Source organism: Nicotiana tomentosiformis, chromosome 3, assembly GCF_000390325.3.
Source record: "Nicotiana tomentosiformis chromosome 3, ASM39032v3, whole genome shotgun sequence".
NCBI lineage: Eukaryota > Viridiplantae > Streptophyta > Magnoliopsida > Solanales > Solanaceae > Nicotiana > Nicotiana tomentosiformis.
Genome location: NC_090814.1, coordinates 95,903,634 through 95,975,722, shown reverse-complemented (window position 1 = coordinate 95,975,722; position 72,089 = coordinate 95,903,634). Strand labels below are relative to the sequence as shown.

The 72,089-nt window shown below is 37.0% G+C and overlaps 7 protein-coding genes across 8 annotated transcripts; 2 read left to right on the top strand and 5 right to left on the bottom strand.

Moving 5' to 3' along the window:
• Positions 1-4,320: 4,320 nt before the first annotated feature.
• On the bottom strand, positions 4,321-6,469 carry LOC138908197 (uncharacterized). The gene is made up of 3 exons (XM_070198844.1): positions 6,160-6,469; positions 5,798-5,919; positions 4,321-4,392 (listed from the first exon to the last, which is right to left on the bottom strand). Exons 1-3 carry the CDS (start codon positions 6,467-6,469, stop codon positions 4,321-4,323), a joined length of 504 nt encoding a protein of 167 aa, XP_070054945.1.
• A 17,827-nt stretch (positions 6,470-24,296) lies between these two features.
• Positions 24,297-30,215, top strand: LOC138908196 (ABC transporter B family member 14-like). Its single transcript, XM_070198843.1, has 5 exons — positions 24,297-24,399; positions 24,857-25,080; positions 27,574-27,917; positions 28,006-28,439; positions 28,547-30,215. Exons 1-5 carry the CDS (start codon positions 24,297-24,299, stop codon positions 30,010-30,012), a joined length of 2,571 nt encoding a protein of 856 aa, XP_070054944.1. The 3' UTR covers positions 30,013-30,215.
• Positions 30,216-39,603: 9,388 nt separating this feature from the next.
• LOC138908195 (uncharacterized) lies at positions 39,604-40,227 on the top strand. Its single transcript, XM_070198841.1, has one exon. The coding sequence runs from the start codon at positions 39,604-39,606 to the stop codon at positions 40,225-40,227; it is 624 nt and encodes a 207-aa protein (XP_070054942.1).
• An 11,323-nt stretch (positions 40,228-51,550) lies between these two features.
• On the bottom strand, positions 51,551-52,294 carry LOC138908194 (uncharacterized). The gene has a single exon (XM_070198840.1). It carries the CDS (start codon positions 52,292-52,294, stop codon positions 51,551-51,553), a length of 744 nt encoding a protein of 247 aa, XP_070054941.1.
• Positions 52,295-54,515: 2,221 nt separating this feature from the next.
• LOC104104428 (autophagy-related protein 13a) lies at positions 54,516-59,426 on the bottom strand. Of its 2 annotated transcripts, none has more exons than XM_009612513.4 (4): positions 59,266-59,426; positions 57,181-58,668; positions 56,858-57,036; positions 54,516-55,141 (listed from the first exon to the last, which is right to left on the bottom strand). In XM_009612513.4, exons 2-4 carry the CDS (start codon positions 58,513-58,515, stop codon positions 54,829-54,831), a joined length of 1,827 nt encoding a protein of 608 aa, XP_009610808.1. In that variant the 5' UTR covers positions 58,516-58,668; positions 59,266-59,426; the 3' UTR covers positions 54,516-54,828. The 2 variants fall into 2 exon arrangements, with proteins under 2 accessions (XP_009610808.1, XP_009610809.1); XM_009612514.4 differs by lacking the exon at positions 59,266-59,426 and adding an exon at positions 58,739-59,249.
• Positions 59,427-64,559: 5,133 nt separating this feature from the next.
• LOC138908193 (uncharacterized) lies at positions 64,560-64,937 on the bottom strand. Its single transcript, XM_070198839.1, has one exon. It carries the CDS (start codon positions 64,935-64,937, stop codon positions 64,560-64,562), a length of 378 nt encoding a protein of 125 aa, XP_070054940.1.
• A 143-nt stretch (positions 64,938-65,080) lies between these two features.
• Positions 65,081-65,841, bottom strand: LOC138908191 (uncharacterized). Its single transcript, XM_070198838.1, has 2 exons — positions 65,433-65,841; positions 65,081-65,391 (listed from the first exon to the last, which is right to left on the bottom strand). The coding sequence occupies exons 1-2, from the start codon at positions 65,839-65,841 to the stop codon at positions 65,081-65,083; spliced, it is 720 nt and encodes a 239-aa protein (XP_070054939.1).
• Between the last annotated feature and the right edge of the window lie 6,248 nt (positions 65,842-72,089).

The window sequence follows — 72,089 nt, the reverse complement described above, 5'->3', positions numbered from 1 at the left end:
CGTAGGCATTTCATTAAAACAAAGTTGAATTCGACAATGTAAAGTCTCCAAGGAACTTCAAATTCTATCACTAATACTTGCAAAGTCTCCCTACCTTTGATGCAACGAATTCATTAAAGTTGAGATGTTGTAATTACTTTTGGAATTTAGGCAAGTTACCTAATTTAGATTCTTCAATTTACTATACTTTGTTTCCCCGTTGTATTATTTTAATATTATTTTTTCTTATTTTATTTTTTCAATTAAGAAAGCAGGTAAATGCCAATTATTTTGAAAATATTGGATCAAGAAGAAGAATAAGTGACTTAATTAAAATAATTTGGGAGATTCTGAGTCACTTGACGGACTGAGAGATAATTTTTAAAAGTTTGCTGATGGTAAAGGTAAATTTGGCCGGATAGTATAACGATAGGGGTAAATTTAGATAATATGTGAAACTAGAAGGTTATATTTGGCCATTTTCCTACTTTAAATATTTTAAACCTCTACAAGTGGTTCGTTAATCTTTTTTGCTAGACCTTTTCCAAACTCCTAAGTTTCACCATTTTGCATCCACTATATATCAACTCTAACGAGAAAAAACTAAAACTAGAATAATATAACAATTATAGCTGTTTACCGTTCTAACTTAGCTGGGGTAAAATTATTAGGGGCAAACCGAAATTGATTGCATTTACTAGCAAAAAAGTAAATATATATATAGTCGACTATTATTTTCAGAAGCGACTAAAAATATATATTTCTCAAAATTATTTCTGTTTCTTAGAAGTAGTTTTAAGTTTGTTTCACAAAGAGCAAAATACAATGTGCAATTGTGCATGATTGCCTTGATAAGTGATGAGCCTCGACATATTTTTCATGTAATAACGATGTCGTCTATGCATGTGAATTTGTCTCATTGCTTCTCACTTTGTGTCCTTCCTTATGTAATGGTTATTACCTTTTTTATATAAAGGCTGTTACATATTGATGGAATTTGACATATTTGCTACACTTGTCGCACTAGAGAAGATATGTATTTTCCTCCTGTAACTAAATCGGGGATCTATGGGCATGAAGTAGAGTACCATTGTCATTCATATAGCGACTAACTCAAACACTTTCCTTCTTCGTATCAACATGTAGTGTTGCATCAATAAATAAGCAAATTCCATCTTATAGCTCGTTAATGAGAACTCATAATTATTATGTAAACGGAAAAAAGGCCAAAAATATTCCTAACGTATTGAAAATGACTCAAAAATGCCATCTGTTAATCTTTTGGTCTAAAAATACCCTTAACGTTTTATTTTTGGCTCACATATACCCTTAACGTTTTATTTTTGGCTCACAGATACCCTTAACGTTTTATTTTTGGCTCACAGATACCCTTGAAACTAACAAAACATGGATGGTAAATTTTTAGCTCACCTTCCATCAATATACCATATATTTTTTATATGTATTTTATACCACATATATAAATTATATATATACTGTTAGTCCCGCCAATATTGCTGTATTTGTAAATAATAATATAAGTTATCGTAATGAAACAGTAATTAATTCGAGCCCACTGAATTCACAGTATTTCCTTAAGGAATTTAATCCCTCCTAGTACCCAAGGTTATGGATTATTTCCTCCCAGGATAGAACGAATCACACACTGGTGTAGCGGTACTTCAAACCCCAGTGTTTCAGCGAACACAAAGTTCGGTAGCAAATCACACTTACAGTTACTTTGTTTGAAGTTAAAACAATGCAGAACAAAGGAGTAGAAACTCAGAAAATCGTATGAAAATGCTGAGAGGAAGGAGTGCAATGTATAGCCAAAGTTGAGCGTTTCAGTTTTTTTTTTTTTGTATTTCGTTTGGTGTTGTGTGTCTTTCTTCAACAGCTGCTGCACATATTTATAGCAGTCAGCTTTGAAGATGAACGACCCTCCACCCTCCATGGTGGAGCATGCACTAGCTTGTTTATGGAGCAAGCACTTGGCTATGGTGGGAAGAGCATTAGGCGGCTGCTATTGCAGGTGGTGGTCAATACACAGATTGGAACATATCCGTTACAAATGCGGATAATCTTACGTTAATATTTACTATTAACAAATAAATTTGGTCCAAAAAATTAATCAATCAATCGATCATTTGACCAAATCCAAATCCAAATCCAAATCTGAAGCCGAAGCCAAGTCGAGCGAGCAACGACGACGACGACGCAAGGCTTGATTTCTTCTTAACTCTTTAAGAGCTACAAGAAGAGCAATTATATATATACCCACCAAACAAAAATGTCTTCCACTTCCAATATGGGACAATGTCTCATTGTTAAGAGGGGGAAACTTAAAATTTTACTCAAAATTTCATTTTCCCTCCATTTCCCATTCACCCTCATTTTAAGAATATTACATCTTAAAAATAAAACCTCAACAATCCCCCACATGAATGGGGAATGGCTATATCACGGAAGTATGCATGAAAAACTGTGTGATTTACAAGCAAGGATTAATTGCATCTGGATAAGTAGGTTTCCCTTTGAACTTTCCGTAGTAAACTTATGTCGGATATACTCGGTCAATCGGTAGATTTGATATCTTTGAACCGTCGATCTTTGGTGTATACCTAGACAACCATAAGTCACACAATCAACCCTTAACCGTCTTTGGTTCTCATTGTTGTGTTCGTTTCAGCCATGAACACCGCCTGGTTTCATAAGTGCGTAGAGAACTGGCCTTACAAAGTTCTCCTTGAAGCGGCTAACACTTCACACTTACATAGGTGATTCCTAAACGTGTCATCCTGTAGATACACTATTTGATATACCCCGTATCAAATTTAGAAATCATTAAAAAGCCTTAATGCTTTATCCTTGGTACTGAACATTGTCTCATCACGAGAACGGACTAAAATTTTATTTGACAATGTTGAACCGTCATTAATGACTTTGTTTGATCTCCTTGAACCTAGATCTTGGGATCTCTAGTCTTCTAGGTAGAGTTACCGCTACAATGACTTGTTCTTGGCCATAACCCCATTCCCCTTGATTATTTCTCAACTACCTCTCTAGTTAGGCCTTTTGTAAGTGGATCTGACACATTATCACTTGACTTTACATAGTCAATCGTGATAATTCCTCTAGAGAGTAATTGCCTAACGGTTTTATGTCTTCGTCGTATATGACGAGATTTACCGTTATACATAACGCTCCCAGCCCTTCCAATTGCCGCTTGACTATCACAATGTATGCATATTGGTGCCAACGGTTTGGGCCAAAATGGAATGTCTTCCAAGAAATTCTGGAGCCATTCAGCTTCTTCACCGGCTTTATCTAAGGCTATGAATTCAGCCTTCATTGTAGAGCGGACAATACATGTTTGTTTGGACGACTTCCAAGATACCGCTCCTCCACCAATAGTGAATACATATCCACTCGTGGACTTAGAATCAGTTGAACCGGTGATCCAATTTGCATCACATTATCCCTCAATCACCGCAGGAAATTTACTGTAGTGCAAGTCAAAGTTTTGGGTATGTTCTAAATATCCCAAAACTCGTTTCATTGCCATCCAATGAGATTGGCCTGGATTGCTCGTATATCGACTCAGTTTACTTATAGCACAAGCTATATCTGGCCGTGTACAATTCATGATATACATTAAGCATCCCAACACACGAGCATAATCCAATTGTGATATGCTTTGGCCTTTATTCTTTGCTAATGCAAGATTCACGTCAATTGGAGTCTTTGCAACTTTAAAGCCCAAGTGCTTGAATTTTTCAAGTACTGTCTTAATATAATGAGATTGTGACAATGCCAGACCTTGAGGAGTCTTATGGATCTTAATTCCCAGAATTAAATCAGCAACTCCCAAGTCTTTCATATCAAACTTGCTATTGAGCATACGCTTAGTAGCATTTATGTTGGCAATGTCATTACTCATTATCAGCATATCATCCACATATAGGCAAACAATGACTATGTGATTTGGAATATTTTTAATGTACACACATTTATCACATTCATTTATCTTAAAACTATTTGACAACATTGTTTGGTCAAATTTCACATGCCATTATTTGGGTGCTTGTTTTAGTCCGTAAAGAGACTTAACAAGTCTACATACCTTCTTTTCTTTACCTGAAACCACAAACCCTTCAGGTTGTTCCATGTAAATTTCTTCCTCCAACTCTCCATTTAAGAAGGCCGTCTTAACATCCATTTGATGAATTTCAAGGTCATACACTGCAGCTAATGCTACTAATATCCGTATGGACGTAATTCTTGTAATTGGAGAGTATGTATCAAAGTAGTCTAGACCTTCTCGTTGTCTATATCCTTTAACTATGAGTCTTGCCTTGAATTTATCAATAGTGCCATCATCTTTGATTTTTCTTTTAAAAATCCATTTAGAACCTAAAGGTTTATTTCCAGGAGGAAGATCAACCAATTCCCATGTATGGTTGTTCAATATTGATTCTATTTCACTATTGACTGCTTCTTTCCAAAACAATAATTCCGAAGAAGTCATAGCTTCTTTAAATGTTTGAGGCTCATTCTCCAATAAGAAAGTCACAAAATATGGTCCAAATGAAGTAGAAGTTCTTTGACGTTTACTACGTCTTGGATCCTCCTGATTACATGTACTTTCTTTTGTTTCTTCCCGAGGTCGTTTAGATCCTTCACCAAACGACTCACATTCCTTTTTATACGAATATATATTTTCAAAGAACTCAGCATTATCTGATTCTATAACCATATTATTATGAATGTTGAGATTTTCTGATTTATGAACCAGAAATCGATATGCTTTACTATTTGTCGCATATCCTATAAAAACACAATCAACGGTTTTCGGTCCTATCTTTACCCTTTTGGGTTTAGGAACTTGCACTTTTGCCAAACACCCCCACACTTTAAAATAATTCAAGTTGGGCTTCCTTACTTTCCATTTTTCATATGGAATGGATTGTGTTTTGCTATGGGGCACTCGATTTAATATTCGATTAGCCGTAAGAATGGCTTCTCCCCACAAGTTCTGTGGCAAATCAGAACTTATCAACAACGCGTTCATCATCTCCTTTAATGTGCGATTCTTTCTTTCCGCAATCCCATTAGATTGGGGCGTATAAGGGGCTGTTATTTGATGAATAATTCCATATTCTAAACATATTTCTTCAAAAGAAGATTCATATTCACCACCCCTATCACTTCTTATCATTTTTACTTTCTTGTTAAGTTGCGTTTCAACTTCATTTTTGTATTGCCTGAATGCGTCTATTGCTTCATCTTTACTATTCAGTAAGTAAACATAGCAATATCGAGTACCATCGTCAATAAAAGTTATGAAATACTTCTTTCCACCGCGAGATGGTATTGACTTCATGTCACAAATATCTGTGTGAATTAAGTCTAAAGGATTTGAATTCCTTTCAACTGATTTATAAGGATGTTTAACATACTTAGATTCCACACATGTTTGACATTTTGATTTTTCGCATTCAAACTTAGGCAGTACTTCCAAGTTAATCATTTTTCGCAAGGTTTTATAATTGACATGACCCAAACGTACATGCCATAAATTATTTGACTCAAGTAAGTAAGAAGAAGCTGAAATATTATTATTGTTTTCCACAACCATTACATTTAGATTGAAAAGGCCCTCGGTGAGGTAGCCTTTTCCTACAAATATTTCATTCTTACTTATGACAACCTTGTTGGACACAAAAATGCACTTAAAACCGTGCTTAACAAGAAGTCCAGTAGAGACTAAATTCTTTCTCATTTCGGGAACATGAAGGACATTGTTCAAAGTCATGACCTTGCCAGAAGTCATTTTCAGAAATATCTTCCCATATCCTTCAACTTTTGCTGTTGAAGCATTTTCCATATAAACTTTCTCTCCGGGTCCAGCAGGAGCATAAGTAGCAAAAGCTTCTCTAACTGCACAAACATGGCGAGTGGCTACTGAATCAAACCACCACAGTTTAGGATTTCCCACCAAGTTACATTCAGAAAGCATGGCACACAAGTTATCAACATCATCATGCTTTACTACCATGTTTGCTTGACCCCTTTTCTTGTCTTTCGTTGGAGCACGACACTCCATAGATTTGTGTCCGATTTTCCCACAGTTGTAGCAGTTTCCACTGAAACGCTTCTTGCTTGGGTTGTATTTCGGACCAGAAGCCTTCTTCCTCTTTTTGTTATCTTCAACAATATTTGCTTCCATTATTGTTAAATTTCCACGACCTCTCCTTTCAGCAACTTTATTGTCCTCTTCGATTCTCAACCAAACAATGAGATCTTCAAGGGACATTTTCTTTCGTTTGTGTTTCAAATAATTTTTGAAGTCTTTCCACAACGGAGACAACTTCTCAATCATTGCTGCTACTTGGAATGCTTCATTGATGACAAGTCCTTCAGAAAGTAGATCATGAATAATCACTTGTAATTCCTGAACTTGGGTAATAACAGACTTGCTATCTACCATTTTGTAGTCCAAAAATTTTGCGGCAATGAATTTCTTCATCCCGGCATCTTCAGTTTTATATTTCTTTTCAAGCTCATTCCACAATTCTTTTGACGTCTCCACGCTACTGTATACATTATACAGATTATCATCCAGTCCGCTAAGAATATAATTCTTGCATAAAAAATCAGAATGCTTCCACGCTTCAATCACAATAAAGCGTTAATTCTCTGGAGTTTTATCTGGCAGATAAGGAACATCTTCCTTAATGAACTTCTGTAGACATAACGTAGTTAAGTAGAAGAACATCTTCTGCTGCCAGCACTTGAAATCAATCCCGAAAATTTTTTCGGGTTTTTCTGTCGGTGCCAACGCCGGTGTTCGGCTTGTCGATGCGTTGGCAGTCACCGTCGGAACAGCTTAGTTTTCGCTTTCAGTCGTCATTTTTTCTGTAAAAGAATGACACAAACAAAAGTTTAATACACGTTTTCAAACTGGAGTAAAAATCACGTAGATTTTAATCTCCAACAAAATGCCACGAAGGCTTTACTCTCCAAAACGGGAGTACACAAAACCACAAAGGTTTTAGTTTGCAGAATAATAAGAATAATACAAATACATAAATAAATATTAAATTCCTTAAGAACAATCCCGCCAATATTGCTGCATTTGTAAATAATAATATAAGTTATCGCAATGAAACAATAATTAATTCGAGCCCACTGAATTCACAGTGTTTTCTTAAGGAATTTAATCCCCTCCTAGTACCCAAGGTTATGGATTATTTCCTCCCAGGATAGAACGAATCACACACTGGTGTAGCGGTACTTCAAACTCCAGTGTTTCAGCGAACACAAAGTTCGGTAGCAAATCACACTTATAGTTACTTTGTTTGAAGTTAAAACAATGCAGAACAAAGGAGTAGAAACTCAGAAAATCGTATGGAAATACTGAGAGGAAGGAGTGCAATGTATAGCCAAAGTTGAGCGTTTCAGTTTTTTTTTTGTGTTGTATTTCGTTTGGTGTTGTGTGTCTTTCTTCAACAGCTGCTGCACATATTTATAGCAGTCAGCTTTGAAGATGAACGACCCTCCACCCTCCATGGTGGAGCATGCACTAGCTTGTTTGTGGAGCAAGCACTTGACCATGGTGGGAAGAGCAAGAGCATTAGGCGGCTGCTATTGCAGGTGGTGGTCAATACACGGATTGGAACATATCCGTTACAAATGCGGATAATCTTACGTTAATATTTACTATTAACAAATAAATTTGGTCCAAAAAATTAATCAATCAATCGATTGACCGAATCCGAAGCCGAAGCCGAAGCCGAAGCCGAGCGAGCGACGACGACAACGGCGCGAGGCTTGATTTCTTCTTAACTCTTTAAGAGTTACAAGAAGAGCAATTATATATATACCCACCAAAAAAAAATTTCTCTTCCAATATGGGACAATGTCTCATTGTCAAGAGGGGAAAACTTAAAATTTTACTCAAAAATTTTATTTTCCCTCCATTTCCCATTCACCCTCATTTTAAGACTATTTCATCTTAAATAACAAAACCTCAACATATACATCATAATACATGTAAACAAACAAAATATACCATACATATTCTTTAAAGTTGTGTATTTTATACTTTATATATACCACTATTATATAATTTATCACATATCTATATATAATAAAAGGAGAGGCAAAAGCACATTATTAAGACAAGTGGCATAACCACAAAAAGCCAAGTGGCATTATTAAGACAAAACAAACTAGTACCTTTTTAACTAAAAAAAACCTTTTTAAATTTTAAATTAATCGGTTACTCTATTTGAATTAATAATTAATAAATATAGATATCTTATAATTAGCTATATTAAAAAATAAAAATATAAAAACTATAACTACTCATTCAAATTGGGGAGTAGTTTCAAGTTGGAGTTTTAAAAATATATTAAAAAAATAAAAAAATAAGTAAAATTAGCTATAATAAAAAACGAAAATATGTTGTATATATATAATTTATATATGTGGTATAAAATACATATAAAAAATATATGGTATATTGATAAAAGGTGAGCCAAAAATTTACCATCCATGTTTTGTTAGTTTCAAGGGTATCTGTGAGCCAAAAATAAAACGTTAAGGGTATATGCGAGCCAAAAATAAAATATTAAGGGTATATGTGAGCCAAAAATAAAACGTTAAGGGTATTTTTAGACCAAAAGGTTAACGAATAGCATTTTTGAGCCATTTTCAATACGTTAGGGGTATTTTTGGCCCTTTTCCGTTATGTAAATGGCCATTCGGAGAATTATAGCAAGTTTGTTTTCAAGAAACTCCTACTTATTATGTAAATTGCCATTCGGAGAATTAGCAAGTATGTTTTCGAGAAACTCATTATAGTAAAATAAAGCCTTTGCCACACTATTTGGAGGTTCAATTAATTCATATTATAACATCCAAGATTTCTACACTTCAAAATATGTCACATTATCTGTACATTAAAATATATCACATTATCTTTACACTCAAATTTAGCACATTAACAGATTTAGAACAATATTTTGCTATTTTGATCTTATCATTTCACCATAAAGAAAATTCATCATTATCAAGGCACTGTTAATTCATAGGGGCGCGCTCATTTTTCATAGTTTTTGAGAATCATGACATGTATAAACATATGTACGGCAGTTTGACTATCTAAACCACATCTCTTACACACTACTATCATGATTCATTCTTTTACTAATTAGATTATTAATGTATACATTATTAAGCACCCATCTTCTAACGAAAGGTTTTTGTTTATTTTTGCTTCCCCGTTGCTCGCAAAAAATCCCAAAATGCTTTAGAAATAGCGTGGCTGCTTAGATTATGCAAGGTTACCACAATTATCACCATGGTTTGCTTAAGCTTTTTGCAACATGATTGTTTTGGGTCAAATTTAGAATTTACAGGTCGACGTTTCTTGAGCAGATACGTGACAATGACAGAATGGAGGTGAGTCAACAGATAGTTAATATCGGAGACAGAGATGTGACCAGTATTGAGCGAATTCCAAGGACACAAAGATCGGGGAAGAGAATTTAAAAGCAAGAGTCCATTACTCAAATAGTCATTCAACTATTCGAAATTATCTACCAAATTCATCTTTCTTTTGTTTGTAACAACAAAGTCACTTAACTATGTCAATAGCACTTAGAAGGTCACTCAACTAGATTTCTCAAATTTTTGATCGCCAAATACCTATTTTACCTTCTAAATTATCAACTTTTATATTCCTTTTTTATTTTTTTAGCTTTCTAATATAATAATTTCTTCTCTTTTTAATTTATATTATGGACTTACCTTAGAATAAATAAATTTTATTTATAATTAAAAAATTAAAATAGTATTTAAGCATATATAGTGTTGGAATAATAAAATATTGAGCATCGTAGAAAGCTAATTAGAACAATTTGTTCTTAATAATAATTTTGATATTAACAAAAAAAAAACTCAAAATTTTATTTACATAATTGAGAATGAAAGAAAATAAAGTTTTAAAATATATATTCCATGCACGTACTATAGAAAATAATTATTTAAAATAAAAGTATTTTTGTAATATACATTACATATTCTTGAATATTATGCTCAATTGTATTATTACTTGGACATTATAATGCTAGAAAAATAATTTTTTTATTTTTTATTTGTTAAAATAATATTTTTGTTGTATAGGTAAGTCCATTATGTTGATTAAAAAGAGAAAAAAATTATAATATTAAAAAAGCAAAAAACAGAAGATAAAAGTTGATAATTTGGAGGGTAAAATAGGTATTTGGTGATCAAAAGTTTGATAATCTGGTTGAGTGACCTTCTGAGTGCTATAAGCATAGTTAAGTGACTTTGCTGTTACAAATGAAAGAAAGATGACTTTGATAGATAATTTCGGAAAGTTGAGTGACCATCTGAGTAATAGACTCTTGAAAGCAATTAGGTACCAGTTCGAAAAAAAGCATTAAAGGAGCAGCCATTACGAAAAATCTCAGCATTTATTCCCAACGTTATGCAACTATCAAGAGGGGGGTTTATTCATCTTTAAGAGGGCGAGATTTGAGGATCTTACCACCCCAGATTTCACTATAAATAATAATATTTGTACTCATTGTAAGGACACCAAATACAAGAATCACAAAGGCTATCTTTCTTTCTTTTATTTTCTCAAGTTTTATACAAGGCTATTATCAAAGCGTTCCAGTTAATTACCTTTGATTCCGGTGGTATCAATCTGAATTTTAGGCTTGTTTTTTTTACTAAATTATCTTTATTTATTTTTTTATACTTTGTTACTTTACTAATCAGATCATCTTAATCCACGCGTCTATAATAAATTACGTATACAAATTCAACCGTACTTTTTTTTACAAATAAACAATAATGACCTCGTAAGTGTAGACTTTGTAAAATGTCAATCAATTTATCCGTAGATCCCGTAGTAGATAATTAGGGAATGATCAAAACAGCTTTTATATCATCCAAAAAAAAAAAATCTAGTTAATTCCTCAAAAAAAAATCTGGGAATCTACGAACAACACTCCTATACCACTAAGACCCGCGACATTAGGAATGCATGGATTTTCCAAACACAAATATTTTCGATGTGGTACCATGATTTTAGTTAGGACGACTAGTTTTCATAATTGGATTGCCCTAATGCAACGACTCAAACAACTACGAATGCTCCCAAGGCAATGAGACGCATGTATTATACCGTCGAGTATTGCTTGCGAATCACAACTCGTTGTAGGTCCTCTCCAACCATTAAAGTTGAGTAGCTTTTACTCCTTCGCTTGAAATATGCGCATGGCTTCCCCAATGCCAATGGTCGCATGCATTAAAAGAAACCGCATGATACGTTCTGGAGTTGTCGTAGTTTCATCAACGCCTTGCCGTCTTGGGTTGGGAAGAATACGACAAGCTCAATTTCAGGCTTTCGAAGCTCTAGCGCTTTTTGTCACTTGTTCTCTTTTTTGTTTAAGTTTCATTTTCACTTTCTTTAACCGTAAGGTAGCTAGCTAGCTCTAATTGAACTTAGCGAGTTATCATCATGTAGACATTGCATAATCACTGTGTTCTTGTGGAGGTGACTTGCTATGCTCTTCCATCCTTGGCCTTTGGCATGATTGGATTTGGTTTGAATTTTGGTAACTTGTGTTTATTACCAGCTAGGTACTCCCTCCGTTCACTTTTACCTGTCCACTATCTTAAAAATACATTTTAATTTTTACTAGTCTACTATACTAAATCAAGAAAAAGACATTCTTTTTTTCATGTTACCCTCATCATTAATTACTCATTCCTCAAATCATTTTTCAAGACTTTAGAAAATGCTATCATTATTATGGGTGAAACTGTAAAATATAAACTCTATTCATTTTTGCTTAAAGTGGGTGCAAAGTCAAAAGTGGACATTTGAACGGAGGAACTAGTTTGTAATCACAAATTCCTGTCATGTGCAATTACATAAACTTTTTATAATACTAGTTTTAGGATACGCGCGATGCGCGTGTACCCTATATCAAAAAATATAATTTTTAAAAATTATAATAATATTTATTGAACAATGTGTTTAAGTTATAAAAGAAAATTTATAAAATATAAGCTCTTGAAAATGTCAAATATTGATCCTATTTAGTCAACAAAATAACTGATGACCTAGCTAAGCATGAAAATAATCTAGTTAGTTTTGAAAGCTCAATGATTTATCATGTATCCCCTTCATTTATTTTAACTTCATACAAAAATAATAATCTGGATACTATATATTCTAGACATGTCAACAAAAAATATTTTTAAAAAATTGTGACAGATAAATTATGTATCTAAAATATCGATAAGTAAAATTAGGTCACGAGTTAGCGATAGATTATTAAAAAATTATGGTATTAGTTTCTTTTTAGCAGAAAAAACAAAAATCCTTTTCATCTAGTTAATGAAAATATGCATTATAGTAATTTAGGTATTGCCTTGAAAACAATATTTTAATACAGTATTTATTGAAAAAATGTGTTTTTTTCTTAGTGATTTTTGATAGTATAAAACCAAAATTTCTTGGAAACTCAAAGTAAAAATTCATACTAAACTTTTAATATTAAATATTGATTTTTCTAATATTTAAAACATTAAATTCTTAATAGATTGAAAGGTCTTATATATTAGTTATAATACATTCGTAGTGTCATTAACAAAATATAAAGAAGAATATAGATTTTATTTTGATCTCCTTGCGACAATCTTCTAAATTTAGTTATTATCATCATCTTCTAATCAATACAACCATTAAAAAGTTACATCAAAATTGTCAATATTAAATTATATATATAAAATAAGAAGAAAAGAAAGTAATTAAAAATTGGTTAGTTTAAAAAATAAATGAAAAGAAAAATGTAGCTATGATATTCGAGTGGACTAATATTCTAGTGAAGAGTTTTTCGACTTTTCAATACCACACTACCTTTTTTCTTATTCTTGGAAAAGTTATGTAGAAAAAGAAAAAGTAGTATTCCTAAATATTAGGCATACTAACAAAAACTTGCAGGAATCATGGAAATCTAAACTACATTAAGTATATTACTCCTATGTCTTTTTAAAAACATTCGACTTATATTCAAATAAGGAAAAATATATATCTATATAAGTAAAATTCTACACGATATTAAATTCTTAAATATTAAGAGTTATTACATAGTTTAAATAAGGAAAGGTAATTATTAATTTAAAAGTTTTAAATATTAAAATAATAATTAAATGACAATTTCAGTGTGAACTCTATTTTTAGAGGGTAAAAAGGACGAACGACATTTCGCTAAGGACCTTCGTACTTTTAATATAGTATAGATAATTATGGTTAATTATTGCATTGTTATCTCGAATTATCTCTTAACTATAACCAATTAACATGATTCGATAGTACGTAATTTCGATCCATTGGGGGATAAGCTCCAATATAACTGGTGACTCTTCAGTTGATAAAGATGGCTCGCTTTGTTTTCTTTCCTTTTTTGGGCATCTTCCTTTGGTCAAAGAAAATATGTTGCTATACTGCGGTTTGTCACCATATGTAATGCATGCCCACTTGAATACGTATTATGTTTTGTTAGGCTAGTTGACACCGTCCAACATTTCGCCTTCAATATTAATCAATTAATTGAACAATTTAAGCTAATTTTTCAATAGAAAAGGGCCAAATCTTCACTTGGACTAGCAGATTTGGTCTATAAATACCCACCGTTTACATGTTCTGCAAAATATACCAATGACGTTAACTTTCTGGCTCGCTTGTATCCCAAAACTAACGGTCCTTTCTCAAATAAAAAAAAAATAATTATTTATTACGTGATAATTTTTTATTGGCTCTTCTTAAAACCCACACAAATCCATTTAATAACCTACCCACGACCCAAAAGTTCTGCCCCGACCCAAAAATATATCTTCGTTCTCGGTTCTCATTCACTACCAAAAACGATGGAAGCTTTTGGGTTTTTCTTCTTTTTTTAAGTTCTTCAGTATAAATCTCACTGTTATTATTGTTATCAGTTACAAAATTTTGTTGCTGCCATTAGTGGATCCGAGGTTGCTAAGGTATCGTTTCCGGCGACTTGAGCTACCGGAAAATCTCTCACCACCATTAAACACTCTCACACTCTAATTTATACACATATAATATATAAATAAAAGAAAAATTAACCTAAATGGCAGTCGATCCAACTGCTTAAACTAAAAATAGCCGGTGAAAATATAATATATATATATAATTTATGTATTATATATGTATAATTATATATAATTAATATATAATATATCTATATAATTAGAAAAAGTACTCGGCGAAGAGGACCCAGATAAAATCATAATAGCAAATTGCTCCAAAAGAAGTACACAAAAACAAGAATAAGCTCACTATCATTCTCGATTCTCAGACACACACTTATACAATCTCCGTCTCCAAATAATACCTTCAAAAACCACCATTAAACACGTCCTATAGACCCCAAAACATTCAAACTCAATTTTGCCAAAATTCACCAGAGAATATCCGTTTTTCCAAACACGAGGGACTAATTTGTTATTTACTCTTTCATTAAAAAAAAATCTCTCATTAGAATTCAAATAACATATAATTTTCAGTTTTTTTAACCTTTATCTTGAAATATAAAAAAAGAAAAGAAAAAGGAAAGTACGCTTTGTATCATTGCTTGAAGCGGCGGATGTGGGAGCATGTCTCCCCACTATAGAGAAGTACAACGATTTCGAAGTTTTGGGTCGGGGCTAAACTTTTGGGTCGTGGGTGGGTTATTAAATGGATCTTGGTTGGGTTTTAAGAAGAGCCAATAAGAAATGGAATTTTTTCCTACTTATATAATATTTGAAACTTATTTACCAAAATTATCCTAATTTTGTATATTACCCACCTTAAACAAGAATTACTTATAAATTATATATAATCTATTATTAGTGCCTTAAATTATGGGATTTAGTTACATCTTTTTCCTTTTTTTCTCTCCTCTCCTCTTTCTTCACTGCCGCCTCTCTCATCAATTTTTCTTTCTTTCGTCATCACTCTCTCTCACCGTCTCTCTCTCAATGAGGTAAGCCTAAAAGTTATCTTATGTCAATCTACCTATTGAAGTAACCTCCAGTTTGTCACTGGTTTGCCATTTTCTTTTTTACATTGCTACCCACTAAGTATGGAACTTTAACAGTGCGAGAATGTTATTGAATTCAAACTTATGACACTTCGATTTGTATTGTACTCTCTTGAAGATCGGATTATCCTGCAGTTTGATAGTCTTTTTCAAGAGATGAATTCAGCACCTAGTAAGAAGGTCGTAGGAATTGAAGATTCGAACACTAATCTATCATAAAGCTTTGAAGTCGAATTTGGATTTTCAAAAACCATTATTTGTTTGGATTGGATGTTGTTGCAAACAATTGGGAATATTATTTGGAGTTTATATTTCAATTTTGAGGGTGTTTGGTGAAGATTAAACTTGATTTTGACTGAATTTCATATTGAAACAAGAAGAAGAAGAAGAAGAAGAAGAAGAAGAAGACGACGACGACATGACATACCATATACTTACGAAATTGTAGTAAAGTTATATTATAATTGTATGTAAATTATATTCTGTTGTAGTTATATATATATATTTTTTATTTGAATGTTGTATGAAAGTTGAAAAATAGTTGTATAATTTATGAATCGTTGTATAAAATTTGTATTTAAGTTGTCAATACTATCTTTTTACATAAAGTTCTTGATATGTATCAAAATTTGTCCAAAGATTTTACGAGGTTAATAACTATCGTGCGGGACCAGTAAAGTATTCTGCTTCACTTGATTGGTTAACTTACCCAATGCACTAATCTATCACAAATTAAAAAAAACTATTTAAATCAGCACTAAAATGGATACAACGTACTTAAAATTGATAAATTGTATATGGTCATGTAATTAAGTTAAAACTTGATTAGGAAGGGTAATAAAGTTTCATATATAGTATAGGAAGGTAAAAATCCCATAAAAAATTGTCACGTAATAAATAATTGTTATTTTTTAATTTGAGAAAGAACCGTAACGTATGAGCAAATTTTGCAAAATAGATAGACGAAGAGTATTTATAGACCAAATCTGATAGTCCAGGTGCAATTTTGGCCCTTTCCGTATTTTAAATTGTTAGATAAAATCGTAGGATTTAAGTGCATTGTCATCCAATAAATTTGGTCAGGTGGTCCTTCAAAGTTAGCTTTGTAAGACAAACAAAAGTGGGACAAAGGAATATATTTTCTAAAGGAAAAAGGATGGATCTTATTCACATTGATCGTTGCCAGGACGTAATCTTGTTTGTTTTCTTGCTGTTAAAGCGTTCTCTTCTTTTCTTATCCTTATAATCCCATCCCCATGTGGCTGGAAATTAAATTTGGATTTTTTTTTCCACCCAAAGGGACGTCTGATCCCGACAGTGCGATTCTCTGACCCCCCAAAAAAATGAGATATGTTATAAAATAATAAAAGAAGAAGAAAATTCTTATTGATTTGAGATCAATTATAATGGAATAGAACCTCTCTATTTATAGGAAAAAAGTGACTTAGTCACAAAGTAACAAACCCTAAAATCTCTCTAAAATATACACATTCACCTTAAATACAATTCTATTTATAACATTCCCCCTTGAATGTCTATTTAACAGATAATGTGCCTCATTAAAACCTTAACTAAAATAAAACCCAGTGAAAAAAAATTCTAGTGAAGGAAAAAGAGTACACATATATAACAATACGCCTTTTAGTTGACTCGTTAAAAACCTTGCAGGGAAAACCCCGTGGGACAAAACCTTATAAGGAAAAAAGAGTATTAACACGTATTAACTCCCTCTGATGAGACAATCAATTGACATCTTTGAGCCTTTGCATTCTAATCTTGTGCACCATCTTCAAAAGATCGTTGGTAGAGATTTGATAAATAATCAACCATATTAACTTGAATGAATTTGTTTCACCTTAAAATCATCATTCTTAATAGAGATGTATTGTCTTTATATGATCTTGTTGGAATCTCATTTGAATATCTTCACATAGGGGTAAAAACTCTTGCTATCATATTATCATGCTTATAGTTATAACAAGATACATATGTGTACAAATTGCACTTAGGATATAGTACTTCAGAACCAAGAATTATATATGCTTTAAGCGATTTGAATCGTTGAGGGATTGTCATATAAGTTAAGTCATATAATCCATTTAAATAGACTTTAGATACCTATCGAGTTTTCATGTCATATTAGACATATAAGATAAATAAAAGTGATTGCACACATCATTGACTTTATACTTTCAAGTGTTTGAACTGCAGGTCCAAAACTATATGTCTTTCATATGAAACTAATTCTACTTGAATTGTTTCTCCAGACTTAAGATCCTCATATATATATATTTAGCATTATCATAGATGTAATTGACGAATATTTTATATCGATTCCAATATTTTTCACAAAGACATAACATATAGATCTCTTAATTCATATTTTCAGGTATCTGAACCTTTCGTGAGATTTTATGAAGTGTTATGTCATGTGATCTTCTAGATCACTTGCCTCCTTATTATGATCATCTTGATCATTTGCTCATCTTCTTTATCAAGAATTTTATTTGAAACCGATTTGTTTATACGCTTTAAGCGTACCATAGATTTGTCCTTATAGGACTTATTCTAATTGGAGCATTTGCAGTGAGAATATAGTTACTTTCTTTGGGCCAACAAATGCGTCTGGCATGCTTTAGAATATATTTGCAGATAAATTACCTTTTTATGAACTTCAAGTTCATATTATCTTATTCGAGGATCTAAATGTATAAATGATAATTCATTCCACGTAACTTTTTCTCAACTGTTTATACTATCTCCCCCTCATGTTACAAAAATTAACTTGTTTCCTCAACTTTGAAAACCCACCTTTATGCGTTATGGTGTTAGTCAAAATATACACCTCACATCAATAATAATAAGATGGAATTATTTGGTTCCTAACCCTGAACCACTTGTAAGGGGAGATTGTAATATACTTTCGTATATAACGTATATCAAACTGATATAGATAACTTTGTTATCATAAGCAATATCTTAGCTATTAGGTGGATGCATCAACAAATCATTTTGCTAAACCAACTGTGATGTAAACCAACTTATCAAGATAAATTGTCTTGGATAGAAAATCTGGAAATTTTGCTCTAAATTAAATTATTGAGCAGTTACCTCGCAAACACCAGGTAGCAGGTTCATAATAATCGCACATGTAACCATCTCATAGATGCATCTTTATAAGGTTTACATGGCAGGTGAATGGCCCCATATTCACCTTTGATAAATTCTAGGATTCAAGGGATTCAATCCCAATTTTAGTTGGTATAATAATCGCGAGAACAAGCAACACAAGAGAATTCATGAAAAATCTTCTTCGACACTTACCCATGTGAATTCTCATTTATTTTGCACATCATACTTAAATAGAGATTACTCAATAGGCTATGCTTGATAAAATTATCTATATTAGTAAACTTCAGGTTTACATCATGACGTGCGCAATTATCAATAAACTCCAAGTTTATTATGATATGAATTTTCATATCAATAAACTTTTACCTTATTGTGGCATTTTTTATTTATGAAGTACAAACAGGAGAATAAAGTGGGTAGCTTTTCACATACATATTACCCCGCTATAAGTTGTAGTAATATAAGATATTAAATCTTTCCTTCAATAAATAGTTTCAATATAACCAACCGCTTTCACGAATACTTTAGAAACTCAATAAGTTTCATTGAGACTTACTACGATACAATACCTTAATGATAATAATTTTATTTCTCCAAAATAGTACAATTGGCAGTTCCAAAATTCTCAATTAATTTTGTGCTGCCACATATTCATCAACATCCATATGATGAATATTTCTCTTAAAGAGAAAGATATACCATTATGGTCATGGTCAAAATTATATGCAAGATCTGTTTCTTGCATTAATGTTGTCCTTTAATAATCACATTGCTAAAATATTTTGGCGTACAATAGGTACGTGACCAATGACCATTCATGCTATAATAATAAAATTATTTTCTTATTTTATCTCAAACCTCTTTGTAGAGGTTAGTGTGGTATATTCACTATCACTAGAAGGTTCATATTCTTCCAAGAATAAATATGTATTCATAAATCACATGTTGTCGCATTCACTTTAGGAATGGAACATAATAATCCATGCATTCTTTATAAAATCTCATGTCATATCAATGACAAACGTCACTTTCACAAAGTGGAGGATTATTTTGAGAACCATTATTGTTCTCATTACCACAATGATGACGATTATAATTTCGTCCATTACCACGTCCACATCCGTTCATACCTCTACGGTAACATCATGTCTTATTTTAGACTTATGGGACGGGTTTCCACTATTGATGGAGATTGAATTTAATTTGCATATACGAACTTTCATTAACTTAACTTAATCAAATTAAAAGTATCAAGCAAATATAGAAAAACACATAATTAATTAAAATCTACGTGTCCTTTGTGATAATTAATCCACTTTAAGATGGAAGAGATATGTGATAAAATAGAAAGAAAAAATATGTGCTCTCTCAAAAATCTTCACTTCGTGTTTCTTAGAGCCCGTTTGGACATAAAATTTTTTTTTCTTTTTTCAAATTTTTTTTACTTTTTTCGAAATCAGCGTTTGTTCATAAAATTTCCAATTTTCACTTGAAAATGCATTTTTGGAATTTTTTGAATTTTTGAAAAACTCCAAAAAGCTATTTTTAAAAATTTTTACTCATATTACTTACAAAACTTCAAAAACAACCCAAAATTATATTCATGTCCAAATACAACTCTAATTTTTAAATATCATTTTTACTTGAAATTTTTTTTTTTTTTTTTTTGAATTTTACAATTCTTATGTCCAAACACCCACTTAATATTATCACATAGGAATATAATACTTGTTATAGGAAAAATATTTATTGTTATTTACACCAAAAATCCTTATATGACTTGATGAACTTTCAAGAAAAACTTTTCCGTAAAGCAATTTTGTTCATGTATGAAAACATAAATAGCAAAGTGAAAGAAACTTGAAAATTAATTAGAAAAGGCTAACCATGATGGGCGAATATATGCTGGCATTGTACACCTTATACCAGGTCATCGTTCTTACCATATTATTAACATTAAATGGCGTTACTGATGCTGGCAACATCATAACAACTCAGTTGGCTAGAATTTCATGCTGATAACGTGTTATAAAACAATAAAAGAAGAAGAATATTGCAAAGAAAAGTAGGGAGAGAGAATTCTTATTGATTTGAGATCAATTACAATGGAATAGAACCCCTCTGTTTATAGGGAAAAAAGTGACTTAGCCACAAAGTAACAAACCCTAAAATATTTCTAAAATATAGACATTCACCTTAAATACAATTCTATTTATAACAAGATATTATTATTAAATTATAAAAATATATTGAAAACTAATAGGAGTAGTTGGATGTTGAAATAGAAATGAATTAGATCTTGCAAATTCCCAGCTACCAAACCCTATGATTTTAATGCACATTAGCCCATCCACCTGCACGCAGACTTTGTCCATTCGTATTAAACATGGGGTGTAGGACTGCTATAGGTTTCTACTTGTTCTATTTTGAGGGCTGTGTAATTAATTGTACGTACATGAAATTAAAGTTGCATTCAGTTTCAGATATTGCAATCCTATCTTACACTATTTAAGTGTTGACTTATAATCCTCCATTGCTATTTAAGGTCTAGCCTACTCCAAATTGGGGGGGGGGGGGGGGGGACAAAACAAAAAATAGAATTTTCTCATCTTTACAAAAAAATTTCAAAGGTACTTCTTCCGGTCCACTTTAATTGATTTTTTGGTCTTTTTTTGTAATTCACCATATATTTAATTTTTTTAGATATTAAGAAAAAATTAACTTCTTTTTTCCAAAATTATCCTTGAAGTAAAGAGCCTAAGAGTATTTGTTATATTTCCAAAGAACAAATTAAGGTTAATCATGTGGAATCTAATTAAAACTCATTACAACAACAACAGCAACAAACCTAGAGTAGTCCCATAAGTGGGGTTTGGGGAAGGTAAAGTGTATGCAAACCTTACCCCTGCCTTTAAAAGGAAGAGACACTGTTTCTGGTAGACTCTCGCCCCATTGAGGAAAAAAGGAAGGGGCAATAAAAAGCAAATTAATCAATCTGACAACCAAAGCGAAAATACAAAATTAACACTAAATAATGCAAATAGAAGAACCCGAAAGACACTAAGAGATGTATCAAAGCTGCTGTGACATATAAGACAATACCCGACTACCTAATCCTCTACCTTTATTCTCAACCTCCACACGTTCCTATCTATGGTCATGTTTTCAGTCAACCGAAACAACGTCATATCTCGCTATTAAAACTCATTGATTTAATTATTTCGAATTCAACGCTCCATAATAAGAAGTTCTCCATTTCCATGGAAAATGTAATGAGCTAGTGGATTTCTAGAGCAAAATAAGGAAAAGAAATAAGAGAGGAGTAATACGGGCTCTATAAAAAGTTATAGTGGAAGAAGTCAGTCTCTATATAAGCTTGTTCTATTCTCGATTCATCCTGGTCCTGCTGAGGGGCGGATCTAGCATTAAGTTTATGGGTTCCATGAATCCAATAGTTTTTACTCAAATAATATATTTGTATTAAGAAATTTAGTAAATATATATAAATATTTGACTGTGAATCAAAATATTATTATATATATAACTCGAGGTTTTTGTACGAACCCATAAACTTAAATTTTTTGATCCGCCTCCGGTCGTGATCCATGTTCACGTTTAACTATTTTCATGAAGCAAAGAAAATTCAGAACACAAAGGGACTGATAAAAATAATAGGTTCAAGTGATCCCTTGGGAAGAATTCATGCTTGCCGGCTCCTTGCATGCTCAATAAAAATCCCAACGCTTTCGACATTGACTATCAAGCAAATGATAACTGTTACCTTAATTGGGTAATTCACTATCAAGGGAATAAAGATTATTCGTACTAATCTGTCAAATTATCTTGTATATGCGTGAAGTTTCCATTTTCTTTTGTACATTTGAAAGACTTTTATTGCGTAATAAGCTACAGAAGTATAATCATAGCCGAGTCCAAGATACTTCAGTGTTCGGTTGATGCAAATTGCAATTATGCGGATATTCTGTCTTTGTTTTCTAAGAGGTAGGCTTAAGAAGTATTGGATAGAGGTGATTAGACAGGACATAACACAACTTTAGCTTATAGACGACATGACCTAGGAGGGTATGGAGATCGAAAAAGGTTAGTAGATAGTTGTGCGTATCTGATCCTTTTCCTGCCGATAGTATTAGTATTAGTCTCGTAATTACATATTTTCTTATCCGCAAATTTCTTTTCTGTATGTTTTTTTTATTTTTTATTGTTGTTGTTGTTGTTGTTGTTGTTGTTTTTCTCCCCGCAATCAAGAACATCGCAGTGTTTACTAAACAAGAAAGCCCATTTAAGAATTCTGCTAATCGACAGAAAGCGAAAAAACTGATTTCAAGTCTGATAATAGTTCATCCTAGAAGTTGACATAGAATACGAGGAATGTAGCTCTCAAGTTACGACGTAGGCACTAGATTCTTGGCATTTCTCAGCAATGTAAAAGAGTGTATTATCATAATCGACTAAGGAAAATGACGCAATCAGTAACTTCATATTTCTCGTTTGTTTCTTATTAGATGCCTGCACTCTGTAGACGGTCACGTCAGATCCAAGTTTATTCTCAATTATGTACTACTAGTTCAGTTACCTTGTTCTCTAGAAATCTCTCATTTGATTTTTTGTGTCAATTTCTTACTATTCCTTTTGGACGTGACTAACGAGATGTTTGTACAGCTTACTAACACATGCATATAAATATCAAGTAGTTAATACATCTGCATGGCAATGGCAGAAAAGATGGCACCTCAAACTAAACAAGCAAAGAAGGATGAATATGAGAAGAGAGATGAGAGTAAAGACTATACTCTGCCATTTCACAAATTACTAAGCAGAGCAGATGCAGTGGACTGGACACTAATGGCTTTATGCACGTTGGGATCCATAGTGCATGGCCTTGCCCAACCTGTCATCTATATGCTGCTCGGCAAAGCCCTTGACGCATTTGGAAACAACATCAATGACACTGCCGCCATGGTCAAAGCCCTCAAAAAGGGCTGCCGATCGGAGGCAAAATCCAGGATTTTAATTTTATGGGTTCTGATATCGGGTTTCAACCACTACACCCATCACCTTTGTTTGAGTTATGGGTTCATAGTTCAATATTTTCAACAATTTCAGTGATTTTACACAAATAAATTCAGGTCAAAGCTAAAAAGTTAAGGGTTCATCTCGAAAATCATAAATTAAACTGTTAGCTTCAGAAAGGTTCTTAACTATTTTTCTATGTTTTATTATTGCAGGTCATTCCATTAGTCTGGTATATGGCATTTGCCACCTTCCCTGCTGGAATACTAGGTAATTTTCTTACAGTTACCAACATTTTGACTACCAAGGCTAAAAACAGCTCTTTGCCAATGTGTCTCTCTCTCTCTCTCTCACACACACACACACATGTACAAACACAGATGCTGATAACAGCAGGCTATTAATCAAACAAAACATAAAAGAGCTAGGAAAAGGTTAAATAATTTCTATAGAAACCACACGAAACAAAGAATATTTTACGGCATTTGGAGTGTAGAAACTGATGTATGCTAAAGTTAAGAACTTAAGTTCACATGTATATGATGCAGAGATAGGATGCTGGATGTATGCTAGTCAAAGACAAGTAGCGCGTATAAGACTGGAATTTCTGAGTGCTGTTCTCAAACAGGAGATTGGAGCATTTGATACGGATCTAAATAGTGGGGAAAATAATCACTGGAATAAGCAGCCACATGTCACTCATACAGGATGCAATTGGAGAGAAGGTACAATGCTCGCGCAGCTATTTATGGTCCAGTCTCATCTTTTAACCTTAAGGTGCCCATATTTGCATCTCTGCAAGCATAAGTATCAAAGACACAGCTAAACTTGAATGAGAACTAGCTAGCAAATAGTTGGCTGATTGAATTAGCAACTCGATTTCTGCATAAACCATTAAAACATGTAAATAGATGTATGAAGTTAAATGAGCTCTAAAACAATCTACTAGCAGTAGTGGCCTGCCTTAGGGTTTCTCCGGAGGGCGTGGTTAATAATATGCCGAACCCGGACCCCTTCACATTGATAACTCCGTCTGTGAACAAGGTCCAAACTTCTGATGTTGACTCTGACACCATTACTGCTTCTTTAGTAGCCAAAGGTAAATGTCCCGGACTGAAATCGGCGACAAAGTCGGCCAGAACTTGTGACTTAATCACAGTCCTTGGTTTATATTCTATGTCAATTTTGCTTATTTCGACGACCCATTTGTCCAGCTTACCCGGGAGTTCAAGTTTATGAAGAATATTTCGCAGGGGAAAAATGGTCATCATATCTATCAGGTAACATTGGAAATAAGGCCTTAGCTTTCGAGCGGCGACTACGAGGGCTAAGGCCAATTTTTCCATATGTGGGTAGCGAGTTTCTGCTCCCGTAAAAATTTTACTTACATAATAAATAGAAGATTGTGTACCTTCATCCTCGCGGACTAAAGCAACACTTACCGCTCACATGTAAATGTCTAGAAGCTTCTTAATGTACATAATCTCCATAGTCAGATAAAGTTGCCTGATTTATATATGAATGTTAGAACACTAACTCAGTACGAAAACATTCAGGTGATATTCTCCTTGACAACCATAACATCAAGGATCTTGACTTAAAGTTTCTGAGGAGAAATATCGGACTAGTTTCCCAGGAGCCATCACTATTTGCGGGCAGCATTAAGGACAACATCAGGATAGGAAAATTGGATGCAGATGACGAGGAGATTGAAAGAGCAGCATCCTTGGCAAATGCGCATTCTTTTATACAACAGCTCCCTCATCAATATCATACAGAGGTCAGACCAGTGCCCCTCACACACATCATTCAATTTTCATTCTTTGGATATGGAGATAATACGGTCAAAGTCACCGGAAAAGAGATATTGTTGAAGAAAGAAGAAGACTGGCTTAAAATTACATGCTTGTTCATAACCAGTAGATTTTCTAAGGAGTTAAAGCTGAGGCATTTCAGAAACTGTGAAACACCAAAAGGCCAATTGTTTTTTGTAGAACATCTGAGATTCAAAATGAAATTGAACAAAAACAAAAATCTTTCCAATTAGGAATGGTCTTAAACCTGCACTATTGGAACAAAAAATTATAACTTCCCAAAACTAATATAGCAAAATTTCATACCAGACTTGGTGAAATCTAGCACCTAGCCTCTTTTATCCCATGCTAATGATATTTGCATTACTTTTTATACTGTGATAGCTCAAAGTCACATCCAGAGAGAATCCTCAGTTAGTTGGAACAACCGATAACTAATTAAAAAGAGTTCCATCAATTGGAGTAACCAACAAGTAATGAACTGTGCAATTATTTTTGGATTTTGTTAGCTCCCTAACACTAGCATAAGACCATCTGTACAACAACAACAACATACCCAGTATTATCCCCCACCGTGAGGTCTAAGGAGGGTAGTGTGTACGCAGACCTTACCCCTACCTTGTGAGGATAAAGAGGTTGTTTCCAATAGACCCTCGGCTCAGGATAGTATAAGTACCGCATTAATGAAAATATAGGCAAGAATAGACAGTACCAAAAAGCCATACAACAGAAGAATAAAACAATAAGACAGTGAGGTGATCAACAATGAAAGAAAACAACGGTTAGTCATAAAAACTTCCTACCAACAGAAAACGAGACTGTGTGCCAATACTACTGTTACGAACACTCTACACTACCTACTCTACTACCATAATCCTCGACCTCCATACCTTCCTATCAAGAATCCTTGAAGCTGCGCCATGTCTTGCCTAATCACCTCTCCCCACCTCTTCTTTGGCCTACCTCTACCTCTCCATAGGCCCTCCAATGTCAACCTCTCACACCTCCTCACTGGGGCGTCTGTGCTCCTCCTCCTCACATGACCAAACCACCAAAGCCGCGCTTCCCGCATCTTGTCCTCAATAGAGGCCACACCCACCTTATCGCGAATAACCTCATTTCTGATCCTATCTAACCTGGTGTGCCCGCACATCCATCTCAACATCCTCATCTCTGCTACCTTCATCTTTTGGACATGAGCAATCTTGACTGGCCAACACTCAGCCCTATACAACATCGTTGGTCTGACCACCACTCTGTAGAACTTACCCTTAATTTTCTGTGGCACCTTCTTGTCACACAAAACACCGGAAGCGAGTCTCCATTTCATCCATCCCGCCCCAATACGATGTGCGACATCTTCATCAATCTCCCCATCCCCCTGAATAATAGACCTGAGGTACTTAAAACTCCCTCTCCTAGGGATGACCTGCGAGTCCAGCCTCACCTCCCCTTCCCCTCCTAGAGTCTCGCCACTGAACTTACACTCCAAGTATTCTGTCTTGGTCCTGCTCAACTTGAAACCTTTAGATTCCAGGGTTTGCCTCCATACCTCTAATTGCGCATTCACACTGTCTCGTGTCTCGTCAATCAATACAATATCATCTTTTGTATTAGCACCTGGACAGTGCTCTTTTGCATCTTCTTGATGCTTTTTATAATATCTTTTACTTCATCAAAAAAAAGTTCGAGCTTACACTTTAGGAGTAAAGGAAAATCAATAGAATGTTTCTATATAAGCAAACCCCCTAAAGTTATTCTCAGAAGTTAGAGGTCAATTATGAAATAACAACAATAATGACGACGAACAAAACAACAACAGTGAGTTGTTAATTACTGATATAGGAAATGAAGACCTAATAATCCTACAACTCAGATACTTGTCATAAAAGAAGCTACTTAAAGTTAACGAAATTATAAAGATACTAAAACAACTAGGATATCAACAATTAATTACTTAAAAAACTAATCGCTATCTGAAATTACTCAGACAATATTCAAGTAGAGACTGCATGAACAGTAGTATCCTGAATGAGAAGTACTTCCAGATGTCATCAAAGCTTCTTCTTTACCCCTTTTCCATCCTGCACCAGTCTGACAGATAAATCACATTGACATGGGTGTTGAAAATACTAATTTAAGTCTCCACTAACACCATAAGAATATCCAAAGAAATCACTGTTACTAAGACAAACAAATTGGAAAAGCATGGAAAAAGAATGTCACAAATATGCACAAAACACACTATAAACGGAGGGGCTGCAGAAGCTGCTACATCACCGTATAATACATATATACCTTTCACCGACATCCTTCACTCTGGCATAAGTCAAATGAAAAGTTGCTGCGAAGCAGGATTTCTGAGTACATTCACAATAACCTTTGATTTCTTAACCACAACTTTCATGAAAAACTAAGACATGATAACTTAGCTTTCATGTCACATATTCGCATTCTAGGTAGGACAAAGGGGCCTCCAGTTATCAGGTGGACAGAAACAGAGAATTGCAATAGCAAGAGCAATATTAAAGAACCCTCCAATTCTTCTGCTTGATGAGGCCACCAGTGCACTTGATACAGAATCAGAGAAACAAGTTCAAGAAGCACTCGACACAGCCATGCAAGGAAGAACGGTCATCTTAATTGCACACAGAATGTCAACTATCGTTAGTGCAGATATAATAGCTGTTGTTCAGAATGGAAAAGTAACAGAGACAGGAACCCATCATAACCTATTAAATACCAGTAAATTCTACAATGCCTTGTTTAGCATGCAGAACATTGGCCAAGATTGTCAGACCAGGTCACATTCAACTCAATGGAATATTTTCCGTTATAAGATAAACATAAGTATTTGATGGATTTAAAATGAAATATTTTATAATTGACAGAATGGAAGCTACAAATGAGAAAACTGAATTTATCCAAAAAGACAATGCGCCTCAGGACCATCAGCAGCCTGATGAGCCAAGGGAACTCCATAAAGAGTTTAAACAACGCCGTGAGAAGGAGCAGAAAGGCAAAAAAGAAACACGTATATTCTTCAGAATCTGGTTTGGCTTGAATAAGAGAGAGATCATAAAGACTGCTATTGGCTCTTTTGCAGCAGCTTTTGCAGGAATCTCTAAACCTGTTTTTGGATTCTACGTCATTACAATAGGAGTGGCATATTACAATCCTGATTCAAAGGAGAAAGTAGCTCGGTATTCAGCAATATTTACCTCAATAGGACTGCTTTCTTTGTTTGCCCACACTTTGCAACATTACTTATTCGGAGTAGCTGGAGAGAAGGCCATGACAAACCTCAGGCGAGCGCTGTACACCGGTAGGTAGTTACAGTGATTCCTCCGGATCAGATCAATCAATCTCTCTGCTTCTTATTGCGTCCTCCTACATCAACTTTTTATGACATTCCAAAAATTATTTTTGCAGCCGCACTACGAAATGAATTAGCATGGTTTGAAAAGCCCGAAAACAGTACTGGATCACTTACCTCCAGGATAGTCAATGAAACATCTACAGTCAAAGCGATAATAGCTGATCGCATGTCTGTCATTGTCCAGTGCATCTCCTCTATACTGATAGCAACAACTGTCAGCATGAAAGTTAACTGGAGAATGGGTTTAGTGGCTTGGGCTGTAAAGCCATGCCATTTTATAGGTGGGATGGTTCAAGCAAAGTCAGCTAAAGGTTTCTCTAGCGATAGCGCTGTTGCACACTCAGAACTTGTTTCCCTAGCTTCTGAATCTACAATGAATATAAAGACTGTTGCAGCATTCTGCTACGAAACACAGATACTTGAGAAGGCCAAACTGTGTTTAAAGAGACCATTGAGGAAAGGGAGGACAGAGAGCATCAAGTACGGAATCATACAAGGGATCTCTCTTTGCTTATGGAACATTGCACATGCAGTGGCCTTATGGTACACAACAGTTCTGGTCAACAAGAACCAAGCCAGCTTTGAAGATGGCATAAGGTCATACCAGATATTTTCCCTAACAGTACCCTCAATTACAGAACTATGGACACTCATACCCACTGTTTTATCAGCCATCGGTGTTCTAAAACCTGTGTTCGAGAGCCTTGATTGGTGCACAGAAATTGTACCAGACATGCCAGACAATGCATCAACTGAAAACATCAAAGGGGAAATCGAGTTCCAAAATGTCAAGTTTCGTTATTCGTCAAGGCCAGAAGTAATGGTACTAAACAACTTCAGTATGCAAATTGAAGCTGGAGTTAAGATGGCAATAGTGGGGCCTAGTGGAGCAGGAAAATCTTCAATCTTGGCCCTATTACTTAGATTCTATGATGTGAATGAGGGAAAAGTTCTGATTGATAGCAAGGATATAAGAGGTTACAATCTTAGGAAGTTAAGGGTACAGATTGGACTGGTGCAACAGGAGCCACTTCTGTTTAGCTGCTCAATTAGGGACAATATCCGTTACGGAAGTGAAAAAGCATCTGAAGCTGAGATAATAGAAGTGTCAAGAGAAGCAAACATACATGAGTTTATAAGTAACTTGCCCAATGGATATGATACTGTTCTTGGGGAAAAGGGCTCTCAACTTTCTGGAGGACAAAAACAGCGGATAGCCATAGCGAGGGCGTTACTCAAAAGACCAGCAATAATGCTGTTGGATGAAGCAACAAGTGCCTTAGATACCGAGTCCGAAAGAGCAGTGGTAAGTGCATTGGAATCAATGAAGCTGAACAACTATGGAGGCACAAAAGTGACTCAGATAACAGTAGCACACAGGCTTTCGACAATAATAAATTCAGATACTATAGTTGTTATGGACAAAGGTAAGCTTGTGGAAAAGGGCAGCCACTCAACCCTGATGGCAGAGCTTGACAGTGTGTATTCAAGACTTGTTAGGCTCCAAAGTGTGGAATAATTTGACAAAAACTGACAATACATAAAACATAATGAGTCTGCCTTTTTCTCGATACAGTGGATAAACATAGCTTAAGTATCACACTAGTTAGTATTTGCAGAAAACGTATGAAAACCTGTTTATATGTATCTCTTCTCCACAGAGATTTGAGTACACATAAGCGATAAACGAAAAGAAAGAGTCGTTCAAATTTTCAGTCTGTATCCAGGTTTGATGCTGTGTATCCTTTAGATACTCTGAATAAATTAACACGGATGCTTTATACATTCTTTCGTTTTTCACTCTCCTATACAGACACAATCCAGGGCAACAAAACACAAAGACAATAGTAGTATGTTATTTAATTGCTCAAAACATAATACAGTCAGAACATGCCAGACTGGTTGAATTGCAGTGGAACCTGATATAATGGCTCCTTCGCGTCTTTTATTAGCCTTGTCCAACCAACCATTTCTTTGAGAGTTGCTACAGATTCTGTTTTCTGAGGAAACTGTGATTACAGAAATGGACCTAATCTGGAATTTGTCGCAAGCAATCTAGAAATATGATAGGTGATTCATGTAAATGAAAATATGAACAAAGCACCAGTACAAGCATTAATATTTTTAAAACATTAATGAGAAAACAAAAGGCCAAAACCAGTGTCTTCAAAAATGTTGACCTCGCCTAAAAGGAGACTAGAAAATTTACGGTAAAAAGACTTATTTAATTGTTTTAACATCTCAGCAATAAGGTAGAAAGGAAAAAAAGAAGAAGAGCATATAAACAAGAACAGCTACATCTATATCCCATATGTCCAGTATTTCCAACACCATGCTTTTAACCAATAAGTGACCGGAATTCCAACAATTAAGCACACAGGTTTTACCAAATTGATGGAGATCCCGGGAATAGAATAGCCATTCATATGTTTACATTTGCAAATAAACAAATAAATAGGCCCTTTAAGTTTAGAAGTACTCTATTTCTGTCATTTCTCTATATCAATGAACAAATTGACTAAAACAAACACACCTCTGCATTTCTCTGGAATCTTTAACGTCAGCCTTGAACTTATGGAACCTCATACCGCACAAACCCTCGTTGGTTAAAAGCAAACGCAACTTCAACTTTTAATAATCAATCTTAACCTTTTTCTATTTTAATCAGTGCAAAAAAAAAATTAAACTTTTACTTATTTAAAAATAATTTATTTAATCTATAGCCACACAAAATATACGTGATAACATACTTTTTTATTTTCTTTAAAATATGTGCCCGATCAAATAGGATCAAGGGAAATATTATTTTAGGCACCATTATTCCTTTTTTTTTTGGTTTATAAGAAAAGTACCTTAAAGCGAGCTTGACACAGTCGCAGAGTATTGGGAAACAAAGTGTTACCTTGTTGTTCGACCAAAAATTATAATTTTCGGCTAAAATTATTATATTTTATGTAATAATGGGTTAAACCTAGTTAATGATAATATCTCTAAATGCGAGTTTTGAAAGTGTGTGCGAGGTGGAACAGATCCAGTAGGGACTGATAATAACAAGCATTAAATAGTCATAAAATATATGACAGATCCAGCAGGGGTTGATAATAACAAGCATTAAATAATCATAAAATATATGCAATAATGGAAGAAGGACTCATAATAAATAGCAATAAATGACATTTGAGTAAAAAGGAGGTGATTCGCCAAATAAATAATGAGCTAGGTGATTATTCCTCCTTATAATTATGAGTGACAGACAAATCTTAGAACATTCGAAATCTTCTCGGATCTGATGGAAAAGTGCAAGATAATGTAAACAAGAATCTTGATAAAAAATGTGTTCTTTGTATCTTTTTAAGAGGGAGAGAATATTTTGTAAAGTCTACTCTTATCACAATGAATATCATATGCCTCTATTCATTATCTTTTTTCCTATTTATATGGGACATACTCCCAATAAACTCTAATAGTACAGGTACAAAGAATATTCAATAGAATATTCTCTTTAATATCATGCCCCAATAAACTAGCCGTTACAGCTCTGTTAACGACGCTTGACATCGACCATCTTCCGCATCTTGACCATGGATTTGTCATTTCCTAGTCGACCTCGGCCGACTCCTTTCTCAATACTGCTTAATCCCAAGTACTAAGGCGGATTTCGACCTATACAGTTAGTCCATCCGCTTATTAAGGCCGGCCTCAGGCGACCTTAATGAGCGGATTCTATTTACTGCGGTTGGCAAAATTTGGGCGAGAAAGTCGAGCAGTGACATTTCAGACGAGATGACATCGTGACCTTTCGTGAACTGCAGCTTTTGGGGTTGTGTCGCTTCTGTACCAAAATGACGTCACGACGTCATGCGTCATTATGGCGCATTTTTTCGATGCTCCACGTCGTTTCCCATGCGACTGTTAGTTGGGGGATGCCGTTTCGACTCCAGTGCCAGGTAATGATGCATAGTCTCTTGGTTTTGGTGCGTGAATCCTTATAAAGAGAGGTGCAACGACGTTCGTTTGCTCCTTATTTTTTTCATAAAGAACCTTGTGCCTTCTTCTTCTTCTTCCCCTGCTGAATATCTTCCCTACTGGTCTTAGCGATTCTCATTACCTTTCATACTTCCTTGCCTGAATATCCCCTTTCAAGAAAAAGAAATATGGTTAATGTATCCTCTGGTTCTGGTGCGAGAATTGGCCCTGCCCCTTGGCAGTGCTTATGCCCCCTCGCGCTGATGGCGTCTCTGTTGTCGTTGAAGACGAGAATTTTTCCATGGTGGAAGAAATAATTCCCCGTAGTGAGAAAGTAAGGTCTGACTTTTCGAAGGCGCCTGAAGGCGAGCTCGAGATTTCGGAGTCAGCGATGAAACAGGTTGATCTGACTGAGCTTAGGAAAAAATTCAACATTCCTGCCTACATCGATCTAGTCACAGCAGGGCGCGATATGATACAAATTCACCGCCCTGGGTATTGTGCGTTCTATGCATACCCTTTCCATGTTAGCTATACTCTTCCCCTTCTCCCGTTGGAGGAGGAATTTTGCCGCTACTATGGTGTTTGCCCGGCCCAACTCTCCCCATACATCTACAAGCTTATTAGGATGCTCACAAATTTTGTGGAATTGGCCGGGGTCGAGGTCTCACTCCGCCATCTGGCGCATCTCTTTGCCCCTAGATTCTACAGGGGGACGATATTGCACCTTCGTCATCGAGGAAGTAAATGCATAGTGGTGAAGATTGACGACAAGGCAAATCGTCAGTTCTGGCTCAACTACTTTTTTGTCAGAACCGAAGACGTGGTGCCAAACATGGACGGCTTCCCTGAGATTTGGAATTACACTCGTAAGTATCTATGTTTTTTGTTAAAGCACTTGATTTATTTTGGTTGTCGATTCTAACATTTTGTCCCTTCTTCGTACAGCCAAGACTATGCCCCCTCCTTTGGTTGGGGATATTTCAAGCTGGGTTGGTCGGGTTCTGCCTCACATTGCGGGGATTCGTGAATGGCCGGGCTTTCTCAAGAAGTTCGGACCTGCTTCTTCCTTGGCCGGTGAGTTCATCTGTACAATTTTTTGCCATCTCGACCTCGTGGTCATTTACTTGTTGCAGTTTTATTCTTGGTAGTGATAAACTTAATTTCTTTTCAGTTTGAGGATTTTCGAGGAGGCCAAGGGCTCCTCCTCCTGCGTTTCGTAAGAGGAGAGTTGATTCTTCTTCGGAGTCTATTCTCATCGTGACCGCGGCTAGGCCTACCCGGTCATCTACTTTTGTTCCTTCTTCCACCGCGACCAGGTCTGCTCAGTCATCGGCCCCACCTGCTGCTACCTCAGCATCAGTTTCTTCTCCGCCTGCAGACATATCGGCAGTAGAGCTTCCGGCTTCCCCTTTGTATTGTCTAGTGGATGAGGAGGAAGAGTCATCGCCGAGCGGTGGGAATTTAGTTTCCCATAATAGAAAGTCGGTTGACGTCGGTGACGGGATCGCCATAGCTGTGGATTCAGCAAGGGGCGACTTTGTCATTCGTGAGACGACGATAATAGTGCTTGGAGATGACGTTGAGTTGTCGTCCGAGATTCCACCATCGGTTGAGGCCGCAGAGGGTGTGTCCCTTCCCGAAGCCACGATGGAAGCTGAAGGGCCATCGACGAGAGTCCCTGATATTTTGCGGCAAGATGAGCCATCGGCTTCGCGACCGGCTGAGGGTCCTCCTTCGCTGGCCGAATGGAAAGGAAAGAGTTGTAACACTCCAAAGTTTTAACTAATATTTGCATTCTCGATTGAGCATCTTTATAATGAAGATAGATTTTACGTCGTACTTCCTATACGTGAATTTGACAATATATAAAAAAAATACTTTCTTTAAGTTTTGTTAATATTGACAAAGAAGTTCCATGGTGTTGCTATGTGTAACACTTAATATTATTTTGATGAATTGCTATTAAATAAATTAGATATTTAAGGTTTTGGGCTGCCACCCTTTTTGTATTTATCCAAAGAAGAAAAGTTGGGCAGCCACCTTTTGCTCATCCTCATCTATTCTTAAGGACCTCCTCTCATAATTCATTCTTTCATGTCAAAGAAAACCCCTAACCTCTTCCCTTCTTATCATCTGAAATACCTCATGCTAACCATAAGAAATTTTCACTAAACCAACCAGCAAAACTCGTTCTTGGTGAAGCTCAAGTTGCTCCTCTCTTTTATGATAAGTTACTAAACCCGTTTTTACACTAGACAACTATTAGTGTGTTCTTTGTATCTTCTTATATAGGAATCTATTTTAAGCGATCCAAGCTTTTCTGGAAATATATTTCATAGATCTATAACTCTTATTGAGGCACCAAAACCTGGTTTGTCTTTTATTTACCCGAAAATGGGTGATGAAGTACAAGGCACGTGTTGCCCAAAACCTGGTTTGTCTTAAGACCAAAATCTCGTAACTTGAATTTGGTAACTTGTTTTGCTGTTTTTTACTCAAGTCTTGTAATATACTCAAGTCTTGTAATATACTGAATTTACACTTTGTCTTGTAAAAATATACAAAGGAGAAGACTAGTTTTTTTTACTCGCTTGTTTGAAGTTTATGTACAATATGAATAGGCAGTGATGTTGAACGAAAAGTATAATTTTGTTAGGAAGTTGCTTAACGTATTGATTATTCAAGAAGGGTTATATCACCTTATGTTGATATTTTGACATTGTATTTTGTTTATTTTTAAAATATGAAGTGTATTTTCAAAAACAAAATATTGAACTTTGAACCTTTATCGCATGGGCCTATTTCCGTTATTAAATTATTCTGAATGTCTTTTTGGATTAATATCTTCTTAATTTTGTAAGTAGTAAATTAGATTTGTTTCTTAAGTAGCACCCTCCCCCCCCCCCCCAAGGGGGTTGCTACAAGTTTTGGTATCAGAGCCTAGGTTTGTGAATCTATGATTTTTGTTGTGATCGTACCTAGTATTTGTTGTTATTTCCTTTCTTGAAAATGACTCGAAGATTATAAATTTTTGCATACTTGCTTAATATAATTTGTTGTATTCCTTGTGCATATGAATTATGTACATGTCCCTGCTGCAGTGTGATCTTATCTTTTATAGGAGTTTTAATATGGCTTCCTCTTCGAATAAAGCTATTGAATCCGTTGATGAAAGTCAGGCCCATTATAATGCTCCACCTCACCTTCAGGAAGGAGATGAGGAACCCTTACCTAACCTAAATCATCATCGTGTTAGTGAAAATGAAGTGGGCAGTAATCCAAGAGCAATGTGTCATAGTATTCCTATTATGACTCATCCATTTCAGCAGATGACTGAGTTTTTTCGTCACTTGGCTGGGACAATGTCAGAACCTAGTGAAATGAATTTTGAGAAGATGAGGAAAATGGGTGGAGTTGAATTTGAAATCACTACTGATCCCACGGTAGCTGAACAATGGCTCGAGCGCATGGAAAGGGTCTTTGAACAACTGGAGTGTATTAATGCTGCCAAATTTAAGTATGCTATGTCTCTTTTATAAAAGTATGCCTATGATTGGTGGGTAAGTGTGACAAATGCAACAGCAAAACCTCCGGTGCTTACTTGAGATGACTTCATGAAAGCATTTCATGCGAAATATGTTCCCCCTGTCTATTGTGATGCTAAGAAAAAAGAATTTCTGAATTAAGACAAGGGAGTATGTCTATTGCAGAGTATCAACAAAAATTTCTCAGGCTTTCTCGCTATGCTTGAGGTATTATTGATGATGAAAGAGATAAGTGCAGAAGATTTGGAGGAAGGTTTGAATGGTTCAATCCGAAAATTTGTGGCAATCTTGCAACTTGAGGATTTTTCCAAGCTAGTTTCAGTTGCTCTTACTTGGGAAAGCATTGACAAGGAAGAAGCTAGTATGAGAGAAAATAAGTTTAGGAATGGTAATTCAGATTATGGCGGTCCATCCAAGAAGGGAAGGTTTGACTATTCCAAGACTGAAAGTGCACAGAAGTCATCATATCATAAGCAAAATAAGCCAAATTTCTCTTCTGCTAGTACTCTAAGTTATGGCCAAGGCAAAACTTATACAACTACTTATGCACAGTGCGGGAAGAATCACTATGGTGCCTGCATAAGAGCTTCTGGTGCTTGTTTTAATTGTGAAAGTCTGGATCATAAAGTGAAGGATTGTCCTAATCATAATCCTCTTTCTTCTACACATACAGAAGGCTCAGTTCAAAAGCATGTCACTACTCATTCTCAAGCTAATAGCGGTGTAAGACCTAGAAATATGCAAGCAGCGAGTTCGGGTGGAGCTAATCAGGGTAGTGGGTCGAGAGTTGCTGCACGAGTCTATGCTATGAGACAGAAGAATGACAAAGATGGCCCATACGTGGTTGTTGGTAAATTTCACTTATTTGGCATATCTTTTATTACATTAATTGATCCTGGATCTTCGCACTCTTATGTTTGCTCATCACTTGCAATTCCTGATACTGTTAAATCTGTGAGACTTGACTTTGATGTGCTTGTCACGAGTCCATTAGGGCATCAGGCTGTTGTTAACAGGATTTACCGAGATTGTCCATTCATGATTTAAAACCTAGTCTTCCCTGCAGACTTGCTTGAAATGCCCTTCCAATACTATGATGTTATTGCTGGTATGGATTATCTCCATAGGTACCATGCATTGGTTTATTATAGGTTGAAGCAAGTGACTTTTAGGACTCCTGCATATTCACACATAGTAGTTCAAGGAGAAAGATCATTGACATCTAATATTATTTCTGCGGTATTGGCAAGGAAGATGATTCGTCAAGGTTGTGATGCCTATCTTGCTCGTATAATCGATATATGATTGGGGAGTCCAAGTCTTGAGGACATACCAACCGTGTGCGACTTTCATGATGTATTTCCTGATGATCTTCCTGGTTGCCTCCAGAAAGGGAGATTGAATTTCCTATAGAGCTTATCCCTGGAACTACTTCTATTTCTATCGCTCCTTATAGAATGGCTCTAGCTGAATTAAAAGAGTTGAAGGCTCAATTGCAAGAACTTCTTGAGAAAGGTTTTATCCATACCAGTATTTCTCCTTGGGGAGCTCCTATTTTATTTATGAAAAAGAAAGACGGCACTCTTAGGCTTTGCATTGATTACCGATAGCTGAACAAGGTAACAATCAAGAACAAATACCTACGTCTTAGAATCGATGAATTGTTTGACCAACTAAAGGGTGCCAGCTTGTTCTCAAAAATTGACTTGAGGTCTGGATATTATCAGTTGCGAGTAAGGGAGAAAGATGTTCCTAAAACTGCTTTTAAGACCAGGTATGGCCATTATGAATTTTTGGTAATGCCATTTGGTTTGACAAATGCCCCTGCTGCATTTATGGATCTAATGAACTGTGTATTCAAGCCTTACCTTGATCAATTTGTGGTGGTCTTTATTGATGACATTTTAGTCTATTCTAAGAATAGAGAAGATCATGATAAGCATCTCTAGATTGTCATGCAAATTCTGAAGGAGAGGCAACTCTACGCGAAACTTTCCAAATGTGAATTTTGGGTGAGTGAAGTGGCTTTTGGGGGGCATATTGTATAAGCTGAAGGTGTGAAGGTTGATCCTAGTAAGATTCAAGCTATTGTTGATTGGAAACCCCCTAAAAATCCAACTGAGATCAGAAGATTTTTGGGTTTAGCAGGATACTATAGGAGGTTCGTAAAGGGCTTCTCTATTATAGCTTCTCTTTTGACCAAACTTTTGGGGAAAGTCGCCAAGTTTGTATGGGATGACAAGTGTCAAAAGAGCTGTGAAAAGCTCAAATCCTTGTTGACACAAGCTCTAATACTTTCTTTGCCAGCTGAAGGGAAAGATTATGTGATATACAGTGATGCATCTCACCGTGTCTTAGGTTGTGTTTTGATGTAAAAAGGGAAAGTAATTTCTTATGCCTCTCGAGAGTTGAAATCGCATGAGTTGAATTATCCCACTCACGATCTTGAACTTGCTTCCATTGTTTTTGCCTTAAAAATTTGGAGGCATTACTTGTACGGGGAGAAGTGTCATATATTTACTAATCACAAGAGTTTAAAGTACTTGGGTACACAAAAAGAGTTAAACTTGAGACAACGTAGATGGCTTGAAATCATCAAAGATTATGATTGCACGATTGATTATCATCCTGGTAAAGCCAATGTGGTTGCACATGTGTTGAGTCGCATATCCCTTGCAAGTTTAACTCTAAGTCCTTTGCCTTTGCTTCTTAAATTAAGAGCCATGAATGCTTGTCTTTCATTTAATTCTAATGGTTCTATCATTGCTAATTTGCAAGTCAAGCCAGTCTTACTTGAGCAGGTCCAAGAAGCACAAAAGTTAGATGAGAAGCTTGTGAAATGGGTTGAAGAAGGCCAAAATGGAAGAGAATGAGATTTTACATTTAAGAAAGATGGTACCTTATTTTATAAAAATAGGTTGTGTGCTCCTAATGATGATGAATTGGGGAAGGAGATCTTGCTTTAAGCACATAGTTCACCTTATGCAATGTATCCTGGAGGTACTAAAATGTACCGGACCATCAAGGAGCACTATTGGTGGAGTGGTATGAAAAAAGACATTGTAGAGTTCATTTCTAAATGCTTGGTTTGTCAACAAATAAAAGCTGAACATCAAGTCCCTGCTGGTCTACTGCAACCCTTGTCAATACCTGAGTGGAAATGGGAAAGGATAACAATGAACTTTGTTTCTGGACTTTCACGCACTCAAAGGAATCATGATATGATTTGGGTCATTATAGATAGACTAACTAAGAGTGATCATTTCTTGGCAATCAGAATGGACTACTCACTGGAACGTTTGGCAGAATTATACATTAATGAGATTGTAAGGCTACATGGAATCCTTGTTTCTATTGTGTCTGACAGAGATCCAAGGTTTACGTCCAGGTTTTGGTCTAGCTTGCAAGAAGATTTGAGTTCCAGGTTGAATTTTAGTACTGCTTTCCATCCACAAAAATATGTCCAGTCTGAAAGAGTAATACAAATCTTGGAGGATATGCTTTGAGCCTGCATTATTGAGTTTGAGGGTAGTTGGGACAAACACTTAGTCCTGATAGAATTTTCTTACAATAATAGCTACCAATCAAGTATAGGCATGCCTCCTTATGAAGCTTTATATGGGAGAAAATGTAGAACGCCTCTTTGTTGGAACGAGGTTGGTGAAAGAAAATTGGTGGGTCCGGAGATTGTGCAACAAACTGAAGATAAGATAAAAATCATCAGGGATCACTTAAAAATTGCTTTAGATAGACAAAAGTCTTATGCTGATCTTAAGAGGCGTGATATTGAGTATCAGGCGGGTGATAAGGTATTCTTAAAGGTTTCTCCATGGAAGAAGTATATGAGATTTGGACAAAAGGGTAAACTTAGTCCTCGATTTATTAGACCTTATGAAGTGCTTGAGAGAGTTGGCCTGGTTGCTTATAAACTAGATCTTCCACTAGAGTTAGACAAGATCCACAATGTCATCCATGTTTCTATGCTTAGAAGATACCGCTCAGATCCATCTCATGTTCTTCCTATTGAATCTATTGAGGTCAATCCTAATTTGACATATGGAGAAGAACCAATCCAAATATTAGCGCGTGAGATAAAAGAGCTTAGAAATAAGAGAATTCCCTTAGTGAAGGTTCTTTGGAGAAATCATTCTGGCAAGGAAGCTACTTGGGAGCGAGAAGAGGATATGCGAGTTCAATATCCATACTTGTTTCGGGACTAGTATAAGGTAAATTTCGGGACAAAATTTATTTAAGGGGGAGAGATTTGTAACACCCCAAAGTTTTAATTAATATTTGCATTCTCGATTGAGCATATTTATAATGAAGATAGATTTTATGTTGCACTTCCTAAACGTGAATTTGACAACATATAAAAAAAAAATTCTTACTTTAGGTTATGTTAATATTGACAAAGAAGTTCCATGGTGTTGCTATGTGTAACACTTAATATTATTTTGATGAATTGCTATTAAATATATTAGATATTTAAGGTTTTGGTCTGCCACCCTTTTTGTATTTATCCAAAGAAGAAAAGTTGGGCAGCCACTTTTTGTTCATCAACATCTATCCTTAAGGACCTCCTCTCATAGTTCATTCTTTTATACCAAATAAAACCCCTACATTATACCCTTCTTATCACCTAAAATACTTCATGATAACCATAAGAAATTTTCACTAAACCAACCATCAAAACTCGTTCTTGGTGAAACTCAAGTTGCTCCTCTCTTTTGTGGTAAGTTACGAAAGCCATTTTTACACTAGACATCTATTAGTTTTTTCTTCGTATCTTCTTGTATAGGGATCTGTTTTAAGTGATCCAAGCTTTTCTGGAAATATATTTCATAGATATATAATTCTTATTCAGGCACCAAAACCTAATTTGTCTTTTATTTACCCGAAAATGGGTGATGAAGTAAAGGGCAGGTGCTGCCCAGAATTTCTATTTTACACACCCTCCATATACTACTATTAGTAATTTTAGCATAACGTTTTGTACAAAACTGATATGGGGGTGATTAAAGATTTTATGAAATGGTAAGACATATATCTACAACTGTAATAAAGACCACAAAGTCTAGTTTGTCCATTTTCATCTTCAAAACTGAGTCACAACACATGACCGTAATACTGTTCAGAATTTCTGTTTAAATGTTTTTGTGTAATTTGCACAAATATCATGTTTAGTTTGACATGTTAAATCACTGAAATTATATAGATATTTGATTATGTATTTAAGGTATATATACCCTTGTAATATCTAAGGGGAGGTATTTGAGGAAGAGGACGAATTTGGTTTGCCTATGGCGTAGACAATTCGAACGTCTTCAAGTTGTGGTTGAACTGTTTATGGTAAAACACCAAGGTTTGTGTATAAATTTTGTACTCTTTTTACTTGCTGGAATATTTTGAAATAACCTGATATTTTTTTTCTTGTCTTCAATTTATATCGTTGTATTCGTGTTATATCAAGTATTGTAAGATATTTGCTAAATCGCTCACTCATACGGATTTGCTTGACCATTTTCCATTCTTGTTGGGACTTTATCCATCTTGTGGAAGTGACTTTGTCACTCATCTTGGCATGCATCTTGATTTGGATCGTTTGCCATCTTGACTTTGGATTTGTAGTTTGTCTTAAATTATGAAACTTGTCTGTGTTAAGTACGAACTAGGAAGCCATTTTTAATATGGTTCTTGATTCCCTTGACTATTGGGCTTTGACCCTACTTGATTTGGGGCTTTGGTCCACCTTGATATCTTATTATGTTTAGTGTGACGGCATGACGTACATATTGGGCGAAAAGTGGATATTTGGCAAACTTTCTTGGATTGATAGTATACGCTTTCTCGACTCTTGAATCTTGAATATTGTTATTGATATTTGGAAACACTTCAAGGTTCGATATTCGATAATTTTGATATATTTGTTCACTTATTTTAAATTATATTTAATTTGAGCTACTTATGACTGAAAAGCGGAATTGAAGAATTTAATGGCTCCAAGCCCAAAGTTTATACACCACTAAGCTTTATGCTTAGCGATAGTTATTTTCTATCGTAGGTAATGTACGGGATGCGATTTGAAGACGGCCTTATGAAGTATTTTTTTTATCGTAGGTAATGTACAGGATCACATTTGCATATGCACCTAGATTTTCTATAGTTTTGGGAGTTGTACATGATCTATATGTCACACTCATGTATGTTATTTTGGAGGCTTATTGGATCTTAAGACCAAAATCTCGTAACTTGAATTTGGTAACTTGTTTTGCTGTTTTAGGGTGTGTTAATAACTCAAGTCTTGTAATATGCTGAATTTACACTTTGTCTTGTAAAAATATACAAAGGAGAAGACTAGTTTTTTTTACTCGCTAGTTTGAAGTTTATGTACAATATGAATAGGCAGTGATGTTGAACGAAAAGTATAATTTTGTTAGGAAGTTGCTTAACGTGTTGATTATTCAAGAAGGGTTATATCACCTTATGTTTATGTTGATATTTTGACATTGTATTTTATTTTTTTTTAAAAATTATGAAGTGTATTTTCATAAACAAAAATATTGCACTTTGAACCTTTATCGCATGGGCCTATTTCCGCTACTAAATTATTCTGAATGTCTTTTTGGATTAATATCTTCTTAATGTTGTAAGTAGTAAATTAGATTTATTTCGTAAGTAGCACCCTCCCAAAGGGGGTTGCTACAAGAGTGTTGTCGAGGATAGTTACGAGACGGGCTCTGATGTTGACGCCGATGAGGTGAGAATGATGGGGGAGGGATTTATCCGACTCGAATTAAGATTGGAGGGGTCCACACAGACCATTGCGATCCTCATAGATCAATATTTGTTGGTTAATATGGAGACCGTGGTTCCTTCCCTTGGTCCCCTCTGTTCGGATGTGGAGGGTAAAACCCTTGAAAAGCTGGATGACGCTACCTTATCTAGGAGCATAGTCGGCCTCGCTCTCAGGGTAAGTTTTTCGACTTCTTTCGTTTTTGTTTATCTATTTTAAAGTTTATGCTCTGTTCTTACTCTCTGTTTTCTTTTTCTCTCTTTCAGACTGCGATTTTGGAAATTGAAAGCGCCCAAAGAGAGGAGAGGCAAAAGGTTATTTTTCTGAAGATGGAGCCAAAATACCGTGAGTACTGTGGTATGTACCGCGAGATTTGTAGGCGGTTTGGTGAGGGTGGCTATTTTTGAGCTCTTTGAGATGATCTAAAGGAAAAGGATGACGATCTGGTGAGGGTCATCGAAAAATACAGCGTTCTTGAGGGGGCGCTAAGGGATAAAGAAGATGAGTTGGAGGTTAGTAAGGGGGGTCGAAGCCCAGTGTGGCGAGGTCTAAGACCATGTGGTCTCGCTGCGTGCCAAGCTCGAGAAGTGTGAATTCAAAAAGGATGATTTAAGTGGCGAGGTCGCCGAGAAGGTAGCAGATCTCGAGAAAGTGGAGTTAGCTCGGCTGGGGCTATGAGGAAGATGAAGGCTTTGGAGATAGCAATCTGTGTTCTTCATTCTAAGCAAGAGAGCGCCTTAGAGACGGCCAAACTCAAAGAAGAGCGGTTTGATGAACGGATTGGAGAATTAGAGAAAGAGTCTTCTGGCCTGTGTGATCGAGTCGCCGCTCTTGAGGCCGAGAAGGCACAATTACTAGCCCGACCATCCTATTCCCGCACTCATAATTTCCTTGATGTTTCTCGGGATTTATAAGAGGGGTGGATTCACGTTGAGTCCCAGCTGGATATATTTATAGATATGATGAGGGCGAGAACCATTTCAGAAGCCGTCTTCAAGGATGCTCGTATTAAGGCACGTGGAGCTCGGGTCGCTTGTTGTTATGATCCTGCTACAACGGAGGCCGGTGATGATAAGGGGTATGCGGGAGTGAATCGGATTGAAGAGGACGCCTGGTATGAGGACGAGTATCCTGAGGGCGATGGTGATGGTGAATATGGGGATGGCTTAGGTGATCAGGTCGATGGTGTTGCTGGGCTTGGTGGCGATTAGCAGCTTTTCTTTTTCTTATTTTTGTTTTGCCGCAGACTCGTGCGTTTTTGTGGGTGTCTTTTCAAGCCTTTGTAAAAAATATTCTGAGTATGAAACACCAGTTTTGTTATTTGTACCTCATTTTTTTTCTTCGAGTCAAAATTGTATGCTTTTGATCTTGTTACTTGGTTGCCTTGGTTTTATTGTTTGTAATCATTTAGCTCGACTATGGTTGACAATATTCTTAGTTTAATTATAGTCGCAGGTTGACAGGTGTTAGTTAGATCGTGGTCGAAACAAAACCTAAGTTTGATCATGGTCGAGGGCCGGTAGTTGTTAGTTCAAACGAGGTCGAATGTATCGTATGTTTGTTTATGGTCGAAGGCCGATTAGGTGTTAATTCGAATGAAGTCGAATATAACCTATACTTGGTCGTGGTCAAGGACCGTTTAGGTGTATATTCGAACGAGGTCGAATATAACCTATACTTAATTATGGCCGAGGGCCGTTTAGGTGTGAATTCGAACGAGGTCGAATATAACCTATACTCAGTTTTGGTCGAGGGCCGTTTAGGTGTGAATTCGAACGAGGTCGTAGTTATGGATGAGGGCAGTTTAGGTGTAAATTCGAACGAGGCCTAATATAACCTATACTCACTTATGGTCAATGGTCGTTTAGGTGTGAATTCGAACGAGGTCGAATATAACATATACTTAGTTATGGTCGAGGGCCATTTAGGTGTGCCTTTAGGCACGACATTTGTAGGCATTGTAATATATAAGGCGACATTGCCTTGGTTGTACAGTTGGAGAAATAGAAATGAACTTCATGCTTTGTGCTTTGTTCATACACTTGGAGAAATTTACATAATTTTTTTAGACGTTGGCTGGCAGTTCAATATCAGTCCCAGTCCTAGCCTATCCAGTCCCTTCAGTGGTCGACTTGGAGAAGTCTCGAGAGGTCGAGCAATGAACTAGCCGTCCTGTGCCTCCGTCTATGCGTACTTCAACCTGAAGCATCTCCTCCGTCGCCTCGTTAAAAACCTCCTCGAGAAAACCCAATTGGGACAAAACTCAAGTGAGGGAAAAAGAGTACGACTTTTGGGACGCTTCACGGATTAAAAGTTAAAGTACTTGAGGTGTGCAATGTTTCAGTTGTTTGGTAGTAGCTTTCCTTCCATTGTTTCCAGTTGGAATGACCCCTTGCTTGCTGTTGCTATGATTTTGTACGGGCCATCCTAATTGGTTCCTAGTTTACCTTTCCATGGGTCTTTGCTCGCTTGTGTTGGCCTGATATTTGCCTTTTTGTTATAATAGCAATCTCCTTGTTGATTTTACGCAATCATCCTTATATAGGCCATATCTCTTCGTTTATCGACTTTGTCGAGCTCCTACCTTCTGCTTTCATCGTTGCTGGGTCCGCTTTCGTGGGAGTATCTTAGGCTGGGCTCCCTGACTTCGACCGGTATTACTGCATCAGTCCCATAGACCAATGAGTAAGGCGTCTCTCATGTGCTCATCTTCGGCGTTGTTCGATAGGCCTAGAGTACTTCTGGTAATATTTTCGGCCACAAGCCTTTGGCGTCTTCAAGTTTCTTCTTCATGATGTCCAGTATTGATTTGTTGGAGGATTCCGCTTATCCATTTCCCACAGGATGATATGGCATTGAGAGTATTATTTTGATATGTCATTTCTCAAAAAACTCAGCGACTTTCTTTCCTATAAATTGGGGTCTGTTGTCGCAGTTGATCTCTTTGGGGAGGCCGAATCGGCATATGATGTTTTTCCGTATGAAGGTGATCACCTCATGTTCATGTATTTGGGCGAATGCTCCTGCTTCTACCCATTTGGAGAAATAGTCAATTAAAACTAAAAGAAATCGTACGTTACCTCGTCCTGCCGGCAGAGGGCCCACGATGTCCATTCCCCATTTGATGAATGGCCAAGGGGAAGTCACTGAGTGTAGGTGTTTGCCTGCTTGGTGAATCATTGGGGCATACTTCTGGCATTGCTCGCATTGTTTCATGAAATCCGCAACCTCCTTTTTCATGGTGGGTCAGTAATATCCTGCCTGTATGAGGCATCTAACCAAAGCCCGATTGCCTAAATGAGCTCCACAGTGGCCTTCGTGTACTTCCTCAAGGATGCGTCATGTCTGATTTGGGCCCAGGCATTTCGCCAGAGGGCCACCGTCCGTCCTCTTGTACAGGTCGTTGTGAATGATGTTGTACCTTGCCGCTTGCATCCGTAATTTCTTGGCTTCTTTTTTATCAACTGGGAGTATTCTGTCGTGCAAGTATGTAACAATACGGTTGCGCCAGTCCCAAGTCAAGTTTATGGTTCTTACCTCGATTAGGACTATTGATGAGTTGAAAAGATGGACTACGCTTCTGTCTCTGGTTGTAAAGTTTTTGGTGGCTGCGGCTAATTTGGCGAGGTTGTCCGCCTCAGTATTCTATGCTCGGGGGATCTGGTTGAGTTGGCACTCGTCGAACTCAGGTAGTAGCTTGTAGATTTCAGGCTGGTACTTCTGTAACCTTTGTTCCTTGATTTGGAAAGTCCCTATGACTTGGTTGACCACGAGTTGAGAATCGCAGCGCAGTCTTAGCCGCTTCGCTCCGTATTTTAGTGCTAGTCTTAATCCTGCAATTACGACCTCATACTCGACCTCGTTGTTAGTCATGTCCAGGCACCTTATGGAATGACGTATCACTTCACTTGTTGGGACTTCAAGTACGAGTCCTAGCCCAGACCCTGACGCGTTAGATATGTCGTCAGTATACAGGACCCAGAGGTCTTACGTTTGGCGAGAAGCGTGGACGACTTCTTTTTTGACTTCGGGCATTATTTTTGCGCTGAAGTCGGCGACAAAGTCTGCAAGGACTTGTGACTTTATCACTGTTCATGGCCGATATATGATATCGTGCTCGCTTAATTCGATGGCCTATTTGGCCAACCTGCCCGATAGCTCGGGTTTATGCAAAATGATTTTTAGGGGGAAAGTCGTGACAACCGAGACGGGGTGGCATTGGAAATATGGTCTAAGCTTTCGTGAAGCTACGACTAAGGCCAGAGCTAGTTTTTCGAGGTGAGGGTATCTCGACTTGGCGTCGACTAGTGTTTTGCTAATGTAATATATGGAAGACTGCGTACCTTTATTTTCTCGGACGAGGATCGCGCTCACAGCTACTTCGGACTCGACGAGATAGACGAGGAGGTATTGCCCTGGTTTTAGTTTTGAAAGCAATGGTGGCAATGACAAGTACACCTTTAACTCCTTCAGGGCTTGGGCGCACTCAGGGGTCCATTGGAGGCCGTTATCCTTTTTGAGTACGCCGAAGAATTTATGTCACCTATCAGATGATCGCGAAATGAATCTTGAAAGGGAAGCGATACGACCAGTCAATCTCTGAACCTGTTTTTGGTGGTCAGGTGCTCTGGTATCCCTTTTATGGCCTTGATTTGGTCGGGATTGACCTCGATACCCCGCTGTGACACTAGAAAACCTAAGCACTTTCCTGAGGCCACGCCGAATGCACATTTTTCGGGGTTCAGTTTCATTCCGTATTGCTTGAGTATGCCAAAGGCTTCTCTCAAGTGGTCGATGTGATCTTCTTTCCTTTTGGATTTGAATAGCATGTCATCTATACAGACTTCCATCGTTTTTCTGAGTTGGTCTTTGAACATCCTCGTCATCAACCTTTGATAAGTCGCCCCCGTATTATTTAGTCTGAAGGGCATGACCCTGTAGCAGTACATCCCTTGATGAGTGATGAATGTGGTTTTTTCCTGATCCTCTTCCTCCATGAGGATCTGATTATAGCCCGAGTAGGCATCCAAGAAGCTTAGCAGTTCATGCCCGGCCGTTATGTCGATGACTTGGTCGATATGGGGTAGTGGAAATGAATCCTTGGGGCATGCTTTGTTTAGGTCAGTGAAATCTACGCACATCCGCCATTTGCCGTTCTTCTTTTTCACCATGACCACGTTTGCGACCCATTGGGGGTATCTCGACTCCCTGACGGAGCCATTTTCTAATAACTTTTCCACTTTTTTGCGTACTGCGTCATTAATTATGGAATTGAACTTACGCCTAACCAGCCTCATGGGGGGGGGATGGATCGACGTTCAATTTGTGTGTGGCGATCTCCTTTGGGATACCTGGCATATCTGCATGGCTGAAAGCAAACAAGTCTACGTTAGCAGTTAAGAATTGACGAAACTTACCTGGTTCCTGAAGTTTGCAACCGATATAAGCTTTCTTGTTGTAGTCATTGCTGTCTAATTGAACGGGGTCGAGGTCCTCTACGGTCGATCCTTTGGGTTGAACAATGCACAAGAAAGTAAAGGAAATTTTTTGCCGGAAAAGTGCATTTATACGGTCCATTATGCGATCGCATAATCACTCTACGGGCCACATAATGGCCGCAGAAGTGAGCAGGAGAGGGCTATTCTGGAAGCAGCTATGCGGTCGACTATGCGACCGCATAACTGTTATGCGGTGCATTATGCGACCGCATAACACTTATGCGGACCGCATAGTGACCGCATACACAGGCAGTTCTTTTGGCTATTTTGTAACCAATTATGCGGTCCGCATAACCATTATGCGGTCGCATATGCGACCGCAGAACCTGTTCCGGAGTTTCATTTTTTGGGTTTTAAAAACCCGACCCTACTTCATTAAATACATATTTTGGGCCATTTTTTAGAGATAATCTGATATTTTAGAGTGAGAGAGGGTGCCCTAGAGTGAGAAGGTGTTCTCCAATAATTGTTCTTCAATTCTTGCCCAAGTTTTGGAAGATTGAGAGGGGAAACTCACTAGGTCTTCATTCTAGAGGTAAGATTCTACACCTTAACCCTCAATTTTGAATTTTATGTGGAAATGGATAATAAGCAAGATAATTTATGGGCAAGAGGGTTGGTTATTTTACATGCATGTGTTATCAAAGGGTGGAGAAAGATTGTTGAGCTAAAAATGGTAAAGGTTGGGTTGTGGGATGATGGAATCCTCCATAAAAGGACCTTGAACCTTAATGCACACCTAGTGTTTGATAAAATGCTCAAATGAGTTAGAACCATAATCATCTTCCTAATTATGGTTCAATTTGTTATATTTCTAAAATAGATCGAAGTTGCTAAGAATTCCGTAATGCTTTAGAGTTTAAGGAAGCTCAATTGAGGTATGTTGGCTAAACTCTTCTTTGAGAATTGGAATTCCCATTATCCTTGTAAGTTTCGAGATGTTGATTATAAATCGAGTATTCCGATAAGTTCTGCGATGAAGATATATGTTCAATCCGTGTTTCAAATGCTCTTATCATATTGCATTATAAATTGAGGATGTGTCCCAAACTATGGATTATGTATCCACATGTTAAAATTTCTAATCGTGATTTATGTGAAAGTTATTATGTCAAGTTGTGTAGAGATTGTGATTGTGATACACCTCCACCCGCATACATTGGGATGAGGCGGCATGACCGATTTGTGTGGGGATTATGGTATAGAGATTGTGATTATGATTGTGATACACCTCCACCCGAATATATATTGGGTTGAGGCGGCATGACCGCTTTGTGTAGGAATTATGGTATTGTGGGACTGCACCTCCACCCGTTTACATTAGGGCGAGGCGGTACAACCGCTTTGTGTATAGTTTTGGTATTGTTGTGGTACCACCACCCACATACATTGGGGTGAGGCGGCATAGCCACTTTGTGTAGGTTCTTGGTACTGTGGTTATACATCCACCCGCATACATTGAGGTGAGGCGGCAGGGCCGCTTGATTTGAGTTGTGGTATTGTACGTACACCTCCACCTGCATACATTGAGGTGAGGCGGCGGGGCCGCTTTGTGTGAAGATGGTTATAGAGGATCTCATCTTAAATCCTATAAATGTTGTTGATAGCATTTAATAAGCTTGCTATGGTTGAGACGGTTATCTATATTATACTATTACCGCACTGGTTCATCATATTCATCTTGTATTTCTGAATTTTTAAATTAGTGTTTAGTTTTTATACTAGTACTATTCGACGGTACTAACGTCCCTTTTGCCGGGGGCGCTGCATCTTTAAATGGATGCAGGCGATTCCACAGCAGGAGATATTGATCACTCATAGCAGTACACCTACTTTCCAGCTGACTTGGTGAGCCTCACTTCATCCCGGGGTCATGTATCTTTTGTTCTTTGTGTATTCTGTTTGGGGTATAGCTGGGGCCTTATTGCGGGCATTATCATTGTACTCATATTTATCTATAAAGGCTTCGTAGACATAGTGTGGGTTGTGTATTGGTGTTGGGGAAAGACAAACTATGTTATATTGTAGTTGTATTACTTGCCCATTTGAGACATTAAAAATGATAAAACTATTGGTAAGAAATTGGTAATTGCAGACATGACCACTTTATTGTTTAATTAAGGAAAACATATATTCTCTTTATTCATGAATGAGTTTGGGTAGAAGGAATCTAATAGGCTTGCTCGGTCGGGTTCACTCGGTTGAGCGCCGGTTGCGCTCCTCGATTTTGGGGCGTGACAGGATGGCTCTCATGGTGTGTATCTATGGTCGCCCTATTATGGTGTTGTACGTTGTGTCTTGGTCCATGATATGGAACGTGGTTTCCAGTGTGACGCCACCGGCCAGGACGAGGAGTGTGATCTCACCGGATGTTCCCTCAACTGCATTGTTAAAACCCGTTAGTGTGATACAGCGCTGCACTATCTTATCCTTGAGTTTCATATGTGCAAGCACTCGAGGGTGGATAATGCATGCACCGCTCCTATCGTCCACCATAATATGCCTCACATCGGTATCTAAAATTCGTAAAGTGATAACAAGAGCATCATAGTGAGGGAGAACTAAACCGTTGGCATCTGACTTATTGAAGATAATACTTTCTTCGAGTTCATCATACCGTTCATGGGTGATCGACCGTTTGAGTTTCTGGGTTGTGGTGAACTTCACACTCTTGATGGAAGCATCGTTGCCTCCCCTAATGATCATGTGGATAGTACGGGTCGGCAAGGGTGGTTTCGGCAGTCCTTGATGTTGTTCATGTCCTCTGGCAAAGTTGGTCCTTACCCGGTCTCTCAGCAACTCTTTGAGGTGTCCCTATCGTAGCATGTTTATGACCTCCTGTCTTAGGGCGATGCAATCTTCAATTTTGTGTCCTCGCTCTTGATGGAACTCGCAGAGGGCATCGAATTTTCTGGTATTCGGCTCTGACCTCATCTTTTGTGGCCACTTCACCTTCTGTTCGAGCTTCTCCAAGGCGTAGATTATTTCTGTAGGTGACACATAAAAATTGTGAGCGGATAATAAATGGAGCATACCTCTCTTATTCCGGTGAGTCCCTATTTTTGATCGGGGTGGGCCTTCTTCGTGGGGAGATGAGGATGTAGTGGCGGTTCTGACATATGGTAGATGTCGTTCCCGGTTGGGTCACGAGGCTGCAAGGTCTCTTATGATATCATTTCATCTATCTTTCATGGATTCTTCTTGCACCGAGGTCAGTCGATGGGTGGGCCCATCGAGGTCATCCTCGTCTGCTCAGACTTCGGCACAATATGCATTGTGTATCTCATCCCAAGTAGTTAGGGGGTACTTCATAAGTCGACTCAGTAGCTTTCTTGTCGCCCTCAAACCGTTTCTGCTCAGTCTGTTTTGAAAAGTCGAGACTGCCATCCCTTCCGATACATTTGGCAAGGTCATTCTCACTCGGTTGAACCGGGCGAGGAAATTCCTCAATCCTTCTCCCGGAGACTGTTTAATAGCAAATATGTCGTTTACTCTCTCCTCTACCTTTTTGGCTCCAACATGGGCCGTTACGAACTTATCGGCCATTTCTTCGAAGGTTTCAATAGAGCATGCAGGCAGTTGTGAGTACCAAGTTAATGCTCCTCCCGTGAGGGACTCACCGATCTTTTTTAACAAAATCGAGGATACTTGTTCCTTGGTGAGGTCATTGCCTTTCATAGCGGTGACGTAGTAAGTCATATGGTCTTCGGGGTCGGTCGTGCCATCATATATTTTCAGATAAGGCAGCATCTTAAAGGTCTTTGGTATGGCATGTGGGGCGACATCATCACTGTACGGCTGATCGATGAACCATCCGGCATCTCTCTTTGGCAAGAGCTTAGGGGCGCCCAGTATCTTATCGACCCTCTCTTTGTGTTTTCTCATTTGATCTCGAAGCGTTTTGTTCTCATTTCCCATTTCCTCCATTCTTTTCAAAATGGCTGTGAGAGTGTCGTCACCTGCATTATTAACGACATTGTGAGTAATTCCTGCCATTGGAGGAGGTGGGAGTTGACCATGCTGCTCGTCTGCTGGTGGTATAACGCAAGTCCTTGCGTTATCTATAGTCGCGTCCCGAGCGGGCTTATGGAGGATGCTGGTTAGCGTGTCAGATAGCCAGGCCTCTAGGAGCTTTTTTATTGCTAGTGGCGCCTCCTCCGCCAAGGATGTGGAGGCTTCCTTGCCAAGAGACTTTGTGATGCTGCCATGGGGAGGGGGTGATCCACCTCGCCTGGGAGAGGCATTGGGCGTTGCGCCCTCGTCCACTGCTTCAGAGCTGGCTGGTTGGGAGGTCACTCATTATTCTCATTCTTTCTTCTCTGTTACGTGCCATATTAGATCTATGTATGCATAGAGAAAATGATCTTGCTCTTTTTTTTTTTTTTTTTTTTTACGTTAGTAACCAATGTCAGTTGTAGATCTAGAAGAAACTAAAAATTTAACTAGATAATCCCCACATACGGCGCCAAATTGTTTGACCAAAAAGTATAATTTTTGGCTAAAACTATTATATTTATGTAATAATGGGTTAAACCTAGTTAATGATAATATCTCTAGATGCGAGTTTTGAAAGCGTGTGTGAGGTGGAACAGATCCAGCAGGGGGGCTGACAATAACAAGCATTAAATAGTCATAAAAAATAAGCAATAATGGAAGAAAGGCTGATAATAAATAGTAATAAATGGCATTTGAGTAAATAGGAGGAGTGATTCACCCAATAAATAATGATCTAGGTGATTATTCCTCATGACAATGATGAGTAATACACAGATCTTAGAACATTCAAATTTTTATCGGATCTGATGGAAAAGTGCAGGATAATGTAAACAAGAATCTTGATAAAAAGGTGTTCTATGTATCTTTTCAAGAGGGAGAAAATATTTTGTAAAGTCTACTCTTATCACAATGAATATCACATGCCTCTATTCATTATCTTTTTTTCTATTTATATGGGACATACCCCCAATAAACTCTAATAGTACAGGTACAGAGAATATCTAATAAAATATTCTCTTTAATATCTAACCCTAATAAACTAGCTGTTACAGTTCTGTTTACGATGCTTGACATCGACCATCTTCCGCATCTCGACCACAGACTTTGTCATCTCCTGGTCGACTTCGGCCGACTCCTTTCTCGATACTGCTTAATCCCAAGTAGTGAGGCAGATTTCAACTCATACAATTGTAAAGAGCATCTTAAACTCCTACTACTATTTTTTAGTTCATGAAAACATAACCAAAATTTACGGTTGTATTCTAATGAACTAACGACTTGTTTGGATGGTTGTTACATGTTGTATTGTATCGTATTGTTACTTTAAATATAATGTTTGTTTTGATTGTTACTTAAATTTTATTGTATTGTATCGTTTAAATCCGTCGGTATGTAACGACGAAAAGTATCACTTTATGGAACGACCAATTTAGTGTAGTCGCGTCGTTTCCTTATTTTTCCTCTCATCTTGCCCTTTTTCATTATTAAATAATTCTATTTTTTCATTTACCCAACCTTTTTATATAACGTTTTTTTTATAATATTGCAAGTTTATTCTTCATACTCTTGATGCATGACATCATGAAACGACAACAAACGATATAATATATCCAAACATTGTATACATCAAAACGATACAATACAATATAATACAATATTATACGATACATTATGAAACGATACATAACAACCATCCAAATAAATTGTAAAAGTAATTACATATTTCCATAACTGATTAGTACTCGTCTACCCGGTCCATTTTCTGCTGCTATTAACTCAACTTGAGGAACATTGCTCTTGAGAATTAGTCCATTTATTGAACTGATTTACTGGGGCCCATTTGTCCTTGGAAAATTTTCACTTTTTTTCGTAGTGAGTGTTTGGCCATGAAAATTTTAAATTTCACTTGAGAATTTTGAAATTTTGAAAAACTCCTTCAAAATTTTCGCTCTAAATCACTCATAAAAATTCAAAAACAGCTCCAAATTATATTACGTTCAAACACAACTTTAATTTTCAAATATCATTTTTACTTAAAATTTTTTTTTCACTTTTTTCCGGAATTTCACAATTCTTATGTCCAAATGTCCACTAAGTGTCAATACCGAGTCATAGTCGGTATGTTGACTTGAAAAAAAGCTATAATACACAGAAAAATATAATGTTTTTAAACACGTGGACTTATAATTGACAAATAAAGGAGAACCTGTTAAACAACTACTTTTAGAAGAACCAATTTTTTTTTCTCTTTTTTCTCTTTTTGTTTTTTTACATCCAACAATGTTCTTTTTTTTTTTTTTTTTTTTTTTTGATGTTTCACATCCATCAATGTTCTTAAAATGTGTGTCAAAATCAGTCAACTGTTTCAACTATGTTTGCTATTTCATCACCACCTCATGTACAGAATCTGTTAGCCATCCAAACTACTGAGACAATGGAGTTTCCCATAGAAAAGTTTGTTCATGAACACAAGGGGCAAATATCAACTATCTTCGTCCACTGTGAGCTAACTTTTGTGCGTGGAATACGTCAGGTTAAGTTCCACCCTCACTGACTGAACGGGTTGCACTCTTGGACAGTAGTAGATCTTTCAAATCTTTGTAAGTTTTGAGCTCCTCAAGAGCATCTGATGCCTTTCTATTGATGAAAAATCCAGATGCAGTACCAAGTTCTCCCTCCACTTCAGTCTTTACGCTATGTGAGGTATAGCAGCTAGAATCTTGGCGCAAAGGAGGAGCAGTTCTCAGCATGTGAACAAGGGCACCTACAGCGGCATCTTGGGATTTTCTGGTTGTTGCAGATGCTTGAGAAGAGACTTCTGAACCTTTTCTCCCATCAAGGTTCTCACTGCACAACAGATTAAATAACAGTTGAGTTGAAAATCTAATGGCACGATAGCATCGAAGACACAAAAACTATGACAAACACAGTGGCTGCTGTCTGTCGGCAATTACTGAAAAGTTCATTTTTATTCAATATCAGGACCCAGAGATATAACGCGCATAATAAGTGTTTAAAACCAATCACATTCAAAATGGATCTCAAGCCCTGCCAATCCAGAAGGTGAATTGTCAATTCCATTCCATCCAACACACACCAACCAATTCTAATGCAGAAAACTTCATATGTGTACTCAGAGCTGGTTTTGCATATGCGGCCTTCCACTCTCTAAATCCTACGAGTTTTAAATTGTATTTAACTCCTACAAGCATAAAATGTGTATTCTTCTCGTCATATGAAGTATTAAATGTGTGGTTCTTGGTTCCCTGGTGGACAACCCACTCCCAAATCTGAACCTCTGACCAAACACATATAAACAAGAAAAAAAACAATTGAAAACAGAGAACAATTGAAAAGATGATGAAGAGCAAAGCAAGTTGCGCAAAAGAAAATTAAGAACTTGGAATAAAGACGGTTAAACCGATTGGAAAGACTCGTGTAATCTCAAAGTCCAGTATATCAAAATACCACAAGTTGTGGAAGCCATTCATCAGAGAAAAGGTATAATATTCAAGGCAACTATTAGGATAAACCAGCAAATATCTAGGTTCACACAATATGCCTGCTCCAACTTGCTTGTTGGCGGGACTGTTAGGATAAACTAATTAGATAGAACATTTTGTCAATTAGGAAGATCAGGGAATATTGTGTATATAAATTAGGATCAATTAGGGAAGTTCCATGCCTATGCTTAAACGGCCTATAATTAAGCACCCATCCCCATTTTAGAACATGCGTGCATTATTAAACTCCCAAGAGCTCATCGGTACAATCAAACTGCGCATTCTCAAGATCTCTTCTTCTTTTGAGATGACTAAGCACCACTTTCTCATCTTGGGGAGGACAATTATTACAACGATGCTGAGCAAAATTTTGATGGACCTGAATCTCCTTTAACTTGCTCACAAATGAAGAGCTTCTGACCTTGGATTTTCCATCAGCTTATTCATAAATCCTTTATACAGTAAAGAGGAGAAGATTCTTGGACATTTTCCCTAAATCTACCTGCATTTAAAAAATTAAAGGCAAAAAGTAACTCCAATAATTATTTTATTTTTTGTTATGATGGTGGTGTCCAAGCCACATTGCGCGTATCTCGACTGTTTCGCCAGGTACCTGCTACCTCCCACCAACACAGGTACCTGGAAGAAATGCTCAACTTTACCAAGGCCTAGGCAAACGGGAAGAAATCACCTAGAGTGTTTTGCCTCTGTCGGGATTTGAACCTGAGACCTCATGGTTCTCTTCAAGAAACTTTGCTACACATGTCTCCCTTGAGCTATGACAGCTAGGTGGACCCTTCAACATATAAATCGTATTTTTCCCAATTCAGTTACATCAAATGCTCAACTTTATGTCTTACCAGCAGCCAATATCTAAACAATGTCCAACCTGTTAACAATAGCTACAAAGCCAATGCATTGGCTCCGGGAGAGGTAATCATTAAAACACAGATGCACTTTCCACAAGGCTGCAAGAGGAACTTTGTGCAATATGAATGTAAAGATTTTCAGTTACCAAGAAGAATACTCCAAAAATACAAAAGAAGAGCAGCAAAGTTACCTGACTTGCGAATCGGAAGTATCGACATCATCAACAATAAAAGGACAGGAAAAATCAAAGACATCCAAGTCATCTTGAAAAGACAGTCTGCTAGAACTTCTAGAAAATATACGTGGCGAACCACTTGAAGATAGCAAGCCCGAGAACCGCCCTGAATCATCTCTAGCATCTCTAGAAATCTGAAAAGGAAGATTACAAACAAAAGTTGGCAGGATGCTGAAGTAGTAAGTACAATGTTTGGAACAGAAGTATGAACAACCAAGTGCAAAAACACACCTAAAATCAGGAAAAACAGCTATTTCCCCAGACTAGAAATTCCTCACCTTTTGTCCAGGACTCATAGTGCTGATAATAGACTCTAGAGTCCTTAGTGGATCCATTTTCCGGAATGACCTGATTCCAGAAGGGGAATCATTGGATGATGAATCCTGCTTTGTGCTTCTGGGAGACATTGGAGGGAGAGAATGCCTGTTAGGATCAGACAAATTAGGAGATAGGTATCTGGAACTTGTACCCATCATTGGATGAGGGATACTGACAGGGCCAGTTCCTGAACGCATTCGAGTCTGCCCAGGATTTGCTCCTGACATATATGTGGGTGGAGATGGGGATGGAGATGATGAAAATGGAGGTGAAAGCTGGTACTCATCAAAGCTCGTCGCTTTGTGGTGTATAGGCAATCTGTTGTTCGGTGAAACCCTCTGCCCATATACATCACCAGGCGAAGATGAAAGCTCATGTGGTGTGCGGTACAAAGGTGGAGATCCTACATATGGCTGGGTCCGAGGTAAAGAAGGTGACATGAGGAAACCACTTGTCCAACTGTGCGGCCGCTGGAAAGGTGATGAAGAAGATGACTGTGCCCCTCTCGACGGAAATGATGTAGGGCGGACATCCTTATCAGATGAAGAAGAAGGAAATGATCTCATTGGGTCAGTAAGAGGACTGCCTACATAATCTGCGATGATCTCAGGCGGAAAGGATGCTGCAATCTCCAGGTTAAAGTCTGACAGATTTTCACGATATGACACAGATATAGAAAAACGGCCCTGCTGGGCATCAACTGGAGTAAAAGTATAATGCTTCATCAACTCCTCCTCTGCCCTGGAGAATGGAGCACTAAATGAAGAGACCTTGTAAATGATATCAAAGTCACAACTCTGAGTTGATGAAAGTTTCCTGAAGGCCTTGAATGCAGGAAGGAGCCTCATCATTGAATATAGGGAGCGGAGCAGTATAATTGATTTCTTGTATGTTTTCTTGTAAGAAGATTCACCAACTTGAGGAACCATTGTCCTCAGATACTCATATTGTACAACCCACCTCTCTATGATGGTTTCTGTATACGCCCCTGCGAATGCTGTACCTGAACTATGCTCTGACAAAGAACTAGGTTTCTCTTGAACAAGTATTATGTCTATTATCATTGGTTCCATCAAATTTCTGTGCCAAAAATTTAAACTTTCAAGAACAGCAGGGCGATCTCCCAACACCAAATTGAACCACTTGTCACTCTTTTTCACCTCTCCACTACGACCATAAGGTCGGATCGAAGGAACTCTACAGTCCAAAACAATATGCAAGGTTTTAAGAAGAAATTGAGCAAGTATCTGTTCAAACCTTCCATATTCACCCTGTGGATTATTCTGAAAATCCATTTTATGCACCCCAAACAAATATCAGCTATATCTTCTCTCAACCATAGGCAACTTCAGACGGCACATGAAAACTCTTTAGAATGCATAAACGAGAGCAATCATCTGCTAAAGATAAGCTCTTCCGCTTGCGGCACTATATGGGTGCATATAAACCTGGCATACATGTACAATTTTCAAACAACATACCCAATAAAGATGGAAATACGGCAAGTTATGCAAATACCTATGCCTAAAACACTAGGTGATTTCTTTGTACAGAATTATCCAGTATCTGTGCTGGTGGAATAGTTGAGATGAGCACAAGCAGCCTCGGACATCACCGTAAAAGGAAATGTACATCATAAGTTATTCTACAGCTTCATTACCATAGGACATAATATGCAGGAGCGTAACAATAAGACAAAGACTTTAACAGAAAAAATCCATATCCAAGAAGACAACTACTTGTGCCCTTGGATCACAACAGAAAAGAATAAAAGAAAATGAAAAATCAAGGACCTGAACGAGTATTAAATAGATAATATAGACTAACAGCAGAATAACAGTTTAGGTGCAGATCTTAACACAGGCATTAACATAAGTAAAAAAAGAAAGAAAATGATTGATAAATAGTAAGACTAAAATTCAAAGGACTGCTAATAGGAATAAATAAGCGATTGAACTGAATTGGGTAGGAAATTGACAAATGAGAATTGCGTAGATAGAAGAACAAATGAAGTTGGAGATAATAAACCCAAAGATTAAACTTACTTGAAAGATCAAAATTCAAAATATAGGGATTAGCAACGAAGAGAGGAAAACTCAGACTTTGAAGCAAGCGGAGGAGAGAGAGAGAGAGAGAGATTGCGTAGAGCGCCGAGACTGGACGGCTTTAGAGAGAGAAAAAGTGACTGTACATATCAGTACTATATTCAAGTTTAGTTTTTTCTCTTTCTTTTTTGCATTATCATAGAAAGTTATTTTCTGATCAAGTTTTTGAAATTTTAATTTTATATGGTGATTGTGTAAACTATTTGTATACAATTAATCACTGATCAGCTGCAAGAAAGTGTTCTTGCTATATACAAGTAAAAATTGTAGAAAAATGTAAATACTTTATTATAATTTGCTAAATTAAAATTATGAACATGTAGGATTTAAATTGTTTTGACCGGATGGCTTCAATTTAAAAGGTTAAAAATTGAGCATTAGAGGTTGCTTTGAAAATCAAACTAATCCTCTAACTTTGAACAATAGTCATTCTCATCCTCCTATCCTATGTAATGTCTATTTTATTCTTGATATTTTTGTATGCGCTTTATCGATAATTTAAATGATATTATATCTTCATTTAAGTTTATTGATAATATAAATAGAATAATCATATTATAAATTTATTACAAAATTCATCGCTATTTTTTATGATTATTATTTAATATACATATATTAAGTATATAATGTATATATGTGTGTGAGAGAGAGGGAGAATTTAAGTTTTATTTTTTCTCTTGTTCTCCATTGTGTATATAGAATCTTGAGTTGTAATTATATTAATAGAATTTTTTCTAAATTATAAAATAAAATTCATGTAAAGTATAAATAAATAACTTTTAGAACTTTTTTTATAAAATCTATCTCTATTTTTACCCTTTTTTATTACATGTATTGCATAATTTATAAAGTTGTGACTTTCTTTTATTCTCAATTTTGTAAATAGATTGAGTTTTGATACTATTAATAAAATTATTGATATGGAAAAATTATTTATTGTAATTCTGTTTATTTTTCTCATTTTCTCATTATTGAATATCGTTAACTTACATGCTTAATTATTATCTTTCACTCTTTTTTGTTTCAAAAATAATATTTTTTTTAACTATAGGTAAGTCCGTAACATAGGTTAAAACAAAAAATATAAAAAAAGAAGACAAAAGTTATAGAGGGTAAAACATGTATTTTAAAAAGTCAACTTTAATATGAGGATGAGAATGACTATTGCTCACAGTTGGAGGATGAGTTTGATTTTAAAAGCAAATTTGGGAATGTAAATAATTTTTACTTGTGATAAATGATAATATTTGATAAGCTTTTTCATATCTTCAGATACAACCTATAAAGGTTTCCCCATTTTTTGTACACTAGTCTTAGGGTACACGCGCTGTGCGCGTATCCCAATATTAATGAGCACTAAGATTTTCTAAAATAATACATAAATGTTAAAAATATATACTTGAATTATAAAATAAAAATGAAAAAAAATGTGTAAGTTTGTGAAAGTGAAGAATGTTGATCAGTTAAATGGATAAAAATCTTGTGTGTCTCTCTAGTACAAATATTTTCTTTGTCATGAAACTAGAAACTCATATTTATTAATTATCTTTAAAATAGTCTGATTTACAAGTGGTAATTGAAAAATAGTCACAGTTTCAAAAGTAATCAAAATTTAGTCACTTTTCATGTAAAGATAAATCTGAATGAAAACACTGTTCAAAATCCGGAAAATATTCCAACATAATATACTAGAGTTCGAATTTTTTACATGTGAATTTTCATCACAATATATTGGAGTTCTAGCATAATATACTGGTCCAGCATAATATACAGGAAGTTCATACACATGTGCTCCAATCTCCAGTATATTATGCTGAAACTCTTCATGTGCTTGAGTTCCAGTATAATATGCTGAAAGTTCATACACGGGTGCATCAATCTCCAGTATATTATGTTGGAACTTTTCGTGTTGCAGCAAATAGTGGCTATTTTTCAATGACTTTGCAAATGCTGGCTATTTTTTAATTATCAGTCCAAAAACTGACTAGCCCGTGCTATTTTTACAATAAATTACTGCACTCTTTAGTTGTATTCGAAGATAATTAAGAGCAAGTTGAGCCCATATATTTGTAATGATTTTTCGATAAAACATCTATTTACTTTGGCTTACTATATTTTCGGAAGGAATTATAGTTATGTCACATAATTCATTTAATGAATGATTTTATATAATTAAGAAAAATACTTAGATTTTAAAATCCTACTCTCTCTATCTCAATTTACGTGTCATACTTCCCTTTCTAATATGTCCCACCATAATGAATGTCATACTTCCTTATTTAAAAATAATTTAATTTTAATTTTTCTAATTTACTCTTAAGAAGATAACTTATAGTTGCATAAACGTCTTATTAAAAATCTTTTTTCTTTCTTAAACTTTGTGCTCAATTAAACACCGCCAATAAGTTAGGCGAGAAAGAGTAAATATTAGTGTTTCTTACAAATAAAGAAAGATTTAATAAGCAAAAATTTTAGTTGATTTTAAAGTCCTAAAATATTAAAAAATAATAAAATAATAATTTTGTTCAAGGTAAAATATATGTTTAAAAGATATAAAAATTGATCAAATATATTTAGTGTTGAAGTTTCATTAAAAAAAATTACAAAATTTTAATTGTTACTCTTTAAAAATAAATTTTACACTGGATAAAATTGTATCAATATCCTAAAGAATAATATATAAGGTATTATAATTATATTAATTAATTTTAAAATATTAAATATTAGGACTTCTTGCCTTGTTCAAATAAGGAAAATTTATATAGAAATATGTTGGAAGATTTCCTTAAAACTAACTTAAATTTCTTATTAATTACATTACAAATTTTTGCTATTAATTTCAATATATAAATTAGAGTATCTTATATACCCTTCATTTATCCAGTATTCTAATTGAGCTTTTGATTTAATACAAGTATATATTACAACACGTAAAAAACTTAAAGTATATTGTAGTATTTGTTATTACTACAAACTATTAAAGTATTATTTTCTTCTTTTTGGAAAACAGGAAATATTACATAATATTAAGTGTCATTACAAAAGGAGGTCCTCATTGGACTAGGTTCTAAAGTTCATGGAGAACTACAAACTATATTATTTTCAAATATAGGCATATCTTTTGTAAACTTACTTAAAGATATTTTCTTACTAATGTGCCTATAAATTTGGTTTAGATTTTTTTAGTCAACAACAACAACAACAACAACAAACTCAGTAGTTTTCCACAAGTGGGGTTCGGGGAGGATAAGATATACGCAGCCTTACCCCTACCTCTGGAAGGACAGAGAGGTTGTTTCATATAGACCATCGGCTACGACTGAAAAAGAAAAGGTAATTGCAACAAGTAGGAATAACAACAAGATGAAATAAGATTGAATCTAAGAATACAGTCAAACTCTATGTAGTAATAGCCATCTATGGATAAAAGATATCATACTAACACTAATGCTAGCGAACTGAGTAAGACAAAGAAAAATGCTCGACTACCTACGAACCTTCTACCCTAATCTTTGACCTCCACACCCTCCTGTCTAGGGCTATGTCCTCAGTCAGCTCTAGTTGCGCCATGTCCCGCCTAATAACCTCTCCCAAGACTTCTTAGGCCTACCTCTACCCCTCTGCTACCCACTGAGGCTAACCGCTTGCACCTTTTAATTGGGGCTTCTATACTTCTCCTCTTAACATACTCGAACCATCTCAACCTCGCCTCCTACATCTTATCCTCCACATGGGCCTCTCCAACATTTTTCCGAATAACTTCATTCCTAATCTTATCCAACCGGGTATGCCCACTCATCCACCTCAACATCCTCATCTCATCTACTTTTAGCTTTTGGTTATGAGAGTTCTTGACCGGCCAATACTCTGCTCCATACAATATTATCGGTCTAACTACAACCTTGTAGAACTTACCTTTAAGTCTCAGTGGCATATTCTTATCATACAAGACACCGAAAGCGAGCCTCTACTTCATTCATCCTTCTCCGATACGATGCGTGACATCTTCATCAATCTCCCTGTTACCTTGTATTATAGATCCAAGATACTTAAAACTACCTCTCTTAGGGATGACTTGCGTATCAAGCCTCACCTCTATATCCCCTTCATGGGTACCATTGCTGAACTTACACTCCTAGTATTCTGTCTTGGTCCTGCTCAACTTGAAACCCTTAGACTTTAGGATCTACCTCCAAACCTCCAGTCTCTCGTTAATACCACCCCGCGTCTCGTCAATTAAAACTATGTCATTAGCAAATAACATACACCATGGCACCTCACCTTGAATATGTCTTGTCAATGCGTCCATCACCAAGGAAAATAAGAATAGACTAAGAGCTTATCCCTGATGCAACCCCATAATAACCGAAAAGTGTTCCGAGTCTTCTTCCGCTGCACTAACCCGAGTCTTAGCTTCATCATAAATGTCCTTAATCACCCTAATGTAGGCTAATGGGACCCCTTTAGCCTCCAAGCATCACCATAGCACCTCTCTCGGGACTTTGTCATAAGCTTTCTCTAGGTTAATGAATACCATGTGCAATTCCTTCTTCATCTCCCTATACCGCTCCACCGATCTTCTCATAATGTGAATGGCTTCCATAGTAGAACGCCCCGGCATGAAACCGAACTGGTTCTCACAAATGGACACACTGGTCCTCACCCTCACTTCAACCACCCTCTCCCAAACTTTCATAGTATGGCTTAACAGTTTAATCCCCCTATAATTATTGCAACTTTGGATATCGCCCTTATTTTTATATAGAGGAAACATCGTACTCCACCTCCATTCATTAGACATCTTTTTCGTCCTAAAAATGACGTTGAACAGCCTAGTGAGCCACTCCAAACTTGCCTTACCCGCATTCTTCCAAAATTCCACAGGTATTTCATATGGCCTGGTAGCTTTACCCTTGTGCATCTTACGCATAGCCCCCTCGACCTACTTTACTCTTATACCCAAAATCCTGGCACATCTCGGAGTGCTCCCAGTCGCCCAACAAAATGTCCCTATCACCCTCTTCGTTCAGGAGTTGATGGAAATATGTTAGTCATCTTCGTCTAATCTAAGCCCCTTCTATCAAAACTCTACCTTCCTCATCTTTGGTACACTTAACTTGATCCAGATCACGGGCCTTCCTCTCTCTCACCTTGGCTAGCCTGTATAGTTTCATATGTGTCCTGAGACCTATAATTTAAACCCATCAGCATCTCGAGCCTTCGAACCCACCCATCTAGTCTCCTGGACACAAGCTATGTTGATCTTCCTCTTCTAGAGGATCTTTGATAACTCTATAGACTTCCCTATCAAAGTTCCTATGTTCCAGGACCCTAAGTTCTTCATACAAATGCCCAAATGCCACAGTCTTAGCCGCAATAACCGCTAACTTCGCCTCTTTCTTAGCCTTCCTATACCCCTCCATGTTCATCCTCTTCGCCTCCTCATCCATGCTCTCTATAAGCGTCAAGTACGCCTCTTGCTTGGCTTCCACTTTATCTTGTACCTCCTCACTCCACCACCAGTCACCTTTGTGGCCGCCAAAGAAACCCTTCGAGACCCCTAACACTTCTCTCGCAACTACTCTAATACACTTCGCTGTCGTGGTCCACATACAGCCCGCGTCCCTATTGCTCTTCCATGCTCCCACAGCCAACAACTTCCCCCTAACTCATGTGCTTTATCACTAGTCAAAGCACCCCACCTGATCCTGGGTTGACCATACACGACCCTCTTCATCCTCTTCCTCACGATCTCTTAGTCCATCACTAATAATCTATACTGAGTCATGATATTCTCGCTTGGTATAACCTTGTAATCCATGCACAGACTCCTATTGCACTTCTGGAGGAGTAGATAATCAATTTGAGTCTTGGACAACAAACTCCGGAATGTAACCAAGTGCTTCTCCCTTTTTTGTAAACACGAGTTGGCAATCACCAAATCAAAGGCTTTAGCATAGTCCAACAACGAAGTACCTCCTCCTTTCCTAACTCCAAAGCCAAAGCCGCTATGTACGCCGTCATACCCCCCAGATGTCGCCCTAATGTGACCATTGAAATCCCCTCCTATGAATAACTTCTCGGTGAGAGGAATGCCATGTACCAACCTGTCAAATTCTTCCCAGAAACGCCTCTTAATTTCCTCGCCCAAACCCACTTAATGCGCGTAGCACTAATCATATTTAAAGTAGACCCTCCCACAACCAGCTTAATAGCCATCAGCATGTCGTTCACCCTCCTAACTTCTATCACTAGCTCCGTAAGATCCCTGTCAACTAAGATACCTACCCCATTCTTATCCCTCTCGCGTCCTGAGACCCACAATTTAAACCCATCAGTATCTCGAGCCTTCAAACCCACACATCTAGTCTCCTGGACACAAGCTATGTTGATCTTCCTCTTCTGGAGGATCTTCGCTAACTCTATAGACTTCCCTGTCAAATTTCCTATATTCCAGGACCCCACTCTTAGCCTAGAGACTCCCTTGCCCCCTTTGTCCCCCCCTCCCCACCCCATCCGAGGACATGAACTTATTCCACCATCACTCACCCCAACCACTATAATATACTGAAAATTACGCGAGAATTGTCGCTAAAACAGACAAAGGATTAAAATAAAGGAGGCAGGTCTAACACTTACTACTCTAACCACTAGAAATGCGTACAGATAAGACAAACAGACAAGCAAGAATTAAACTAGTGATAACAATAGATATCTAAAAGAAGGCTAACAGAACATCTACTAAGAAATAAAATTACAGTCTTTAAATCCCTAAACAGTTACTAGCAATAAAAATATCCAAGAGATGCACTAAATAATTATATTCAATCAAGAATTAGGCTTAAACTAACGTAAACTAATTAGATACTAACAAGGGAAGACAGAGATATTAAACAAAGAACAGGAGGTACCAACTCCCGATTAGTGCGAAACCTGGGTGAATCATCGTAAATGTCAAGGTCGCGCTGCCGTAGTAATCTTATTCAATTTTTCGCTGCCTCTAACCAATTTTGACGTCCACCGCATGCTTTGATCCAATAATGAATACCTGCAAAAATAGAAGGGGGGGAACCAAAGGGGAAAAAAGGGGAGGAAGAACAGAGGTATGCGAAGAAAAACCCAAATAACAATTCACTAAAAAGATTGCAACTTTAAATTTAGAAGGAAAATGTCACGACCCAAAATCCACTAAAGATCGTGATGGTGCCTAACGCTGCCGTCAAGCAAGCCAGCGGTGATTGATCAACTTAATTACTCATTTTAGTATTTTGAAATCATAATTTTTATTAATTAAATAGTATGAAATTGAATTTACAGAGTAAATGATAATATTTACACGAACTACAATAATGAACAACCAGTAGGAACCCCCAAAACCCGGTATCACAAGTGCATGAGCATTTTCTAAGTAGTACAATAATAATACAACATCTGTCCAGAATGTAAATAAGACAGGATAAAATAAATAATACGATGGAGACTTAGTGGACTGTGATGCATAGCCTGGATTGTAGCTCACATAAAGTCTCCTCAACAGATGCGCCAAATGAACATGTCAGATCCTACACATTTAGTGCAGAAGTGCTATATGAGTACGTAAATCAACGCGCACCCAGTAAGTATCTAGCCTAACCCTGTAGAAGTAGTGATGATGGGTCGACATCGACACTTACTATAGGTCTAATAAAATAATATAATAATTCATAATAGATATGAAGTGCACAATGATAGTGGGGTAAATCTGTAAATTTTATAATCTTCTAAATATATTTTTTAAAGTATAAATTTCCCGATCTTGTATTATACCTTAATAGCTCAAAAAATGCCAAGTGTCAAGTTCAAATGAATAAGGAATACCATAAAAATGTTGGGCATCAGTGGAAGGTTTATCTCGTGAATATTCGAACTACTAGCGATATAACACACTATTCTGCCGATGTCGTTCGACCCGATCCAGAATAATATATACACTGCCGAGGGTCGAGCGGCACGAATCATAGATGCATCTATTATACTGCCGAGGCGTTCGTCCCTCTCCACAAGAAAGGAAAGAAGCTACCGAATCACGAGACACATGCTTACTATACAGTACATGAGTCCAAACAATTCAAATATTACATGATAAGGTCCTAAGTCTATCCGGACATAAACATGATTTAGCAATGTACAGACTCTCATCACCTCGTGCGTACGTAGCACCCATAACTAGTTACACATAATAATCATTATCACCTAGGGGTAGTTTCCTCCTCACAAGGTTAGACAGGAGACTTACCTCACTCTGAAGTTCCAAAACCGGCTCCAACGCCTCTCTAACTCTTCAATTCAAGCCAAACGATCCGAAACTAGCCAAACAATGTGCAAATCAATCAAAATATACTCCAATGCTTATAATTAATCAATTCCTAACAATTCCTAACTCCGCTCTAAAAGTCAATAAAGTTAACCCCCGGACCCACGTGCCCGATTCCAAAAATATTTTATAACGACCCAAATGGTCGTTTTGAGTATTACAGCCCCGTTCCCCCATTTGCTGCTCAATATATGCCTTACAGTTGATTTATGACTTATCGGGTTAGTTGGTTCGGGTCCGAAAAGATTTCGGAGTAAAATAAAATACTTAGTCTCATAATTAAAAACTTTAAGTTGGAAAAGTTGACCGGATATTCACTTATGTGTAAACGACCTTGGAATTGAATTGTGATGATTTCAATAGCTCCGTATGGTGATTTTGGAGTTAGAAGTGTGTCCGGAAAATTATTTGGAGGTCCGTAGTGGAATTAGGCTTAAAATGGCGAAAGTTGAATTTTTGAGAAGTTTGATCGGGGAGTTGACTTTTTGATATCGGGGTCGGAATCCGATTCTGAAAATTTGAATACCTCTATTATGTCATTTATTACTTGTGTGCAAAATTTGAGGTCAATGGGACGTGATTTGATATGTTCCGGCGTCGTTTGTAGAAACTTGAAATTTCAAAGTTCATTAGGCTTGAATTGGGGTATGATTCATGGTTTTAGCATTGTTAAGGTGATTTGAAGGTTCGACTAAGTTCGTATGATATTGTAGGACTTGGTGGTATATTTGGTTGAGATCCCGAGGGCCTCGGGTGAGTTTCGGATGGTTAACGGATCAATTTCAAACTTCGGAGCAAAAGCTGAAGGTTCTACCATCTGATGCAATCGCACTTGCCGAAAATTCCATCACAGGTGTGAGCTCGCAGAAGCGAGCTTGGCAAGCGCAGATGCGGGCAGAGGGTTGTGAGACAGTGGTCATAGGTGCGAGAAAAATTCCGCACCTGCGTGAGCATAGATGCGGAAGGATGCGTGCAGAAGCGACTTGCTCAGAAGCGCACATAGGCGCACAGATACGAGCAAAGGCGCAGATGTAGGGGCTTTTTCCACACATGCGGTTGGCACAAAAGCGGCCAAGTTGCCACAGGTGCGAAAACCCTTGGGCAGAACAAAAACAAAGGGGTTCCGAGCTTTTTTCATTTTTGGGCATTTCAAGCTCGGGTTGGGCGATTTTTGAGCAAGGTTTTTCACGAAAAAACTTGAGGTAAGTCTCTTGTGATCATTTCTACTCCTTAATATTGAATTATCATCGAATAATCCGACTAGATTACATGTTTTTGAGGTGTAAATCGGGGATTTGAAAATAATATTTAAAGATTTGGAGGTCGAGTTGAAGTCGGATTTTGGTAAAATTAGTATGGGTTGACTCATGGTGGAATGGGCTTTCGAATTTTGTAACTTTTGTCGGGTTTCGAGACGTGGGCTCCAAAAGCAATTTTTGATTGTAATTTCGGATTTTGTGGAAAAAATTAATATTTTGATATGGAATAAATTTTTGTAATTTGGGTGGACTAGATCAAATTTATTGTGGCTAGATTCGAGCCGTTCAGGAGTTGATACAAGCAGAATGGGATTTCTGGAGCATTGATTAGATTGCTCGGCATTGGATTCATCTTGTTCGAGGTAAGTAACTCTTCTAATCTTGGAGCTGAGGGTATGAACCCTGAATATATGTATTATGTGAATTGTTGGAAGGTGACGGGCGTGTGGGCGTGCACCATAGAAATTGTGACGTAATTGGTTTTGTAAAATTTTGTAGTCATAATCTTGGCATTTTCTATGCAATTTTATGTGTTGAAGAAATTTAGCTGAGAATCATATTAAAAATTATGTTGAGGCTATGTGCCAGTATTATTGGGACCCACAGATGTCATATTGCTGTGAATTATTTGTTTTATATTGAAAATTTATACTCAGTCATATTCATTTCATTGCATATCATATCTCAGTCTATGTTGTTATTTATTGATACATCATATCATCATTTTGGGTTATTTTCATGACACTGTGAGCCCATGAGAAAGAGACTGGAGAGATTGATGACTGAGTGAGGCCGAGGGCCTGATTGTGAGGATAATTATAGGATCGGGATTCACATCGCAGCAGGCCATATTGGCTTTATATACTTTATTATTATGGGATCGAGCTGCATGCCACAACATGCCAGATTGGCTTATTATAGCACGCGAGTTGTTCGTGCGGATCCAGGTATTGATATTATGGCACATGAGTTGTCTGTGCAAATTATAGCGCTTAGGTTGTAGGAGCCCCTCCGGAGTCTGCACACCCCCAATGAGCGCAGTCGACTATAAACATGGATCGGGTTGTACGCCGCAGCAGGTATTGTATAGCGCTGAGTGGTTGAGTGTGCTGAGCATAGTGAGAGAAAATGCGAGACAGTGAGATTGAGTACTCTGAGAGTGTGAGTACATGAGTACATCTCTGAGATACATTGTATTGATATGCACACATGACATACATGCATAGAGATGTATTTCCCTCATGTTGTACGGTATCACATCATTCATGATTTCTCACGCATGTTGACAGATGGGAATAGTGATGCATTTGTTTTACACTGGATATCTGGAAAGAAAGTGAAATATCTTATTTATTATTGAAAGGATTTTGGGAAAAATTATTGTTTTTAAACTTATTCATATTTCTGGCAACTTCGGTGAACGATTTGGGTATTCATATAAACTTATTCATATTTGGGCCTCGGGTGAGTTTCGGATGGTTAATGGATCAATTTCGGACTTCGAAGTAAAAGCTGAAGGTTCTTCCATCTCATGTAATCTCACTTGCAGAAAATTCCATCGCAGGTGAGAGCTCGCAGAAGCGAGCCTGGCAAGCGCAGATGCGGGCAGAGGGCTGTGAGACAGTGGTCGCAGGTGCGAGAAAAATTTTGCACCTGCGTGAGCACAGATGCAGAAGGATGCGGGGGATTTTTCCGCACATGTGGTTGGCGCAGAAACGGCCAAGTTGCTGCAGGTGCGAAAACCCCTAGGCAGTATAAAAACAGAGTGGTTCCGAGCTTTTGCCATTTTTGGGCATTTCAAGCTCGGGTTGGGCGATTGTTGAGCAAGGTTTTCACGGGAAAACTTGAGGTAAGTTCTTTGTGATTATTTATACTCCATAATATTGAATTATCATCGAATAATCAGACTAGATTACATATTTTTGAGGTGTAAATCGGGGATTTGAAAATAACATTTGAAGATTTGGAGGTCGAGTTGAGGTCGAATTTTGATAAAATTAGTATGGGTAGACTCATGGTGGAATGGGATTTCAAATTTTGTAACTTTTGTCGGGTTTCGAGACGTGGGCCCCACAAGCAATTTTTGAGTGTAATTTCGAATTTTGCGGAAACAATTAGTATTTTGATATGGAATAAATTCCTATAATTTGGGTGGACTGAATCAAATTTATTGTGGCTAGATTCGAGCCGTTCAGGAGTTGATACGTGCAGAATGGGATTTCTAGAGCATTGTTTAGCTTGCTCGACATTGGATTCGTCTTGTTCGAGGTAAGTAACTCTTCTAATCTTGGAGCTGAGGGTATGAACCCTGAATATATGTATTATATGAATTGTTAGGAAGTGATACATATGCTAGGTGACGGGCGTGTGGGCGTGCACCATAGAAATTGTGACGTAATTGGTTCCATCGAATTTTGTAGCCATAATCTTGGCATTTTCTATGCAATTTTATATGTTAAAGAATTTAGCTGAGAATCATATTAAAAATCATGTTGAGGCTATGTACCTGTATTATTGGGACCCATAGATATCATATTGCTGTGAATTATTTGTTTTAAATTGAAAATTTATACTCAGTCATATTTATTTCATTGCATATCATATCTCAGTCTCTGTTGTTATTTATTGATACATTATATCATCATCTTGGGCTTTTTTCATGATATTGTGAGCCCATGAGAAAGAGGCTGGAGAGATTGATGACTGAGTGAGGCCGAGGGCCTGATTGTGAGGATAATTATGTGATCGGGTTGCACGCCGCAGCATGCCATATTGGCTTTATATACTTTATTATTATGAGATCGGGTTGCAAGCCGCAGCAGGCCAGAGTGGCTTATTATAGCACGTGAGTTGTCCGTGCGGATCCAGGTATTGATATTATGGCACGTGAGTTGTCCGTGCAGCACATGAGTTGTCCGTGCGGATTATAGCGCTTGGGCTGTAGGAGCCCTTCCGGAGTCTGCACACCCCCAGTGAGCGCAGTCGACTATAAACAGGGATCGGGTTGTACGCCGCAGCAGGTATTGTATAGCGTTGAGTGATTGAGTGTGCTGAGCATAGTGAGAGAAAATGCGAGACATTGAGATTGAGTACTCTGAGAGTGTGAGTACATGAGTACATCTCTGAGATACATTGTATTGATATGCACACAT

Bases quoted from the DNA above. Each gene is read 5' to 3' on its own strand.
- LOC104104428 (XM_009612513.4), bottom strand. From the start codon at position 58,515: ATGGATTTTCAGAATAATCCACAGGGTGAATATGGAAGGTTTGAACAG. The intron at 57,037-57,180 runs GTGAGGAATTTC...CTTCCTTTTCAG, and splicing joins CTATGAGTCCTGGACAAAAG to ATTTCTAGAGATGCTAGAGA. The intron at 55,142-56,857 runs GTAACTTTGCTG...TCTGTTGTGCAG, and splicing joins ACTTCCGATTCGCAAGTCAG to TGAGAACCTTGATGGGAGAA.
- LOC138908197 (XM_070198844.1), bottom strand. From the start codon at position 6,469: ATGGTAGATAGCAAGTCTGTTATTACCCAAGTTCAGGAATTACAAGTG. The intron at 5,920-6,159 runs GTCCGAAATACA...ATGTTTGTGCAG, and splicing joins AAAGAGGAAGAAGGCTTCTG to TTAGAGAAGCTTTTGCTACT. The intron at 4,393-5,797 runs GTCATGACTTTG...ATAAACCTTTAG, and splicing joins TGAAAATGACTTCTGGCAAG to GTTCTAAATGGATTTTTAAA.
- LOC138908195 (XM_070198841.1), top strand. From the start codon at position 39,604: ATGCCTCCTTATGAAGCTTTATATGGGAGAAAATGTAGAACGCCTCTT.
- LOC138908193 (XM_070198839.1), bottom strand. From the start codon at position 64,937: ATGTGGACCACGACAGCGAAGTGTATTAGAGTAGTTGCGAGAGAAGTG.
- LOC138908191 (XM_070198838.1), bottom strand. From the start codon at position 65,841: ATGGGGTGGGGAGGGGGGGACAAAGGGGGCAAGGGAGTCTCTAGGCTA. The intron at 65,392-65,432 runs GTTGGTACATGG...AGTTATTCATAG, and splicing joins TTCTGGGAAGAATTTGACAG to GAGGGGATTTCAATGGTCAC.
- LOC138908194 (XM_070198840.1), bottom strand. From the start codon at position 52,294: ATGGCAGGAATTACTCACAATGTCGTTAATAATGCAGGTGACGACACT.
- LOC138908196 (XM_070198843.1), top strand. From the start codon at position 24,297: ATGCCGAACCCGGACCCCTTCACATTGATAACTCCGTCTGTGAACAAG. The intron at 25,081-27,573 runs GTCAGACCAGTG...TTCGCATTCTAG, and splicing joins CTCATCAATATCATACAGAG to GTAGGACAAAGGGGCCTCCA. The intron at 27,918-28,005 runs GTCACATTCAAC...TATAATTGACAG, and splicing joins GGCCAAGATTGTCAGACCAG to AATGGAAGCTACAAATGAGA.